At 36.2% G+C, this 58,326-nt stretch overlaps 1 long non-coding RNA gene across 1 annotated transcript; it reads right to left on the bottom strand.

Moving 5' to 3' along the window:
- Positions 1-10,314: 10,314 nt before the first annotated feature.
- Positions 10,315-57,661, bottom strand: LOC140639472 (uncharacterized). Its single transcript, XR_012036187.1, has 3 exons — positions 57,547-57,661; positions 41,499-41,672; positions 10,315-10,530 (listed from the first exon to the last, which is right to left on the bottom strand). It is a non-coding gene; the product is annotated as an uncharacterized lncRNA (long non-coding RNA).
- Positions 57,662-58,326: the final 665 nt, after the last annotated feature.

Genomic DNA, 58,326 nt, shown 5'->3' with positions numbered 1-58,326 from the left:
TACCTCCATTGCTTAGAATAGAGCCTGGGATACAGTAGGTGTTTAATAAACTTTTTTTTTTCAATGAATGTGGAAAAATGTGTGTGGGGCCATGGTTAGATGGTAGAGCTCAGACCCCTCTGTGGTTTCACAGACAATTAAGAATTGCTTGTCAGTCAGGAGTACCAGGCACCTAATTCAAAAAGATCCTTCTCTTAGTGAGTACTTAGGCCACATTTGGTGTGGTGCTTGTGTGAATTATGCACTCAGCTTTCACACATACCAATACAAGTAAAGAATAAGAGGCACTGCCAGTGCCTTAGATGGAAGTCACAAATTATGTAAGTCAAAATTTATTTAATAAGGAATGAAAAGCATAAAATTCGAAAATGGACTTGCTACACTCATAAAATTTTAAAGTGAAAGAATTAAAACAAACCAAAGGCCTCTTAATATCTCTTCTAATTATCCAGGTGTTCTTCATTAGAACCACAGTGCTTATAATACAAAGGATTTATTATTTCCTAGTGATGGTATGATAAAGCCAATCCCTTCCTAAGTTGTTGATAAAATCATATAATTCTTTTGAATGAGCATGCAGCTGATAATTTTCCAGATCTTTAGGAATTCATAGAAACATTACTTAAGTAAACATTTCTCTGAAACTTCCTTAAAAAAAGATCAAATATATGAGGGCTATGATGGAGTGAGAGGCTTATGGGTGGGTATATTTCTAAGAGCATTATTGATAACAGAAAAAATGGAAAAAAAAATTATACTGGAGGCTGAGCACCTTATGGTTTATAAGTATGAGAGAATATTGGTCTGTTCTAGTTCCATAAAAATTAAAACACATTATTAAATTTTATAGCATAATGATAAAAGCAATTGTATGAAGAAGAGTGAAAGGATTATGGGTAATTATAATCCCTTTATCTCTTTTCTAATTCATTTAACTCAGTGAGTACTCTTCTAACTTGAAATCTGTATTTATAATAAAGTATTAGTTGCTTTTTAAAGTTTTTGTAAGTGCTATCTTTCTGCAATTTGTAGTATCTAAGAGTTAACAGTTTAACAGAGTAGATTCATTAAGAAAATTATTACATAGGCACTACAAATTTAGTTGGATCTTTAGTTGGTAGGAAATTTTATCCAGGACAGTATTATTCCCTGAAAAGAAGGAAAAAAAGTGTGTGTGTTTGTGTGTGTGTGTGTGTGTGTGTTTAACCTTAGCACAAATAGTTGTGTGATCTTGGTGTACCCATTATAGCTTCAATATATACACTTTATTGGAGGATCCGATTAACTCTAAGAATTTACAAAACAGAAGCTGATGTTTCCAGGCATAGATGTGAAATATTAAGCAGATTTATGTCTGACATTATAGGTAGGGTTTACTCTAAACAAAGAGGCAAAGAATTGACAGCAGTGACTATTTCAATGAATATTATGATTCACCAGGACTCCTATTTTGCTATGAAAAATGCATGTCCTTATTTTTCATCCCCCTTAACATAAAATATTATGGTACATTTGCTTTTTCGTATTCTAGCGCTCGTATCCCATGTGTTTTCCAATCCCTCAATGGTATACAAAGCAATGGTGTACAATCGTATACCACTGTAAAGAATATGGAGTTTAAGGTAAGAAAAGTCTGAGTTGAAGTACTGGTTCCATCAATGACTAGCTATGCAGACTCTGACAACGAATTTACATTTGCTATGTCTGAGTTCCTGCGTCTTAAAATCCAAAGATAATGTCTATTGGGAAAGATTAAGGAAGAAATAGCATTCCTAAAGTGACTAGTATGCAGAAAATGTTCAAAATGTCAGTTTCCCCAATATCACCTACTGCCTAACTATGTACAAAATATATTATATTCTCCTAAGTTCAGTAATCACATCATGCAGAGTAACAATTCAGTAACCACATGTACATATAATATAGTACAAACTATATTATATTCTCCTAAATTCAGTAACCACATCATGTAGAGTAACAATTATGTGTAACAGAGCATAATTATGTGTATTCCTTGCAGCATCTAGAACACTGCCTCGAGCATCATAGGTACTGTCTAAATATTTGTGGATGGATTTACTGACCACAACATTCCTTTGATGGTCAATGAGAGCTAAGTAAATCAAAAACATTTTATTTGCCTTTTTCCTTTTCTGAGTGTTATTTTTTCTCGCAAAGCTTATACTAATTAAAATTCTATTAATCAACATATTCTATTTGACTGGCTGGTAGATTCTTCTGTTTAATCAGGCTAATGAAACAAAGGACATGGTTGATGTTGCTGTTCTATTCAATGCAAATATCTTTACAAAGCATGCACATAAATAATGCCACATGCATTTCTTAAAGAAGTAGAAACAGAGTATTGGCTTTAAGTAAAGCCACCATCATAGTATAGCCTGTCAAAATTGCATAAAATCACACTAGGGACATCATTACTTTGAGAATTGGTGCCATTTTCAAAAGGTATGTATTGATTTATTTTTAAGGATTTTATTTATTTACTTGAGAGAGAGAGAGAATTAACAGGGAAGGGACAGAAAAAGCAGATTCCCCACTGAGCAGATAGCCTGATGCAGGGCTTTATATCCCAGGACCCCAAAATCATGACCTGAGCCAAAGGCCGATGCTTAACCCACTGAGCCACCCAGGCGCCCGTCAAAGACATTTATTTAAATGTGTTTCATATCACCAAGGAATTTTACCTCCATAGTAACTGAGCAAAGGGTCACAATTGCATTCATCAAAAGGAAAATATCTACATGTCAGTATTTGGGTGCAGATTCTCCTCTATGATAGCAACTCATTGAGGTGATTGATAGTCATCCTCTTTAGCCCACTGTGAATGAATAACATTTGGTAAAGAAATAGTCCTGCTGTAGGACTGGTCTGTCCCGTCCCTGAAGTCATTTTCTGATTGCTTCCAACACGCACTGGCTCTGCAACCCAACGTGTACACAGACTTTGACTGTGGTTGGAATTCTGGCTCATTGGCTGCCATTATTGTGATAGTCATTTATCATAGAAGTAAAACCATGTGTGAGGTTATCTTCCCAAATGGATGGGGATGTTCTTAAAATCAATGTGAAAATTAGCTCTCGCTCATTCTCTGCACCCTCAACATCCTTAACATCCAATCAAGAGAAAGACTAAATCACTTTGAAGAAAAGTAAAAGTTAATAAAAAGCAATTACTCTAACCGTGACTGATATGAATTTTAGATGAATTTTATATTTATTTTGAATTTTAACTTACTGATGTTGCTGATCCTGAATTCAATTACATTTTGGCAATATTGCTAATGATCTCTTATAAATCATTTTACAGCAGTCCGCAGATTAAATGCATCCAAGTTATCATGATTTTATACTATTTAAGATTTTTTTCACTCAAGCATTTTTCTAGATTCGTGCACATAAAATTCACACAGTAACATTACAGCTGTCATTTTCGAATCAAAATTGAATTTAATAATCTGTCAGTAAGACAACAAATATTTGTTGAGCATAGACTATATGGAATCATCATATTGAATATTCAGGAGAAGTAATTATGATTGTTAAGATTCCTGTCCTCAAAATATCCATATGCTGGATAGTGTTGCAGTGATTTAATTTAACTATTTCTGTGACGATACTATGTTATCTTAAAGGAAATGGTAAAAATCACATTTACTGAGTGTTTTGCATGTGCCAACTACTGACATCTGAAGACAGGATGGTATGATGCAGAGTGCATGGGTGATGGGACCAAGTATTTTACTTTAAATAATTCGGTCATTCAATACCATGGTAGCCTAAATTGAGTCAGCCTTCTAGAGCTTCATTTGTAAACACACAACAAAAATGGTGGTGGTGAAAAATAGCTTTCCTTGTTGTAAGGACTAGAGATAATATATGTAAAGCAACTGGAGTATGATATATAATATAAATGGTTGCTATTTTCGTATCATTATACATATGCTCAGTATCATTTAATTCTCAGTGAAAAGGAAAAAATCCTAAAATATTGGTATTATCCATATTAACAATCAAGGAAACTAAGGCAGAATTGATTTAAATAATCTGCCCAATTTATCCACATAATAAGGAGAAATGGGTTCTCAATTTACATCAATGTCACTTGAACCCAATTGTGTCTGCTACAAGCTGTTCTGAAAGTAATGAATGCTAGAGGTTGCTTGCCTGGGTAATTCAGTCAATACAAGAGAGCTGGGGCTTAGCAAGTACAGCAGAGAAGACTATGCCCCCCCTCGAAACAGTACCAGTGACTGACTGATGGTATACAGACTGGTGTTTTAATCAACAAGACCTAGGGAGCTGCTGAATGGCAAAACTGAGGGGCTTGGTTCACAGGATTTCTGAGCCGCTACAGAAAGGCTTTTAAAGATCTTGCATTAACTCAGAATCACAGTTCTGAGTTAATGCAAAAAATGCTGGAACAGACTCTATCTTGAAAGGAAAACGCAGTGCATGTACGTTTGGGCGCTTGGTGCATGAAGATAGATGTCGTGGTTGGCCACAGTCTTGGAAGGAAATATGTGAAAAGCAGGAATTTGGACAGGAAGCTTCAGCAGAAGTTTAAAAATACGCAGATGACTTAGGACAGAGCAGTTAAATAAATATGTGAAGAAACCTGGCATAAGATGAGGGGAAAGATCATGCCCCACCTAAACTCACTCAGATTTTAAAATTAAGGAGACAAAAGCCTACATACAGTACAGAGACATTAAAAACTAAATATAACAGCATGCTGATTTCTGCCAGCTGGCTTGCAGGGCATTAACCCTGGGATCACCATAAAGTTCTAGATTGAAAGGTGTGGCAGGAAACTCGCACAGTAGGGATGTCTGGGAGGTGCAGTTGGTGAAGCAGCTGACTCTTGATTTTGGCTCAGGTCGTGACTGCAGGGTCATGAGATCAACCTTCTGTGTTCAGCATGGAGTTTCCTTGGGATTCTCTCTTCCTCTCTCCCTTTGCCATTTCGACTCTCTCTCTCTCTAAAAAGAAATAATTTTTAAAAGAAGCCTCTGCCCCTCCCAACTCATTCTCTCTCTCTCTCAAAAAGAAAATAAATCTTAAAAAAAAAAAAAAAAAACAGAAACTCACACAGCATTAGATCCCAGAGGACACAGACTAGAGGCAATAGATAACTCCCAGTACATGAAGTATTCCCAAAGTGAAGTATTCCCAAAGTGTTTCTATTTATTTTTAATGACTCAGAGCATGGTGCCCAGGATAACGTGTGTGTGTGTGTGTGTGTGTGTGTGTGTGTGTGTGTGTTTATGAGGAAGCAAGGAGGTAAATCTGAAATTCATGGATTCTTACCACTTACAACCGAGTCAAGCAAGAGAAGTCAGGACAAACAGAAATAAGAGCTGAAATGGTGACTCATATGGATCCTCTCTATTGTCATTATGAAATTACTATAATAAAAATATGTCATGCACATGTGCATTTTATATATATTTTATATACAAATGCAAGTGTGTGTACTTATACATATGTACATGCACATGCATATTTATGTTTTATCAAATGAAATGAAAATGCAGGGGAAGGTTGATGGGGAATTATGGTAATACTGAGTCAACAAAGAAGGAATAGGCAATAACAGGAATTCTGGAAGCCACATATGCAAAAAATTAGACATTTTAGAAATTATCCCATCAAATGTATTGCATGCATGCAATGTTCTTTAAATATATGAACAATAGCAATTTAAAAATATATTATATTATCTCTAAAAGAAACACATTACAAGATATATTTATTAATTAGGAACATAAGAGTACAATAGAATGCAGACCAGCCATGTGTATTTCCCCAATTCCCAAATTTTGGAATACAATTCGATGAGAGCCAACAAACTTGTAGATTGAGTAGTTTATTCATTTATTTTTTAATAACTTAAGCCAAATAGGATATCCTTCAGGTGATAAATATTCACATTTCTACTTTATGACTCAGGTAGTCACCTGTGTAATTGCAAGGACATAGGATATTACAAAATATCTCTATATAATTCTAGCATTCAGGAAAGCTCTAATATATGATTTATTTATATGCCTATCTTGACTATAAGTTTCGTGAGGGTAGCAGTGAGATTTGGCAGGGCTGCTTGGCTCACTAGTTTTCCTGGGGCGTAAACAGATGAATGCTATTGAAGGAATTCAGGATATGCATCCCAAAATATGCCACTTTGTCATATTGATTATTTTGAGTCAAAGGCACTTGAAACACTGCAAATACTACAAAGGAGATAAAATTTCCATGTGAAAAGCATCTTTCTTCTATCAAGAGGAAGAAACATTCTTGGCACTTGAGATGACCCATAGAGACTGAGAAAATCTTTGCCAACAGAAATTTGATAAAATGACTCTTCGCTTCCCTTTATCTCACTCTATGTTTAAGTTACTTTTCCATATTTTCTTCTCTTTGTTCAAGCTAGAATGTAATAACTTAGGCTTAGTCACTTTTTTGGGTCTTCATTTTTCTTGTGAGGGGGTCCCATGTACCTGTAAATAATATTCGTATGTTTTTCTCCTGGTTAATTTGTCCTGTCAGTCGCAGCTAGACACTAGGAGGGTGAAGGCACATTTTACCTTCCCTGCAATACAAAACAGAAAGACCTGAAATAGATTCATGGAGAGATGACAACTTCATATTTACTGAAGATACAATCTCAAACTGCTGGGGTATAGGGATTTTTTTTTTTTAAGATTTTACTTATTTATTTGACAGAGAGAGAGAGCACATGCATAAGCAGGAGGGAGATGCAGAGGGAGAAGCAGACTCCCCAATGAGCAGGGACTTCCCCCATGTAGGGCTGATCCCAGGACCCCAAGACCATGACATGATCCTAAAGTAGAAACTCAACTGACTGAGCCACTAGGTAAAAGGATTTTTTTTTTTTCAATAAAGGGTATTGTAATAATGTGAATGGCTTGGAAGTTAATAAAACTGGTTTCAAATTTCACACAGTATTATCAGAATAAATTCCAGTTGTATTGAATATCTAAAGTTAAAACCACACCAGAGGCACCTGAGTGGCTCAGTTGATTAAGTGGTCGGCTCAGGATTTCAACTCAGGTCGTGATCTCAGGGTCCTGGGTCCAGGCCCCAAGTTGGGCTCTGCACTCAGCAGGGAGTCTGCTTAAGGATTCTCTCTCTCCCTCCACACTCCTCACTCCATGTGTGTGCTCTCTTTCTCTCTCAAATAAATAAATGAATCTTTAAAAAATAAAATAAAATAAAGCAGAACCAAAACAAAACAAATAACCAAACAAACAAAATGCTGGAAGAAAACATGAATGCATTTTTCTATAACCTAGGAGTGTGGAACTCCCTAATTGTGATTCAAAGCAAAGAGGCAGGTGAAAATCTTGATACATTTTACTATACAAAGAATCAAAATGTTACTTTTGCTCCAAGAAATTTACCAAGAGCAAACTGAAAAAAATCTAAATACTCAAAAAATTTCACTATATAGGGGTGCTTGGATGTCTCAAGTGGTCGAGCATCTGACTTTCGATCTAGACTCCGGTCATGATCTCAGGATCTTGAGGTGGAGTCCCACTTCTGGCTCCGTGCTGAGTGTGGAGTCTGCTTAAGACTCTTTCTCTGTCACTCCCCTTCTACCTAGGTGTGTGCTCTCTCTCTTTCTCTCTCTCTCAAAAAAAAGTAAATTTATTTAAAAAATTCTCTTCTCCCTCTGCCTCTTCCACCAGGCTCAAGCTCTCTTTCTCTCTTTCTAAAAAAAAAAAATTACTATACAACATATTATTTGATAGCAAAAACATATAGAGGAAAATTTGAATTCAGAGGGCTATTGCTTCTTTTGTCTTTAAAATATAACTCCTAAAAATAAATAAATAAATAAAATGTAACTCCTGTTCTTTGGTTGTTTGAAGTTCAACAAAGTTCAGGAAGAGATTGAAAGCACCATTTTTAAAATTTCTCTCATTGGACACTTCAAAAACTAGTTTTCCGGAACAAAGATTGCCCTCCATTTGGCCAAATTTTATAACTGGAGTTTTAAAATAGTTATAATGTAAATATTCTTACTTAAATTTACTAAATTACAAACAGCAGCAAAGGTTTGAGGAGAAAACTTGGGTAGACCTACAGTAGTCTACATAATACCGACGCTATATTCTACTCATTATTTAAAATGTCCTTTTAATTTTTAATGCTCTTTCCAATATTTAGATATAAAGAATAACCACTGAGATAGCAAGTCAACATTCTTGGTAGAGGGAATAAGTACCGCAATATATGCAATTTGCCTTGCAAAATCGTCAGAAAAAGAGTTACAAAAATATTTACAAAATTGTTTAATGCCCCCTAAATTTATTTAACAGAGTTAAACATAGAGTCATAGATTCCCCAAACACACAAATGTCTTCTCCTAACATAAAAATCATAGTGGCTTTTATGCATGCACTGTAAATAAAATAGTAAGAAATCTGAATTTGGTTTTGAAGGACCCCGCAGATGAACTCAGTGCCTAGATAAGGATAGGGTACACTTGGCCTTTAATGAAAGAGAGTCAATGTGCCAGTTCTCTTGAGGCTGTGCGGCGGAATCAGCCATGTCAACCTCATACTCAGAATGGTCTGCATGTTTATCGAGACTATTTTTTTTCCTTCCCCCTCAGCAGCTAGACTGGGAGCTGGAGCCATATGGTCAGTGACTCACAAGGAAGGCAAAGAAAGGGAGATTTGGGATACAAGAGTAGCATTGATCAAGCTAGACAAAAACACAACTGTGCAAAATTACAAAAAAACAAACAATTCTTTCACCATATTTGCACTGCAGCTACACTAATGGACATCCTCACGTCATACTAGACACTCTGTATTTATTTTTCTGATGGATTTCCCTATAATCTGTTTCAGATTATCTTGGCTTACAAAAATAACTTTTTTCCCCAAGATTGGGGACCACCAAGGAACTGCAGATGCACACATAAAATTTCATTCCTTTAGTCCTGCATTTAGAATATTCTTTGACTCATTTCTTTCTACCTAAAAACAAACACCTACCTCCCTCCGGCTTCCTTCTTCCAAAAACTTTTCTTAGTATCTTTCGGCTAAAATGATGAGATTTCACTGAGGTACAAAGTTAATCTAGCATTTCTGAATGGGTTCACATGTTGGCAATTTCTATTGTGATTTCTGCATGTCTGGACTACCCACTATGCTGAAGGACTTGCTTCCCCACATTTTTTTAAAGATTTTATTTATCTATTCATGAGAGACAAAGAGAGAAAGGCAGAGATACAGGCAGAGGGAGAAGCAGGCTCCACGCAGGGAGCCCTATATGGGACTTCGTCCGGGGTCTCCAGGATCACAACCTGGGTGAAAGGTGGTGCTAAACCGCTGAGCCACCCAGGCTAACGCCCCACATATTAATATTGAGAAGGCTTTGTCTGTCTTACAATGACCCAGAGCAACGAGAGAGGTTTCTCATATCTCTCATAACTGATACCTTGACAGCTTTCTGAGAATATTTGGTAGGGTTAGTTCTGCTCATTTTGGTCCTAACCGAGAAGGAAGACATGGGAAAAAGAACCATTTTGAGGGCACAGTTTTTGCTAGAAACTGTCCTCTGTGTATGTACACTTCATCTTACTGAAATTTCATGAATGCCCCCAGTGAAGTAACTTGCCAACAGCTACCCAGAGTGTACCTGGCACATGACTTTGAATTAGAGCCTCAGCTATATGCCTACCCACTCTATACATGAACTTTCTATTTTCTCAGAACGATAATGGGGGTTACAGATTTTTTTGTAGGACCTGAAACATTATATACAGGATTTCAGGACTTCTTATAATTGTTTTTTTTTCTTCAAGTAAGGTAAGTGAAGACTTCTGAGCAACAGGATGCTGGTATTTAATTTGAATCAGTGGTTAAGTCACGATTCTATCTCTACAGCACTCTTCTCTGTTCATCAGTACACTCGATCCTAATTATGTGTGTGTTGCTTAGTGTGTTTGTGTAAAACGATAGTGACATGATATTATTGTCATGTTATCAAACAAAGTGTTAATAACTAAAAAGGAAAGAGAGTAGGTGTCCAAAAATATTCTCTCAGCACAGACAGTTCAATATTTTACACCCGAATGGAGTAGCCATGTAGCTAGTTAGTATAATTGTGCTCCAACACATGATGAAATGGACATGCTGTAAGCAATGTTGTAGAAACATATTGGCATGGCCTTAGAAAGGCAATAACTTTAAAATTGTATGAGATTTTCATTTTTTCAAATCACCTATTTTCCTGTTATCAATTAAGGTAAAAAGTCATATAAAACCACACTTAAAAATTCTATTATTGGGTTGGATTGAGGGCATCAGTTCCCCAAGGGAAGCCTTGCATGTGTAAAACATTTCATCAAAAACCAAACAACTCAGAAAGAGAAGTGGGACCCAGAGAGACTATGGGGATGAAAACAAGCAGCTCCAGGATTCGCTCAGTGCTTCCCCTTTACCGTATTCACCTTATTGGTCTCGATTAAGTTGACCTGGATAGAGAAAAAGAAAAAGAAATAAAGTTTAACACTGAAGGCAACAACATCTTTCATTTACTTCAAAACAGATAGGTTTACAACAAGCCAGATTTTTGTGAGGTTTGCCAAATTTGGAAACAATTCCCTGCAATATGTGCATAATCAGAAAAAAATATCTACTAATAAAAATAGTATTACTGATGCTCTCAAGCCAGCTGTGTTTTCTGTGGATTTCACTCAGTTTCCACATGGAATTGCTTTAATGGTAAAGATAATGAAGGTATTTTCATCCTGAAAGAGACCCAAAGGATACTACCCATAGGAATCATTTCGTTCAACACTGAATTCTGCAATGGGAAGCAGCAGCTGTGGAAGTGTTGTCCAGCTGCTCTGTGAAACCCAGTGTGGTAGAAGAAGATGATTTATCAAGACGTGACAGATTTTCTTATTAAGAATTTGGCCGACAGTGTTAAGCAAAGCAGCGAGACATAATCACCCTCCAAAGTTGCCAATGTGGTGAGCGTGAAAAAAATTGCATTTAACAGACTCCAGAAAATGGGAAGTAACATTGAAGATGTCGAGATGTAGATTGCTAAAGACCATGGTTTTCTAATTGATGTGTGTTTTTGTCATTATGGTGACAGGGAAGCATCAAACTGGATGATCTCAGCCCCAATATGCAGATTTTACAGTGTCCCAGTAAACTATGGGCTCTGGGACACATGCTGGTTTCAAAATCTAACATTAATAGGGGCCTCACACAAATTTAGTGGAGACACAACACAGCCTATGACTTGCAAATCCATAATGACATACTTCATGAGAATTTAGAAATACTTGACTTTCCTCTCATACACTGTCTGGGATGAAACACAGTGATGCTCCTGCCATAGATAGCTTAATCACGTACTCCCACTGTAAGATGGCTTGGTAGTTTAGAATCATGACTTTCAAATTAGCTGAAGACAAAAATTTTGTGGGTCATAAGAAATGTAGGATGAAAAACTGGAAAGAAAAAAAAAAAAGGTGGCCCATCATGGGTTGTTATCAGGGAAAGATTCTCTAAAGTCACTTCTAGAAGACAGAGCTTCCAGTCAGCCCATTTCTTTGGCCAATCTAGACACCTTCTTGAACACCACCTAGCCTTTTATTATTAAGAAAGACAAAAATGCTTTCAGTTGGAAATATAACTGGCCATCATGCAGAGTAAGTCAGTTGTGTGGATTAAGGTTTTCTTTTGGCCTCCATATATCCCAGGCTTGGTTCTGAAAGAGCCAACATCCCAAAGCACAGCAGGTGCAAACAAAGAAATGCCCATCATGTCACTTCTTTTGAGCAATGTCTACTCTTTCTAGCCAAAAGACTAGGAAAGGGGCATCTTAGCAAGGTGGGCAATTTTAGACAAAAACTTCTCTCCTCAAGCCAAAAACCGTGGGGGGGGGGGGATCCTGCAGCCCTGCAGCCCTGCAGCCCTACCCCCCACCCCAGACCTAACAAGGACCAGTGGGGAGCCTAGACTTCCACCCCACCAGGTTCTGTAGCTCATTCCCTGATTCAATTGGGTCTCTGCTGAATTCTTATTTTGCTGTTACCTCTACCCTTTTCACTTTGTTACTTTTTTTTCTATTCAGCATTTATCACACTTTAACATTAAGTGATGAGATGAATTTCTTGTTAGGTATATATTTTTCTCCCCCATGAGAATATAAGTTATATGAGGGCTGGGCACAGTGACTGTCTGGGTCACCATTGTGCTCCCAGTACAAGAATAGTGCTGGGCATATAAAGAGTACTCAGTAAGTATTAAATGAATCAACATATGGAAAAGAAATACTTTATATTCAATAATAATGATGATAAAATTACTAGCAAAAAAGCAACAACGGTTTGTTAGATCACATGATGTTTTGCTATGAATCAAGAAATGCTTTTCTCCCTAGAACAAATGGTACATATTTCATGAATTAAACAATACAATATATAAAAGCTTTTAGCATAATTGATATCATTTCTAGAGGAGGATGCTGATGTACAAAATTTAAATAACTGTCATAAGATCACACCTCTAGAATGCTGAGTAGAACTTCAGCTTGTGTGGACTGGGGAGTTGTAATTGTTTTTCTACTCAGTATTTCCCAAATGGGAAGATACTGAGTAGAAACTGGTCAGGGTCTACTCTGGTCTATGACAATCACCTGCAGAAAATCACATGAAGATCTTTTTAATAATGTAGCTCCCTGGACCCTTCTTTCACAAATGAAAATTTGGAGGTAAATTTTGAGGCAATTTTTTTTTAGTTTTTTGGATGATTCTGATGTGAAGTTAGGTCAGTGTATTAGTCAGAGTTTGGCAAAGAAACAAAACCAGTAGGATGTCTATATATACATTTGTGTGGGAGGGTTTATAAAGAGATTTATAATAATATATATATTTCCCAGGAGTCTGGAGAGCACCAGGAATAGTGACCTGCAGGGAGGGGATGAAGGAACATATTAAGCTCTTCCCTCTTTCTCTCCCTTTAATATTCCATTGGTGTCACTTGGCATGATCCAACTCAAAAGGAAAGCAGAAGGTGGAGGAGCCCATTGGTGCAGTCCACATGGATCAGCTTCCTGAGACTCAGAGCAGGTGGGACAAAGGCAGAGAGAGAATCAAGAAATGGTACAGAGGGTGCTCAGAAAATGAAGATAAGTCTTCCATCCAAAGCTAGCCTGGTATCAGTGAGATGGAGAAGAAATTCTATGGAATTAGAGAACCCCTAGAAATATAACTATAAATGCCAGGGGATTAGGGAACCGCACTCTTACCCAGGGAAAGGAAGGCTTGGCTGTAGATAAATTCAATTAGCTGAATCCTCATGGCAGCCAAGCTGAATGTCAATGCTAAGTGTTTTGCGTATGGCTTCTATATGATGGGGTGCAAATGTCCTGCCCCCTAATCCTGATCCATTTCTCTGGGAGCAACACACGAAAAGATTTGCCCATGATGAATTCTTACCTGAACTTCTCCCTTATTACATGGCAGCTGCCAGTTCTCAGCAGAACTCCTTGGAATAAATATAGAACCTCACTGAAACAAAATCTAATCTTTCTTGAGATATTATCTAATTTTATATAACCAAAATACAGTATATAAAAGTATAGATTCACCTTATGTATTTTCCCATTTATATTCTACTTAATGAGTCTTAATAATAATAGGCACATTTAAAAACATGATTTAAATATTTTTTTTTCAGCTGGAAATGACAAGGTAACCGCTATGCTAGTCAGGAAGCTTTTAAATTAAAGGATACGTATAATGACAATAACTACCAATTAGGCTAGCATCTTCAGTTTTGATACTTTTCATTAGCAACAGTGTTATTTCCACATTTATTCAGAGTCAGCTGAATATCTGTAGGTTCCAGGCACTATTGTAGGCACTGGGGAAATAGCAATTTATAAGAGAGAGAGAGAGAGAGAGAGAGAGAGAGAGATGGGAAAAACAGAGGTGAGAAGAAATGCTTTCAAGAGATAGCAGGACAGCCAGCGTGGCTGTGGCACAATTAATCAGATTGAGAGTCTTAGGGATGCTGTTGAGATAAGCAGAAGCCAGATCCTACTGGGATCCCAGGACGGTGCTAAGGACTTTGGTCATAGTATGGTGGGAAGATACATGAGGCCTCTGAGCAGGTAAGAGCTATGCTCAGGGAAGGTTACATTTTAAAAGCCAGGCTCCAGCTGCTATGTGGAGGATAGCTCCTACTGGGACAAAAGAGGAATCAGGAAACCTAAAACAATGTCCCCCAATTAATGAAAACCAGAGCCAGGATTAGAACCCAACTACACTCGTGTAGAAAGATGCCTGATATCATTATTCTAAATTCCTTCCCACACTTCAGGGTTTGAGCCATATTTTGGTTTCCTGAACAAACCAAATATTTGCCTGCCATTAGACAGAGCGTAAACACAAACCTCTTCATTAGAAGCATCTGTGCTGTAAACACTTTTGAGGGGGAGAAAAAAGGATGATTTCCTTTCCTTCTTAAAAGGACAAATGTAGCTGTCTACACCTCCATGGGGTTACAGAAACAGAGACAGCTGTTTAGGATTGCAAAGTGTCCACACAGAGGCTAAGATTACAGAGGTAGTTTTGTCTATAGATCACCATGTGGCTACAGACACATCATGAAATTATTTATAACTGTGCTCAGCACCTTTGGGAAAATGAATTAACTGTGTGTGTGTGTGTGTGTGTGTCTGTGCACACATATCTAGTACAGAACGCTAACAAAGGATAGAACAGATACAGGAGATGGTTCCTAAGTTAACTAGATGTGCATTTTACCTTTGGTTGTTCTTATGGACTGAATGCTTGTATCCCCCCCCCCACCCTCAATTTGTACATTGAAGCCCTATCCTCCAGGGCAACTATTTTGGAGATGAGGCTTCTAAAGAAGTAATAAAGGTTAAATGAGATTATAAATGGTGTGTGTGTGTGTGTGTGTGTGTGTGTGTGTGTGGACAGGCTCTAAACCAAGAGGATTGGTGTCCTTATAAGAACACACTGAAGATCTGGGATGCCTGGATGGCTCAGCGGTTAAGTGTCTGCCTTTGGCCTACGGTGTGATCCAGGGGTCCCGGGTCGAGTCCTACCTCAGGCTCCCAGCATGGAGCCTGGTTCTCCCTCGGCCTATGTCTCTGCCTTGCTCTCTCTGTGTCGCTCATGAATAAATGAAATCTTAAAAGAAGAAGAAGAAGAAGCAGGAGAAGCAGCCGGCACCGAAGATCTTGCCAGGCTGTGCTCTTTCCATGTGTGCACAAAGAGGTCATGTGAGAACACAACAGGAAGGCGGCAGCCATCCACAGACCAAGGAGAGAAACTTCACCAGTCCTCAACTGGGTGAGCATTGATCTTAGACTTCCAATCTTCTTAACTGTGAGAAAATAAATTTCTGTTGTGTAAGCCAGCTAGTCTATGATTATTTTGTTATAACAGCTGAAGTGGACTCATACAGCTGTTGAGAAACAGAGGTTTCCTGGTTTTGTTTGTTTGCTTGTTTGTTATTTTGTCCTGGGTATGTGGTCCAGAGCCAAGAGGCAGGGTCACTTCATTTCGAGGACCCAAAGCTAACTTTTGCATTAGAAAGTACAGAATCTCATGCATCCAGGATTTTAGAAAATCTTATTTTAACTCAGTACTGGAATTTCATAGCATATCACAGTATTGCATTGAAGGAGAGGCGTGGAAGCACTTTATGTTTTGGAAAATGAGAAAAGTAGTTGCTTTTTACAAATGAGTACTTCGCATCTATTTTCTGTTTTGGGTACTAACGTGATTCCATTATCATTTTAATCTCATTTTATACCAAAATGGGCCTAAATGTCTTGACCCATTTCCCACCTTGAATTATCATTTGTGATTAATACCACCCACACTGGAAAGTTTTTGCTTGGTCTCCCTACTGAGGTGTGGGCTCCATGTTTCCATATCCTATCTCTGTAAAATGTGAGTTGTCAACTGTTCTTTTTAGGGGTGGAAGTAGGCAATATAGGGATGGAAAATGAGCTGTCAAGTTTCCTTTTCCTGAAGGATGAAGTATTGGAGACATTCCAGTGAAAGAAAAAAAAAATCTCACCAAGGAAATAATAATCCACATGCCATGTCCTACTGCCTCAAAACAAAGGGAAGCAGTTTATCTCAAGGCACATATTGATGTTGAAAATGATTTAACTTCATCACATCACAGGGAGAGCCATCTAAAGCATAGACTTGGGAGAACCAAAGCCTCTTGAGAGAAAGTTCAAACCTTAGACATAGCAGACTCAGTCAATTCTAATCCCCCCAACACCCTTTCTTTTTACATACTAATTCATTAAAAGGATACAAAACAGGGATGTCGAAAACCCTCATATTAAATATCCATTATATTTCATAATATACTTCTACATCTTTAAAATGCACTAATGATTTGTAAAATGTGCTTGAAGATGAAAAATGTAACAATATAGCAGATCAACCTTCCCCCAAAGGGAGTTCTAAACACTGTTCCCAGAGCTCTTCTTGTTTTAAACATGCTGGAGTCGGCAGAAATATTAAAGAAAGAGCACTAAGAGAGGAGTTATTTATTATATCATGATTCAGACTATGCAAAAGTCCATTAACCTCCTTAAGACTTTTCTCTATTTGGAAAATGTACAGAATAACGTAAGTGTCATGGGGAGGTGCTGTGGCTTGAATGAGGCATTCGATACAGAGTATTGGCATACCAGAGGTGCCAAATAAACCGTAGTTACTCAAGGGCATCTTCCTGATAGTTTCCAAAATCTTCATCCTCAATATTATCAGTGGTTACTAAAATAAAGATCTCTGGAAAATAGACTTATGTGACTATAGATTGAATAATATAGGAGGCAAGTATTACAGAGTTATTAGAAAATGAATTTCATTTTATTTTTTAAAAGATTGTGTTTATTTATTCATGAGAGACACACAGAGAGAGGCAGAGACAGAGGCAGAGGGAGAAGCAGGCTCTCTGCAGGGAGCCTTGTGCGGGACTTGATCCCAGGACCCTGGGATCACGACCTGAGACAAAGGCAGACACTCAACCACTGAGCTACCCAGGAGTCCCAGAAAATAGAGTTTAAATTTAATAAAGTGCTTTGAGGCACCTGGGTGGCTCATTGAGTTAAGCGTCTGACTTTTGATTTTGACTCAGGTCATGATCTCACCATTGTGAGATCGAGCCCCGAGTCAGGCTCTGTGCTGGGCATGGAGCCTGCTTAAGATTAACTCCCTCTCCCTCTGTCTCTCCCCAACCCCTCACACATGCAGTCTGTCTCAAAAAGAAAAAAAAAAAAAAGAAATAAAAGAAAGATTTATGGACCTAACTGTGCCTCTCTCCCTGTCAAATTCATATGCAGAAGCCCTAACCCCAAGTTGATTGGCATTGCAGACCCGGCCTGTGAGCAGGTGATAGAGATTAGATGAGATCATGAAGGTGAGGCCCTAACCTGATAGGCGTGGTGCCCTTCAAAGAAGGAAGAGACAACAGAGCCCATTTTCTTTGCCATATGAGGACACAGCTGGAACATGGCCAGGAAAGAGATTTCACTAGGGATCAAATTGGCTTACATCTGAATCTTGGACCTGTAAGCCCTTAGAACTCTGAGAAAATAATTTTTTATTGTTAAAATAACCCAGTCTATAGTGTTTTGTTTGACAGCTCAAGCAGACTAAGACATGAAGCTTTAAGGGCTAATTGCTTGTTTGTTTGTTTATTTGTTTAAACTTAAGCAAATACAGAAAGAAACAAAACTACACAGAAATCAAAGTACCCCAAAATAGTAAGAAAAATACCTTTAGATTCTTGAAAGAGAGGTGGCCAGAATTGGTATTTGTGGTAGAAGCTGCATTTCAATGGGTGACCATTCTCAGCTCAGAAATCATGAAATTGTTCCATTTTGGTGTGTGTCATACTTCCAGTATTAAGACTGGAATGTCATAGAAGTTTGTTCTGATCAAGATCATTTTATGCATTAAAAAATGCCATCAAAAAACATGGAGTGATAGCAATAACACCATATTATTTGTACAAAGTAACATAGTGAGAACAAATGGCTGTATTTGAAAGCACTTGGCTGTCAAATCCATATTAAAGAAAACATAAACAGAGTTAATTTATTCAATATTCTTACACTTCATTAGGCTTTTGATTTAGTCTTTAATGTTGCCAGACGGCAGGATAGTTCCATCGAATTATTTTGAAATTATGTATAAAAGATGATTATACCTAAAAGAGCATTTTGCCCTTAATAGCTATTACTACTTGCAAAAATGGTCTTACACACATATATAGTTATGTGTATGTAAACATGCACATATATGCACGCGCATATGTGTATGTTTATGTATGTCTATGCCTTTGTTTGTACCTTGGCAAAAACAACATGAGTATGACAGAAAACATTCTTTTTTTGATAAAGAAGCAATGTTATTGACTCATTTACAGTGGATGAATTTATAATATTAAAAAGAATGACACATTTGTTTGAATACAAATATCAGAAAAATTTTTCAAGGCAAAAAATAAATGAGGTTTTTCTTTTTTTTGCAAGATCAGTTATTTTATGTGGAAAATATGGATTAAGAATGAATGTAAAAGCTCACAGTGTCATTTCTCCTAATCTAATTTAACTTGAATTAAGCACAGGAGCAGCATTCAATCTCTAGCCTTATATGACATGCTTGGGCTTACTATGCCATTAGATTAAGGAAATGATTCCATTCTGTCACTATTTCAAGGGCCACAACTAGAAATTCTATGGAAAATCCTATTATTTTTCCCTCCAGTAACATACTTGTGTTGTTGTTATTGCTGCACATTTGAAATTAAGCCATCCGTTTTTTGAATGCCAATTGTGTATCTGAAATATGGTCTTTATATGTAGAAAACATTTGAACATGTGTCAACTGTAGAACTCTGTAAGATTTGGGAATTAGGTTCTCAGTTTCCCAAAAGACTGAGGGACCCTCTAGTGTTTGCGGCTTGATCATGTTTGAATTCCCAGAGTGTAGGAGAATACACAAAAGAGGGATTTGATAAAATATGTTGAATTGAATTAAAAGAATCAGCTACTTAGGAAAATTCTATGCCTTTTTTGAGAGCCTGCATTGACAAAACATCGGTCAAGCAACTGGTGCATAGGTATCTTTAGAACTATAGTTAAACTTCTGGAATGATTGTGTAAAATATACATGAATGAGATATGCTAAGAATGTTTCTCAATAAGGTGTCCATGTGTTGTCTAGTGACAAATTTTAAATGTCTGCTGATTGTTTTAATTATATAAAGATGTATAAATTAGCTATGATGTCAGTGAATGAACGGGAAACCATCTTGCGCATGGGTTCAAGACTTGTTGGCCTCCTTTCTTATCCCAGCTACTGCTGCCATGGACAGTTTCACACAGGCTTTGAGCAGCTTGACACACGTGTAATCTGACAGAGCGGTCACAATGCACAGCAGGTCCCCTGACTTTCTGCCCAAAGATCCTCTGACACTGAGTACATGTGTCCCATGAAGGGTTTGCTAATCACACATGCACAATGCCTAGGTTTGGGAAGGTGAATGAATAGATAAATGACTTCCCTTTTTAACCCTGTGCTAGATGGTCTCAAACATACCAGAAGATTTCTTAGAACTCCTTTGGATCAAGCAAACAATATTCCCTTGAGGGAGCCAATTCTATAACATATTTTTGGATAAATATTTACTCTTAGTCTATCTTCCTAAAATCACATTTCTGAGTAAATCATTCATAGATTAGCTTTTGTCTCAAGGTTGGCTTTGGAAAAACCCAGACTAAGACCCTGAATCCCCTTATTATTTAAGATATTCTTGGTTGCCAAATAGTTCTGTCAAATTTCAGAGGCCTAAAAGCAGTAACAATAAAATAATTTCAATAATAGGGTTATTATAAGAATGATAAAATCCTGAAAATTCATTGAAAATAAAACTTCACAGCTTATTTGAATTAAAATTGCCCAAGAATTTGAATAGAAAAAAGCGGTGGGAAATTGCATTGTCCCCAGGGCTGCGTAGTAAATACAAAACAAATTCAAGAGTCCCTCTATGGGGTACCTGAGTGGCTCAGTTGGCTAAGCATCTGACGCTTGACTTCAGCTCAGGCCATGGTCCCATGGTCATGAGATGGAGCCCTGAGTCAGTCTCGCTGCTCAACACTTAGTCTGCTTGAGTTTCTCTGCCTCTGCCCTGCCCCCAAAAATAAATAGACAAATCTTTAAAAAAAGATTCCCTCTAATTACAGCAGTTAGTACTATACTCATATGGACAGCAATTTGAATTCTGCAAAATAGGATCCTCCCCTGGATTAAATCAATGTTATTAATTTGAAGTGCAGTAGTTTGTATTTTAGTTTGTAGTTAATTTTTGCATGTATCTTTGTTTTTTGGTTACATAAAAACTATAAGTATAAGGAATTTAAAACTGAATCCAGGGGCAGCCTGGGTGGCTCAGCAGTTTAGCATTGCCTTCAGCTCAGGGTGTGATCCTGGATCTCCAGGATCGAGTCCCATGTTGGGCTCCCTGCATAGAGCTTGCTTCTCCCTCTGCCTGTGCCTCTGCCTTTCTCTCTCTCTCTCTGTGTCTCTCATAAGTAAACAAATAAATACAATCTTAAAAAATAAAACATTGAATCCATGTCTGTATTTGTTTACATAACAGTATATTAAAATATTTTAAGCCAACTCTAAAGGTTTCTGAGTAGATTCCCCAGAATGAATCCATATATTACTCAGCTTTTGGAAGCTGCTCAAAGGTGAGGACCTGGACTGGCTTCCCTTGGGATTATTTATCACTATTAACAGAAATTCAGGAACCAGGTTCACCCGGCAATGTAATCAAGGACTGTCATTTTATATTATTACATTATAGCATTTATTTTTATTAAAAATACAGTAAATTATTCCCCACAGCTTTCTCCAAGAGTTTTCCGAAGAGTAAAATGACAATGCACATAAAATCTACAGTCCATCCACCTGAAATATCTGTCTGTGTTCACTCAAGATCAGTGTAACCCAACAGATGTTTCTACTTTAAAGGTCATAGAGAATTTATAAACAGTTTCTTCTTTCCTGTTTTCCTTAAGTTTAAATAGTTCTATAGTAAAATAATGTAACATAAGTCTCATGGTCATATCCAAAGAAAATAAATATCTAGAGAATACGGTCTTCTACAGAAGGCCCTTTCACAAAAATTGGAAAGAACAGTGGTAGGCTTTGTAGTCACCCAGACCTGGGTTCAAATCCCCATTTTGCCACTTCCTGCTTATGTAATATATAGGGGCTTAGAAAAAGTATATTTTAAAAGCCATTTTTAAGTCTCAGTTTACTTATCTGGAGAGTAAGGTAAAGTACAATCATTTAAGTAATGTTTGAAAATATACTTTTTATGCAGTATCTAGAACATAACAGAAGCCCTGAAACAAATACATACATATATATGCGCCTATATATATATCATATATATGATTTGCAACTTATGCGCCTTTAGCTCTTTCATTAGTTGATGTTCTACATTTTTATTATTCTCTTTCCCTAGAAAATAAATATAGATAAATTAAGAAAAAGATTTTAAAACCAAACTATACATCCTTATAGGTTTTGTGAAAACCAAGGGAAATGATGCATGAAAATGGCTAATCACAGTGCCTGGCAGAGTAAATACTTACTTTAAAAAGAAATTAGGATATTGGTACCTAACAGAAGAATAATAAAAATAAAATGAGAAATGATTTTTTTCAAACTGAGTAACTGACTCAATAAAAGGAAACATCGAGTGATGTATTGGAAAAATAAATGATTAGGAGTAAATATTTTCATACAACAGAAATGGCCCTGATGACCTATTGAATGTGTGGGTGACCTTGTGAAATTAAAGAAAACCAGGATGAATAGAAAGCAGGGCCAGCCTGGTCTGGCCCCTTATATAGTGAAGACTGGTGAGGAATATCAAGTCAGGATACTATCCAAGCCCTTCTTCCAGGATGAATAGCTTCTCCTACTTTTACTTTTATTCTTAAATTATCCTCATCTCAGTTCTGGTCTCCATGTTCCAGTGTTTTCCCAGTAGAATCTCATCTATCTTGTTGGAGTCACAAACTTGACCAGGGAAGGGGAATAGATGGATTTTTGTTGTTGTTGCCACCACCAATGGGTCTACACACAAAGGGCTATGTGTAGCCAAAGGAAAGCTGAGTTCCTCTTCCTAGATGAAGAGATGAGTGTCCGGTGAGACAGAAATGATCAATATTCACTACAGTTCCAGTTATTGTCACAATGGTCATGAATTTAAAGCCAGAAAGTAACTCAAAGATCTACCTAAAGAAATATGGTGGGTAAATGAGGTGACATCATTTGGTGACTACTACACATCATGATGGTGACTACTCTTGGGATATTATGAATTAGCTATGTAACTGTTGTATCTATCTACTGTAGCATTTTCTGATGGAGCATGTCAGGGTCCACATTAACTCCCAATAAAGCATACGACCATTCCTCAGCCATTGGCAACCCTTAGTTACCCAGTAACTGATATCAAGTCTAGCAGTCACCTCTGGGTTCATTTTCACCATTGTTAAACTTCAATTATTTTTTTCAGGTTTAACTTCTACTGTTGAAACCTCTTTAGCAAGCATATTTGAAAGTGTGACTTTTCTTTTTTCTTCATTTTCTATATGCAGAAGCTGAAAAGAACCGTGAAACTCAATTATTCTGATTTTCACAGCCCATCTATATGAAACAGGCCACACAGCTAAAACATAGAAACATCATTATATTCCCAATTGTGTGGCAGCAAAAAATACTTTGTGGAATCAATCTCAGTGATTCTTGTCATGGGTGCCAGGATACAATGCACAGGGGGAGACCACTGCCATGGTCTAAGATGTGTCTGCAATGTTCTATCACTGCCATCTGAAATCACTAAGGTCAGATGGAGAGACCATCAGAGTTAACTCTTCCACTGGATTTTGTTAGCTCAAGCCATGTGGTTAAGTGGCCAAATCAAGACGGATGTTGAAAGGATTTTGTTTGCTGATAACAGATTTTAAGTAGTAACAAGAAGACGATGACGTTAAAACTCAGTTTCATTGGACAGAGATCTAGGTATTGTGTAATACTTTGTTTGGACAGAAGTAAATTCTTAGGCAATTAGAAAACCTTTCAGAATGTATCAGTATATTACAAAGCTTTCTAGAATTTATTTTTTAAATATGCTCTATTGTTATTTCCTTTCTGAGGCTGGGAAACTTTTTCATTTGAATGCTCTCAAAGCAGGATTTTTTTTTTTTTTTTTTTTGAGAAGTAAGTCCAAGAAATTACCAGTAGAGTGTAGGGGAAATGATGGGACGGAGCCAATTAATGAAGTGTTATCAAGGGCATTACCACTACAGACAACTGGAGCTTAATCCCAATGGAGAATCAGAGTCAACTGTGCTGCAGAACTATTCCACCTGAGAAATAGGAAGCTAGACTGTTTTCCACCAACTCTCTGCCACTGAGTAATGACTTATTCTGGGGGCTGTAATTCCCAGCCCTTTCCAGTCAGCCCTGCCCTGAGCAGAGCTGGCTCTGGTGGCCAAAGGAAGCCCTAGGGCAGGAAAAGCATAGATTTGGGCAGTTGGAAGTCAGATCACTATGTCAGGGGAATAGAAGCAGGATATTGTAAGTATCTGCTACAGAGGCATATCAACATTTCTTTCTTTCTTTCTTTTTTTTTTTACAAGTAGAAACTAGGGCAAAGATTTTATGCAGCTTTTATTTCAAGAATACAAAAAAATTTACTGGGCTAATTGGCCTGGAAAATATGCTAATGCATATTTAAAAAAATGAATTAAACTAATCTATTTTGGTGAGTGTCCCTAATCCCCAAGATGACAAAAAGTAACAATGTCTACTCTGCTCCATTTTCAACAGTGATGAGTCATATATTGTACCAGTAATGAGAACCTTTCAGAAGGCGATAAATAAGTAACAATTCATAATTTCTTTTTATTTTTAAAATTTTTTATTGGAGTTCGATTTGCCAACATATAGCATAACACCCAGTGCTCATCCCATCAAGTGCCCCCCTCAGTGCCCGTCACCCAGTCACCCCATCCCCCCTCCCACCTCCCCTTCTACTACCCCTTGTTCATTTCCCAGAGTTATGGGTCTCTCAGGTTCTGTCACCCTCTCTAATTTTTCCCACTCATTTTTCCTCCTTTCTCCTATCTTCCCTTTCACTATTTCTTATATTGCCCATATGATTGAAACCATATAATGATTGCCCTTCTCTGACTTGCTTCACTCAGCATAATACCCCCCAGTTCCATCCACGTTGAAGCAAATGGTGGGTGTTCGTCATTTCTAATGGCTGAGTAATATTCCATTGTATACATAGATCACATCTTCTTTATCCATTCATCTGTCGACGGACACCGAGGCTCCTTCCAGTTTGGCTATCGTGGACATTGCTGATATAAAAATCGGGGTGCAGGTGTCTTGGTTTTTCACTGCATCTGTATTTTGGGGTAAATCCCCAGCAGTGCAATTGCTGGGTCGTAGGGCCGATCTATTGTTAACTCTTTGAGGAACCTCCACACAGTTTTCCAGAGTGGCTGCACCAGTTCACATTCCCACCAACAGTGCAAGAGGGTTTCCCTTTCTTCACATCCTCTCCAACATTTGTTGTTTCCTGCCCTGTTAATTTTCCCCATTCTCACTGGTGTGAGGTGGTATCTCATTGTGGTTTTGATTTGTATTTCCCTGATGGCAAGTGATGCGGAGCATTTACTCATGTTTGGCAGCTGAAAGAATCACATCCACATTATGCTACTTATGGTAACTTCATTAACTTTGCAGATTTGGGCATCTCAACTCAGCAAACATACAATTTAATTCCAGTTGAAGTGTATATTCGATTGCACTATATTCTGTTAGTACTTATTGAATGCTAACAATCTGAAATGTGATTGTTACTTTTTCTATATCAATAAGGGAAAAGAACTCAAGAAGGAAATGCTGATTACTATAATAAAATGAGTAACCGATATAGAAATTTATATCCGGGATCCCTGGGTGGCACAGCAGTTTGGCGCCTGCCTTTGGCCCAGGGCGCGATCCTGGAGACCCGGGATCGAATCCCACGTCGGGCTCCCTGCATGGGGCCTGCTTCTCCCTCTGCCTGTGTCTCTGCCTCTCTCTCTCTCTCTCTCTCTGTGTGACTATCATAAATAAATAAAAATTAAAAAAATATTAAAAAAAGAAATTTATATCCAAAACAATTTTTTCATCAATTGTTGTTGATCAATCCAGTATTTAAGAGTGGTTTTCCACCATGTACTATCAGTTTTTCTTTCTTTTGTGGTGCAACCCTTTGTTTATTTATTTTTTCCAGACATTTTAATAAACATTTTCAAATACGCAGCTAAAATGGAAGTATAGAGTCCAGACCTTTATACCCATAACCTGTATTTGACACTTAACATTTAATAAAACACTACAGGTTGTGTTTAGACAACACAAATTTTTTATCTGACAAAGCTGGATGTCAGAAAGCTAAAACAGTTTTCCTGCAGCTAGGAATGAGGATGTTTGCAGAACTGGGTTCTCACTATATGATTTTCTTTTTTTTTTTTTTTTTTTTTTTCACTATATGATTTTCTGGAGACACCAAGGAAAAACCCGTTCCCTTGACTTTTCTAGTTGCTAGGGGCCACTGTATTCTTTGGCCCTGGCACCTCTCTGCCACCTGAAAGTTCAGAAGCAAGGCATCTTTGAATCTTTTTTCTGACTCTGATCCCTGTTTCCCTTGCCACATCTCTTTCTCTGACCTTCTGCTTCATTCTTCCATCTTTTAAGGACCCTTGTAATAATATTGAACCCAGGATAACCCAGGATCATCTTCCTATTTTAAGATCCTTAAATTAATGACATCTGCAAAAACCTCATTGCCATGTAATGTAACATTCACTGCTTGACATTATTCTGTCAACTGCACCATCCAACCACTATCCACTAACCACTAACCCCTCCTTCTCTCCATTGATCCAACTTTGTGTGTGTGTGTGTGCATTTCAAAGTAAATCACAGGATACTTATCTTAAGGGTCACTGGGTATTGAATTCTCAACAAAGACAAGTTATTCTGTATCTTTCTCCTGTATTTAAAGCAGCATATATTTTATGAAGTCTTCATATTTTTTTTAGCAATTCATCTATGTGAATGTTTACCCAGTTTTGCTGTTCCACGCACGTATTTTTACTGGTCTAGTTAGTGTGTTAACACGGGGCACCAATTTATGGATATTTTAAATGTTTGTTTTGACATATATTTTCTTTTTGCTGCTTTCTGTAAATATTTTGCTCTCAAGAAGTTCATATTGAGCCCTTCTCACAATATTGGTTGATGAATAGAGAAAGAAAATGCATGTTCCAGTAGAGTATTTTCTCTTTTTGGCTGAGTTTAGCAGCGGTGTGGATCATGGACTATATATTTATATCCAAAATTATATGTATCATCCTTTAATTAAGCAAAGATTTTCTCCAAGGTGAGCATGTTGCTATAGAAATATGAAATGGTAATAAATAATTATGTTATTATTTAGATTTATCTCTATAATATATCAACTTTGAATTTGTCAATTCATATTACAACATCTACTGAACTAGAATTCACCATCATCTCACTCAAACAAGTAATAAAGTCACAATGGTAGTAATGTTAATTGACATATATTGAGTATTGAATATGTGCCAGATACTGTGAATTATTTCATATTATCACTCCCATTTTAGAGTTAAGGGAGAAAAAGTATAGACTGAGTAAAATCTTCAAATAGCTAATGTGTATGAAATTAAGATGGAAGTAATCCTTCTGAGTATTGTGCTTAGGGCTCAGACAGAGGCAAGAACCAAGGAAGGCATCTTAGTCAGTGTGGAGGGAATAGAGAGAAGCTTTCCAAGAGAGATAATGTATTCTCTTGTTTGTTTTTAATTATATAATCCATTGTCATCAACTATAGTCACCATGTTTTACATTAGATCTTCAGGTTTAGTCATGTTCCAGTTAAAAATTTGTAACTTTATTTTTTAATACTTAACTCTCTCTATTCCTACCACCACCTCCCCCAGCGCCTGGAAACTACTTGTTTTAGTCTCCATTTCTGAATTTGACTCCTTCCCTCCTTCCTTCCTTCCTTCCTTCCTTCCTTCCTTCCTTCCTTCCTTCCTTCCTCCCTTCCTCCCTCCCTCCCTTCCTTCCTTCCTTCCTTCCTTCCTTCCTTCCTTCCTTCCTTCTCTTGTTTATTTTATTTCTCATATAAGTGACACAATGCAGTTTTTCTCTGTCTGGCTTATTTCACTTAGCATAACACCTTCAAGTTTATCTGTGTTGTCACAGAAGGCAAGATTTACTTCTTTCTCACAGCTGAATAATATTCTTTCATGAATATATACCATATTTTCTTTATCCATTCATCTGTTGATGGATATTTACATTATTTTGGCTATTGTAAATAATTCAAAAACTTCTTTTCATTTACTTTGGACATAAACCCAAAAGTGGGATTGCTGGATTTTATGGTAGTTCTGTTTGAAATTTTCTGAGGTACCTCCATACTGTTTTCCAAAGTAACAGCCACCAGTGGAGGCAACTTCTAGTGAACACGTTGGGGTCAGTCAATTATAGAAATCAGATTAGCATTTTCCAGACTGAGAAAACAGAATGAAAAAAATATCTAGAGCAGTGTTTCCCAAGGGGGCATGATTTTGCCCCCCAAGAGGCATTTTGTAATGTCTGGAGACATTGTTACCTGTCACACCCTATGGGATTGCTGGTGGCCTCTAGTGGGAAGAAGCCAGAAATGCTAATTTCCATCTTGCAATGCACAGCAAATCCACAAGAAAAGTTATCTGATCCTAAATGTCAGTAGAGCCAAAATTGAGAAACTCTAACCTAGAGCATACACAGATGTCTGAAAAGTGGCAAGTGCAGGAAATAAGTAGTTCCAATGCCTACCACAAAGTAATGAGTGTATAGATGGAAAGAAGAGAGTGGTGAAGGCAGCCATGTACTACTCATGAATTTTTTTAAAGATTTTATTTATTCATGAACGACACAGAGGGAGGCAGAGACATCTGCAGAGGGAGAAGCAGACTCCCCGCAGGGAACCTGATGTGGGACTCAATCCCTGGACTCCGGGATCATGCCTTGAGCCGAAGGCAGATGCTCAACCACTGAACCACCTGGGCGTCCCTTATGAATGGTTTTGTATATTAGGTGAAGGACTCTAGACTTTACCTCTAGAGAATGAGGAGCAAAAGAAGAATTTTAATAGTGGTATGACTTAACAAATCTGTATATCATGAGAGGAGGGGATGCTGTATGAGAGCAAAATAAAACAATGCATATAAAAGCAGTTAATAAAATTCATTATAAATTTTAAGCATTCTTATTTCATATAAGTCAGGCCTCATTGAAATAGGTGGATTTCAAGTGAGATTTATTAAAGCAATAAAAAAAAATCACATGCCAATTTGACAAGCTCATTTTCCAGTAGTCCCGTGATCTAACACATTGTTACTGTACCCCTAATAAGCTCAGTGATATGCTTTTTTGATTTCTATAAAAGTGCCATTTCTTGTTCTCTTCACAGCTATTTATATTTCTGACTCTTATTATGCATTCACATCACACATCTTCATTCTGCTAAGCCAGCTCTGTCCCAGCACCTTTTCTCAGGGGTTCAAACTGCTTTAACATCTATAGTAGTACACATTATGTTGCCGATTCAGATAGATACAATTGCATGATAGAAAGTGAAGTACACAGAAATCAACATGCTTTTTAAAAAAAAAAAAAAAAATTTCCCCAAGTTCTCATTTCTCTTCCTACTCTTTATCTTCCTTTTCTTGCTTGCTCTTTTCCCTGTCTTTTCTCCAGAACCTGGCTAATGGCAGTAGGAAAAGCCAATAAGAAAGAAACCTTATCAAGGTCTAACTGTGGCATCTGATTGTTACTTGTGGGGTATAATCATAAATGATTTTAAAAATAATCTCTGGCAGGAATCCTCTAAGATAGCTTCTAGTGATCTTGCCTCTTGGTAGCTATAGCTTTGTATAATTTTCTCCTCTTGAATAATTTGATACTAATCAATACAATATGGTAATATTGAGGAACTAACACTTCTGTAATTAGGTTACAACCAGTGGTGACTTCTGTCTTGCTGATAGATTCTGTGTCTCTCTCTCCATTGCTGGTTTTGATAAAACAAGCTGCCACGTGGGAGAGATCCATTTGCCAAGGACTTGGGGGCAGACTCCAGTCACCAGCCAACAAAGAACTAAAACCTTTCCTCTGATAACCCTGGAGAATCTGAGGAACTGCCAATAGCCAGCCACATGAATTACCTTGGAAGTGGATCCTTCTATAATTGAGTATTTGGAAAAGACCCCAGTCTCAGCAGACACTTTTGATTGTTGGCTTCTGAGAGAGTGTGGTAGAGGACCAGCTAAGCCATGTGCAACTTCTGGATTCGACAGAGACCATTAGATAATAAACCTGTGCTGTTTCAAGCTACCGATGTAGTAATCTGCTACCCAGCAATTGGTAACTAATAGGACTCTTAGTATAGGTCTTTCTGAAGGAAATTATCTTCTTCATCAACTGATACATGCTGAGGACACAAAGATTAAAAGTTGTGGACCTCAATTGATAAAACCCCAAGGCAGCTTTGTTTTGTGATATAAATGAACTTACTGAAGGTAAGATACTTGATACAAATATACAGTTATTTTTGGCATTCTGAAATATAAGTGAAAAGAAAATGAGTTTTTTCTTCCCTACTATGGACATTCACCTTTGGATCTTTAACTATAGCATAGGATGATAAAATAATAACATTTTGGACCTAGTTGTTGACAAAATCTGTATTAGTTGAGGTAATAATAATAATGACTGTAATTAATAAAACCAAAATCATAGCATACAAAATAGCCATTCATCTCATTAACATAAAGTTCAAACACACATTTCTGATCTGTATGAATCCCTCTTATCAGTGTACACTAGATATCCTGGGTTTTTCATTCTTAAGGCTCTGCCATTTCTAATTCATTCCTGAGCTTTCCACAGAAGGGGAAAATGGATAGAATATTGCTCATAAGATTTTATGAGCAGTGTTGGAAATTGGCTTACAAAATTTCTGCCACCATGTCTTTGGCCATAAACTAGTGTCATAATGCCTATAGGGAGACTGGGGAATGCAGTCTAACTGTACCCTGTAGGAAGTATAAATGGATATAGTGACCAGCAAGCCAGGCTCTACCACACGTTCTGACTCTTCTACTTTCCAAATGAGAAAATGGAGGTTTAAGGAGAGTTTCAATACACTGGATGATATTGACACCGCAAAAGCAATTGCAGGCATAGAACTAGAACAAGTTCCTAACTTCTTGTGTGCCACATTTTCTGTGAGTTATTTTATTTTTTGAAAAAGAGAATAAATAAGTATTTTTATGGAGCTCTTGAAGACAAGTCATTAAAAGTTTTAGTAAACTAGTATAAAAGGCCATTTGAAAGATTCAAATATGTGATTAATCAACATGTAATTACTTAGTATGTCAGTTTAAGAGAAGTAGACCATGGGTCTCTGTTTGTGTTGAAAGGGCAAATAAAATATAGCATTTCTTTAACCTTACATTAATGAAAATTAATTAATGGAAATGTAATTCAGTTACAAAAAAAAACACCATTTGGGGCATACGTAGGTTTACTAGGTGCATCACTTTAATTAGAAATATGTAATTCCATTATTATTTATTTTAACTAAATATAAATTTCATGCCATTGGATTAATAGCACCAGAAAGAAAAACAAATGACATTGCATCCCAAATAGTTGTACAGATTCTAACTTTCATTAACCTTTTACCTAAGTGAGCTATTTCAAGAGGTCTATGTGACCATGGGGTTAGGAAATTTAGTTAGCTTGAACTTTCCAAATGGAATTATATTGCTTCAAGTTCTGCTTTCATGGTAGACTGATCAGTTCTCAAAGCTTTAATTTAACTAGTTCATGAAACAAATGTATTTTTTTCTCTTTATACTCACCTAAACAATGATATATTTTTAATCAGATTATTTTAAACCTATAGCACTAAAGTATCTTGTTCACTAGTTTTCTAATTGGAATTAGGTTTCTATTTCTTTTAACTAAGGCTCATTTTAATTCATTTTGAGTTAGAAATCACCTGGAAACCCTTTATTTGTGATTTTTTAACAACTACTTTTAACCACAGAAATGAAAATAAGCTATACTTACCATTCATCATGCACAAGACACAAACATGTGAGTACATTGTAATAAATTGAAGATGCTATGTTCTGATGTCCAGATGTTGCCCCTACTCTGCTAATACTCTATAGTTATGCAAGGTTAAGAATTGGTAGGTTCTGGGACTCCTGGGTAGCTCAGCAGTTGAGCATCTGCTTTTGGCTCAGGGCGTGATCCTGGGATCTGGGATCAAGTCCCACATCAGGCTCCCTGCATAGAGCCTGCTTCTCCCTCTGCCTGTGTCTCTGCCTCTCTTTTTCTCTCTCTATGTCTCTCATGAATAAACAAATAAAATCTTTTAAAAAAAGAATTGGTAGGTTGTGTGGATGTGGTTATTTATATTGGTTTTTTAAAGCTGTTAATGTATGATAGACCCAGATTTTAAGTGCTGTCATCTAGAATGGCAGGCATTTGTTGGTAAAGCAATTACATTGAGGTCTTCTCGTGGAATGTTTAGTGAAGGATAGGATTGGTCTGAGAGAGTTATGAAGGCATAATGGGGCTCATTCTGGTTTAGGAAATGGAGAGGTTAAAAAAGACACATTATAAGTTGTTCTTTTAAATTGATGGTCTTTGGGAGAAATCATATATTTATCTTAAAGTTGATCACCTAAGGGTCAGAATTGTAACTGGAGGCCAAAATTTTCTCATATAAATCACACATACACGCACACACACGTGCACGCACGAGTCAAAAAGTATTGGCTGAATGATATTGCTTTAACTTCTGTAGGGCATTTCATTTTTAATGGCTATTTATAAGGTTCTGTGATGAACTGACTCATATATATAAAGTTTTGATATCCTTGGTGAGAGCCATTATCTCAGATCAAATGATTGTTATTAGTGAGGGTGAGCATTGAACAAATAGAAGATAATTTTTTCATCAGTTTATAAGGGAGAAAGTTCAGAAAACTTTTTCCAAGATAGAACTCATCTAATTGGTTTTTTGCTTGTTTTTCAATGATAATAGCAGAGATAGTTCAAGGAACCTGAAACATCAAATTCCTGGTCCTAAAAATTTGGGTAAAATAATCAGTGTTGTGTAATTTTTGTTAAGGAAAATTATAAATAAACTTACACCCACCTCATGGCTATTCTTTCTCAGAGCATCTTGGACCTTTTTTTGGCATGGACATTCTAAGTTTGAATTTGATTATGTATGTGTGTGGAAATGCCATAAACATTTGTGTCTGCTTCCATAGTTGCTACAAGCTCAACATTCTTGGAAGACTAGCATCTTATCATCACACTCCTGACCAGTTCTTTGATGTCTTGAATCAAGAACCTGCATTTTCTAGCTTGATATACTTGCAATTGTTATAATAGGTCCCTTACTTTATTTTTTTTGAAGTTTAATTCTGGTAACTTGGAAGGTCTTTTGGCCCTTTAACCTGGCCTCACCATTGTAGAAGCCTTATATCACATGGTTGGTGACATGAGAGACAAAAGTTATCAACTTACATTCAGTCAAAGAAAACATTCCAGAAATTTAATGAAATTGAACTGATTTCTGGATGAAGTTCTTGGTTGTGCTCTTTTCTTCCCCCCTCATTTTTTTGTCTAACTACAGTAAACTTCATGCTGTCCTAAGACTTTACTCCTTTTTAAAATTTTTTTAAAAAGATATTTTTGATTGGTTGATTGATTTATGACAGAGAGAGAAAGAAAGAGAGAGAAGAGAGAGTGCATGAGAGCTGGGTGGGGAGATAGGAGAGGGAAAGAATCTCAACAGACTCCCTGCTGAGCACAGAGCCCAAGAACTCTGGGCTCCATCTCAAGACCCTGGGATCATGACCTGAGTAGAAACCCAGAGTCATATGCTTAACTGACTGAGCCATCCAGCTACCCCTTAATTTTTTTTTCATTTAAAAAATTTCTAAATATTCTATGCCCAGATTAGGGCTCAAATTCACAACCCTGAGATCAACAGTCACATGCTCTGATTATTGAATCAGCCAGGTGCCCCAGGTTTAATCCTTCTTAAAATCAGTATATGTTACAATTGTCTGTTATTATAAACCTTTCAGGGAATTTTATAAAATTAGAAAATCCTTTGTATTTCATTATAATTAAAAGCAGAATAAAGGGGCAGGTGCAATGAATTATAACAGTTGTAAGGAAATGTTAATAAATGAAATGCATATTAAAGGAATAATATGCAAAGAGTCAAAACGACAAAATAAAGAAGTTAAACACATTGAAAAGGTAGCAGTCAAGGGAAATTATAACAACAATAATCCAGGGGAGAATTCTAAAGCCTCTATCATTTTACAAATACTTCAGCTCCACAGAATAAATGTGAGATTCATTGTTGGTAACATGGGAACTTTCTGCAGCTAACATTTCTAAACATCCATTGTATATATGGCTTAGCAGTTTGAATGAGTCCTTGTCAGTGTTCAAAAGAAGAAAATATACCAGAAGTAGGGACTAGAAAAAGGTATGAAATACTGTAAAATCTGCCTGGAGTGATTAATCTAGTAATTTTTGCTGGAAATATGAGGAAAATGTCATGTTTACCTCAAGTTCACCACAAAATCTGGTGAGGTTTTTTTCTAAATGCTATGACTTGGGTCCCAACTAACTGAACTATGTGAGTGTCAAACTATATTAATGTTAAATGGTAGATATGAGAAAATGAAATGAGAGATTAGCATGTTGCCCTTATAGACTTTAAAGATGAATGCAATGCTCAAAGTGGACCATGAAGTAATATTTTTAGAAGTCACTGGAATTAAGTTAATGTATTTTAAACCAGGTTGGTTAGTTTCTGAATGTATTGATCGTTGGTCATTGGATGGTTTAGGGTGTGCCACAGTAACACAGCCAAACTTTCAGAAGCTTAATGTAAAAATGTTGAAAATTCTTAAGGAAAAGAAAAGATTGAAAATTTTCTCTCTTTTTAAAGATTTTATTTATTTATTCATGAGAGACAAGAGAGAGAGAGAGAAGCAGAGGGAGAAGCAGGCTCCACGCAAGGAGCCCAATGTGGGATTCAATCCCGGGGCCTCCAGGGTGACCCTGGGCGGAAGGCAGGCACTAAACTGCTGAGTCACCCAGGGATCCTCGAAAATTTTCAATTTTACCACATGCTCATCTTGGGTTGATGAGGGACTCTGATCCATGTCTTATTCAAAGATCAGCTAATAAAGTCTGTAGCATATCACTGGTTAAAATGTCATTGGGGGCTGTGTTGGGGGAAAGGCACATGGAGAACCACATATTTGCTCAATCACTTTTGTTCTTACATAATATACATTTTTACTTCTATTCTCAATTCACTGGCTAAAACAAGGCACATGGCCATTTGAAGAGAGCAGAAAAGCTTAATTGTACCCTGTGTCCAGAAGGAGGAATAACAGAGATATTAGTGATGATCATGGATAACTACCCATTGGATCTGATGGCTTGCACTGATAAACGTGTGACAGATGTTATTGAAGAAATGTTATCAGTATTCTTAAAAATGCATATTTGTGTGTAATCCATATGCATATATACATAAATAATACATGCATTATAATTATACAAATGATCATCAATGATATATTTTTATATATACAAGATAAGAAGGTTGAGAGATTACTGCAAAATACAAATTTTAGTTTCTTTGTCCAGAAGGTCCTTGTAGTTTAGGACCTTGCCAACCAGGTCCTAAAGGAGAATGTTTAAAAAATGAAAATAATTTCTAATAGATAAAACATTTTAATATTCCCTGCCTGATCCACAAGATCAGAATATGTCTTGAAAAAATTATTTTTTTAAAAATGGAATTGAACAAAACTTAGAAAAAAAAAACAAAATGTATTTATACTGTTTATAAGTGGTGTCACTTAGCTGTTTTAAGGGAATTCCAGGCTTTCTTTGAGCTATGTAAAATAATGCTAAATTGTTATACACTGTTTTTCTTTGAGGAGAACATATGGATCCAAGGATAAAAGCACAGAACTATCTTACATGATTTATGATATTCTCTGCTTACCCAAGGCTCATTCTTGTTCTCTCGTTTCCCTTTAGTAATGTAACTTGGTCATTTCCCAAGTATTATAAGATGACATTCACTTTATGCTTGTCCCAGTAAATTTACAAAAATTCTTCATGTTTGCTTTCAAAGACTCTGTTCAAATTACAGATTTATTGCTCCCTACATGGCTAAATGCCAAGCAGAACTATGTTAGTAACGATAATGGCAGTTAAGTATGGGGTGGGATAAGATAAATAAAACTGAAATAAAATAATTCCTCCTTTCTGACTTTGGAGTTTCCCTAAAACACCTTTATGGATACAATTAAGGTAAACAAAGTCAAGAACAGTGAAATGCTGCTGGTAAACTTTTAAAAGTTGAAAAATGACTACTCTCCCTACTTTCAATGACATTAGCTTATGGAATTCCATGGGATAATTCGATTTCTCAATTCAGTATACAAAATAATCATCAACCAAAGTCGGAAGGTATGCATTGCCTGCCCAACTGCTTCAAAGAGGCCTAACACTTTACTCAGAAATTTTAAAGTTTGTGTTAACCCAACTGTATTGAATTAGTTAAATCAAAATTTAATGCTTTTTAAGTGTAGGCCCTAAAAATTTTATTTTTTAATTTTTTTAGTCCCTATTAATTTTAGATGTATAAAGTACATGTTTTATTTTCTTATGCTGAAAAAGTCAATTAGCCCTTGGAAAAACTGTGCCAATTTACCTTATATTTGTTGAGATAAATGTTTCAATATCTTCAAGTATCTTTGTTTCTGCTGAATGCCATTGTGGAAAACAACCACTTACAAGAATGGGAACCAATTGTCATTTTGACTTTACTTTCTATTGAGAATATATATCATTATATTAAACAATAAATGTTTTCTATGCAATTGTGAAATCCAGGTCTTTTAATTCTGGTAGCAAATGCAAGACTATGAAGAAAAAATGTTGTGCTATCTTCATGACTATTATACCTTTTGGAGATTAAACTCCAAAGGTGGCTGTACTACAAGTTACATTATTGCAACATAAACTAATACAGGAGGATATGATCATCAGCATAAAAAGGTAAAAATGAATTTTTTAATTATTGAAATGGCGTTCAAGTTACATTGACAACTGAAAAATATTTTGCATGAGTCTCTGACCTTGCCTAAAAGTATTTAAGAAGCTAGTAAGCAGAGCAGTACAGTGGAGTTCTAGTCTCAGAATGCCATTGATTTCAGATCCTGCCTCTACATAAAGGTTTGTGTTGTTTGATCTACTGAAAAGTTTAGCTTCATTCTGCCCCTAGGAGCCTGTTTAATCCACCTCTATGAAACTTAACAAAACAAAACACGTTTTGAGTACTTAGAAAAAAATGATGGGGAATTTCCCAGTCCACAAGAATAGACAGGGCAAGTGTAAAGTTAGCATTTGCTCATTTTGTTTGCAGCCCACTGAGTGATCAGCTGAGCCATTTTGCATGTCCTCTCCATTTGAAGTGTTTCCAGGTACATTGCCTTTTAGATCTCATTGTCTCCATTAGAAATTCTAGCAGAGATTGAATTTACCTCTTTGTACTTAAATCACAGTTTCTGTTAATATTCCACATACATCCACCCTTCTCTATTAGACTCATTGGTTACATTCATAAATGAATATATTGGCTACTAATCATATACTTATATGGCCTAGAATTTTGTTTAGAGATAATGAGAAGGAACTCTCCTTACATATCATCATCTATTTTATTTAAAGACAAGGAAAACTGCAAAATCGTGGCACCTGGAAACTTCTGTTTTTCCCTCTTGCACTCTTGCTCATGCCTAATGCTGTCTTATTGGTTCTTTCTGCTGGAAACTGTTCATCAAATTCACTAGTCATATCAAGATACAAAAAAAAAAAAACTAGTATCTTAAGATGGTACTCTTTCTTAGAATACTCCTCTTAAGATGATAAAAAAATTATGTTAGAGAAAATCAGAGCTTCTATGAAGTGAATAAATTTATCAAAGTTAGATCTTCAGAATTTACCTATGGGACATAATTCTGAAAAAAACACTTCCTGAAATCCTTCCCTCCTGGTGTATGTCTATATTTCTCAACACACGAAGACAGACTCACAGAAAAAATGATTCTAGCACAGATTTAGCCAAAATATGTAACCACCATTTGCATTGCTAACAATGCATTTTTCAAGTTATAGGAATTTTACAAAGTCTTTAATTGGAAGCATGAGCCATGGTGCTGGGGTTTTATGTTATCTGTTATGTCTAGTTTTCCTCTCTGTGAATGTTAGACTTGAGTATGGCCCCATGATTCCACTTCTGGGTGTCCTGTGTAACCCCCTCTCCTTGTGGGTGGATGGGCCTGGTGACTTACTTCCAACCAATAGAACATGTGAAGGTGATGGGATATCACTCCACTGATGATACAAATCTCTTGCTAGCAGATTGCTCTCATCATTCTCTCTTTCTTTCCCTCATAGGCTTCAAAGAAACAAGCTGCTATGAATCCTAGCACCACAAGAAAATAAATTATGCAAACAAGCTGAAGGAGATTAGTAGCAGCACCCCACTGAGTTGAGCTTTACTGGAAACGCAACCCTGCCCATTGACTGCAGCCTCTGACAGCCTAAGCAGAGGACACACTTAGCCTCGGCCTGTACTCTTGACTCACAGAGATGAGAGATGTGCATTGTTTTAAACTTCTAAGTGTATGGGAATTTGCTACACAGCACAGACAACTAAGAAACTTCTCACTCTCATTCTAGACTATTGTCAAGATATGGGACATCTTCTAATGTTCTTGCAACTAGCAAACAGTAAGGAGTTTTTATGTCATAGACTCAGACTAGCTGATTTTATGAGATATTGTACACTACTAAGGGAAGACACTTTATTCTTGTACACACAATAACACATGTGAGATGTTAAAAAAATGTTCCTTTTGTTGTTTATGTTTACTGTATGTGTATCAGCCTAATAGCCCAATAGCCAGAGAGAGTCAACAGACTCACCTTGTAATATTGTTTCAGGGACAAAATTAAAAGTGTAACATAAGCATTAACACAAATTCTCTTATAGGGGCTGCACGACTCCCACTTATGTCTATGTGTTTGTCATGGTTTAAATTAGCACATTAATAGAAATATTCTCTACAGAAGATCCTATAACTAGGAAAGACAGCAAAGTTTCCATAAAATGCTAAAGGGGTACATATTGGCATGCACAATTAGCTTCCTTGCTGAATTTTATTTAAACTTAATTTTTTTCTGACACATTTTCTCCATTTCTCATACTTTTACAGATACGTGGCTTCACAGCACCTAAAGGCAGTTGTGATATGGTGTCCTTGCCATGAAATTCTTGTTTTCCAAGTCTCTCCGCAGTTCTTTGCATTCAGTGACTTTAACTAGAGTTCCTTCTTAGAACCAGGATTCTTTTCCTCCATGCTGTGCTCCCTCCAAATAGATTATTATATACTCCCCTAAAGTATTTCCAGGTTTTAAGAAGTATGGACAGCACTATATTTAGAATCACTAATACTTTATTTTCTTATGAGAAACTCAGTTTTATTAGGCATATGTTTTACACTTTAACAAGGTCTTACCCACGTGTAATCAAATAATGTTGTTAGCATCTCTTAGTTTGCATGGACTACAGCTCAATATTGAAAAGAAAACTTATTGGGGGCCCCTGAGTGACAAGGTCAGTTAAGCATCCAGCTTTTGGTTTCAGCTCAGGTCCTGATCTCAGAGTTGTGAGTTGGAGTCTTGCACTGAGCATGGAGTCTGCCTGAGACTCTCTCTCTCCCTCTACTCCTTCCCCCAACAACCCTCCTCCATGCTCTTTCTCATTCTCTCTAAAATAAATAAATCTTTTAAAAAATGAAAAAGAAAAGAAAAGAAAATTTAGACTGAATAATGCTTTCTTTCCACCTCTACCTCCCCACCAAAGATGTTCATGCCCTCATCTTGGTAACCTGTAAATACACTAATTTCCATGGTAAAGAGAATTTTGGAGATATGTATACATTAAAGATCTTGAGGGGTGGAAATGATCCTGGATTACATGGGTGGACCCAGTGTAATCACAAGAGTCCTTGTAAGAAGGAGACAGATGGGTTGGAGTCTTTGAGAAGATGGACAGAGGTCAGAGAGGAGAAAAGTTGCCAGGTTGCTGGCTTTGAAGTGGAGAAGGGGTGCCATGAGCCAAAGAGGCCAGTCATCCTCTAGATGACTCTAGATATCCTCTAGATAGTCAGGAAAAGTGTTCTTCTCTGGAGCCGTTAGAAGGGATTCAACCCTCTGGGGCCACTTTAGACTTTTGACCTCCAACGCTGTACAAACATAGATGTATGTTGTTCTAAGCTACTAAACTTGGAGTAATTTGTTACAGTGACAATAAGGAACAAATGCAGTTTATCCAAGAGTGCTACAAATGGGTTAGAAAGTGTAGAAACCAAAGAATCTTAAGGACTTCCACAGTCTGAGAGACCCAAGGTAGCCTTGTCTTTCTGTATAGACAATAACCCATTTTCTTTCTTAGAGGAAAGCCATCTTATTTATAAGTCAGCACAGCTCAGCCCGGGAATTAGCACTAGCTCATCCCCCAAATTTAAGGTCTGCAGACCTCTGCCTGGGATGAATTTCTTTAAGTTTGAGTATCTACGAAACTGAAAGATGATTTGGATGTAGATAGGTGGACATTGAAAAATTTTCAAGAAGCCTAGACTAATACCCCATGGGGACCATCATTTTAGATTTGTGTATAGACCTCCCAGCTCCAGGTGAGATTCTGTAGAGAACTTGTACAACCAGAATTGTATCCAGTCAAGACTCTTTTACCTGATTCAACACACCAGTGACATCACTCCCCACAGATTAACAGCTACAGCTAAGACCCACGACAAAATCGAAGTTTGAGTTCTAACCAAAGAAGGCCAATTCATAGAAGTTTTGCAGATAGTATCAGGGCCGAGCTCACCCTAAATAGCCTTCTCATCCCAGTTTTGCACTGGTTTTTCTATCATAGGCAAATTTGAGCTCAATGTTAAAAACTCAGTGATATGTGGCTTTTCCAATGTCTACTGTGAGGAGAGAATCTAAGAATAGAATAGATGGATTAAGTGACGATCCTATTTCAAGCATAAATAAATTTTCTGAAGACATGACTCCATGTCCATGATAATGATGTGTATATTTAATGAATTCTATGGTTAACCTTTAGGCAGAAACCTTGCTTTACAAATTCTAGTAAACTAACTCAACCTGACACAGTTTGAGTTTAGTTTGGGGCAAAACCAATATGCCAACCTAATTTTAATATCTTTTAATTGATTATTAGTATTATTCAAAGAAAACCATAAACCCACACCAGTACACTCATTTGTTTTTTTGACAAATGGGCAAAAGCAACTGAGTGGATAAATAATGGTCTTTCCACCAACTGGTGCTGGACCAAGTGAGTATTCTGAGGGAGGAAAAATAAACTTCCAGACTTCCTTTCCAATTCCACATGGAAGGAAAATCACATTTCCCTCCTAACTTAACTGACTCAATAAATCAATAAAAACATGATAGACATTATCTGTATATACTAGCTAATTGGCTTACTAAGTAGTATATTTCTAAAAGTAACCTATATACAAACTAAAGAGAAGACAAATGTTAGAAAAGCAATCTGAGGCTTGACAGAGCCAACCTCTCCATGTTTATTTTGTTTCCAATCTAACAAAGATCTCTTGATGTCAGTGTTTCTGTGTTTTGAGGTTAAACAAAGAGTGAATAAATACATGAATTTATTTTGAAAGTGGGAGTATATTAATAAGATATAATTAAAAGAAGAATGAGTCATGATCCTTGTTCATAACATACTCTCCTAACAGGTTCAGGGTGGCCTTCTGTCTCTTTTATAAACACCTGTAAGCCCATCACTGAGAATGAGAACTTCAACATTTGCAAATTGCTTATATCTACCTGTGTATTCCCATCCTATCCTTCTGCCCTTTCCAACTGATACATTTTTTATTACACTCATAATTGGCCTGTTTTGTTTAACATAGTTTTTACATGAATATAGTACTCATACATGTGTTATTTTGATTTTTATGTTTTAAAATTCATCAGAAAAGATAGGTCACCTGGTGTCTCAGTCTGTTGAGCAGCTCTTGGTTCCAACTCAGGTCATGATTGCAGGGTCCTGGGATCGGGGCCTGGAGTCAGGCTCTGCTCAGCACGTCTGCTAATGGATTCTCTCTCTCCTTTCTCCTCTGCCCCTCCCCTTGCTTCTGCTCTCTCTTGCACACACTCTCTCTCTAAAATAAAGAAATGAATCTTTAAAAAGAATAAAAATAAAACTTATTAAATGAGATTACCATCCTATAAATAATATTTGGGCCTATAAATCTGCCATTCCATGTTTTGTTGTCATGATTCATCTATATGGTGGTATGTAGGTAGAGTTCATTTTAGTTGGTTTATTGTCTTGTCTGTGTATCTCATTGTTTTAACCCAGGATTTCCCAACGTTGACAGAACAATTGATATTTTGGACTGGATAATTCTTTGCTATGGGAGGCTGTCCTGTAGCAAGGTAGGATGTTGAGCAACATCCCTGGCCTCTGCTCACTAGATGCTAGTAGCATCCCTTCCGTTGTGACAAAAAAAGAAAAGTCTCCAGATGTTATCAAATGTCCCCAGGACACAAAGTCACTCGAGGTTGAAAACCATTGACTTAATGTGTCACTCTTTGTTTATTCATTATATTATCAACAGAATGTATTTTTTTTCATATTTCATATTTTTCCTGTAACTTTCTTGAACAAGTATCCTGATAAGTGCCTTGTAAAAGTCTCTCTCAGGAGTAGACATGCTAGTTGGCAAAGCATGTGATTCTAGAACTTTACGTGATACCAAATATTTTTCTAAAACCAGTTGTACTAATCTACACTTATATCTGCTACCTTAAGAGAGTCTGTTGATTTACATTTTCTCCAACCCTCAAATTGTCAGATTTAACATTTGCTAATGTCAGTTGAGTGATTATAAAATAATATCTTACTGTGATTCTGATTTTTAATTTTCCTGAAAACGATGGACCATCTCATCATAGTTCTACTTGTGTTTTCTCCTCTATGAAATGTATGTTTATAATTTTGGCCCTTTTTTTTTTCTCTGTTGCTTTGACTTTTCTGCAATAGTTTGCTAGATACTGCTCCTCAGTATTAACCTTTTGTTAGTTACATATGTTATACATTTTATCTCAGTTTATGTCATATATTTTTAGTTATTTTAAGTGCCTTTTGATGGACACAGGGTTTATGCTTTAATATAGTCAAGTGTATGTTTTCTCTTGTATTTAAGTGCTTTTGTGTTAAGATTGTGTTCCTTACCCCAAAGCTAGAGATCTATTTATCTGTATTTTCCTAAATGTTAAAACATTTTGCTTTTGACATTTAATGGTAATAGGTTTGCCATGGATACTTGTATATATTTTAAGATACGAATCATTTTTGAATGTTTGGATTTTCATATGCACATGATGTTTTGTTAGCTCAAATTGTAGAATAGACTTCTTTTTCCCCACTGATCTGATGTCTCTTCCCACATAAATCAATGTTCCATACATGTGTAGGTTTGTTTCTAGGCTCTTAATTCTATCATTATATTCATCACTTTGTCTATCACTATGTCAGAAACTGCTTAGTAAAAAATAGCACTAGAGATAGGACAAATATCTCTTTGAGTGTGTGTGTGTTTTAAATAATTCTCTCCCCCCCAAGATGTAACTGGCTATACTTAGGACTGCAATGTAAATTTTAAATAGATTTTGAAAAATTCCATGAATTTGAATATTTTATTGAAATCATGTTGAACTTTAGTATCATCACAGTGAAGACACTTGATGTATTTATTCAGTGTACCCTTTACTAAATTAATTTTATTAACTCTTTCCATACATAAGCATTATATATATTTGGATGGATACTCTCTTTGTGGGAATATTTTTAATTATAACTTCTATTTCTTATGTATAGTACTATTGATGCATTCTATCTTTTAATCCTTTTTAGTCAGTTACATTTCTCTAATTTTTTTATGTAAGTTTTCAAAATTGTTGAAATAAACTTATATAGAGATACCTAATATATTTTAATCTTTGCTATCTGTAATCATGTCCCTCTTTAATCTTTGCCTCCTCTATAATTATATGCATGAGGCTTTTTTATTATATCATCATATTTCTATAAAATTTTGGTTGAATATAAACGTCTAGGGTCAATTCATCATCGTGCCCAATTTTCTGTCTGTGATAATTTTTATTTGGACTTATTTGTATTTCTGCGATCAATTTTTTTGGAGGTTTATCTATTTTGTTACTCTTTTCAAATGACCTTGTGCAGTTTTTGTTTTCCCATTAATCTTGTTTACTACATCTTTGTTTTCTGTTCATAGGTTAATATATCCAGTGATTGCCTATTATTTAGTTTTAGAATGAGATTGTTCTTTATTTTCATAGATATAAATACTAAGAAAACTTACTGATGGAAATTAATGGATCCAGACTGAATGAGTTTTGTTATAGTGATGCCAACCAAGTTGTTGAATTTTTCCAAGTTATAAGCCAAAATGAGTATGATTTATGATCGAAACTTTTTATAATAATCTTTCAAGAGACAATTGATGAGATACTCCTTTAATAATTTTGAAATAAAATTGAAAACCATATTATTTGCAAAATCATCTGTTACCAAGTTAGTAATGGCATTTCTTTTCACAGATTCTATCAAAAATGCTTAACAAGATCGTATCAAATGGCTATTTAACTATGTCTGTGACTTTTACTCTGGGGCACCTCATTTTAGCTTATATAATCAGAAAGGGTTTAAAAAATCTAAACATTAATTTCAAAAGACTTTTATCATCATGATAGATTTTGACAAACTACTTTTATCTTATCACAGGTTCCAAATACATTTCTATCAACACTTTGAAGATCCAGATTTAGGTTATTCCATGTATGAGAACAATCGTTGTATTAACTATATGTCTAAGGAAATCTTTGTTGTTAAACTGATCAGATGAATCAGACTCACTTTTTATTAGAGAACAACTTATTTCACAGTTTAATTGAAATAAACATGTTAATAAGCATTTTAAAAAATATATAGAGCATATAAGATAGATTATTGAAAGTATCAAATTCAAGTTTATAGGCATTAAAATTATCTTTATGTTGTATAACAAATTACTAAACATATGTTTATTATTTATTTTCTGACTTGTAATAAATCAATGCAAATGTGACTTTAAGTATAAATCATCTGTAAAATGAAGACTGTGTTGCAAAACAATATGATTTCAATGAATATGTAGTTTTTGCATGTTGGGCATTTTGGGGTTAATTAAATACAGATTTGCATAAATGTGTGGGTAGATATATGTATATATGCAAACAGACACACATACATATGCCTGTATATGCATGCACATGCACACACCACTACCTACACACATGTGCATTGTTCATATACATGCACATATATTCATATGTACATATATACACACATTGACTCATGCATGTGCACGTCTACACAGGTGCAGATATGTTTACATGCTTGTATGTATTATATGTATATATGTACATGTATTTTTTATTAATATCATCAGGTCTTGTAATCAAATCTTCTATGTATTTAATAAAAGGTAAAAGCATTTAGTGCTAAAAATGAGTATTCTGGCATCTAACATATTTAGCTTAATGTAATTTTTATAGAGAGAAGGCTGAAAGTATAAAATATTTTATGAGATGAAAGATGAAAGTTGAATGTTGCTGAAATATATCATGGTATGTTTAGAAAAGATAAGATATAACGGCCTTCTTTACTCTCACCTCCACACACGCATACAAGAGATCACATAATTTTTTTTGCCCATGAATTTTATTCCATAAATTTAAACACTTGTACTCCAAAAAATATTCAAGACCTATTTAAAGAATAAAACTTGATTATTATATTCCGCTCTTTAGAAGCACTTTCTTATAATGATTCCTAGCAATAAATATTATGGAAAACATTTTACAAAGCACTCAAATATTTGGAACAAAAGGTCAATTTTAGCATTCATAGGTTAAAATTTAGTAAATTGAAGGTGAGTAAACAGTTTATATCTCTTAAAAGATAAAACTAATATACGCCACTTATGGGAATATTTCTGACAAATTTCGGACAGATCTCAGTATAAACTAGGGCAAAGTGTTTTTTTACACTACTCTGTTTAACAAAAATTATGGTTAATATTAACACATTTTTGTAGGTTTGGGATGCTTGTTAGGTCTGGGGACTTCCGCTCTCCTATTTCCTTTTTAAGTTCATTGATTCAATGTAGGCAAAGCTAGATCGCCAATAGCACTAAGTCAAATAATTGGCTTAGATGCAGGGACTTCACTTTTCTTGAAGATCCTCATTCAAATGAAATGACTTTGCATCATCCTGGGGAAGAAGGTGAAGTCGATATACCTACTGTATGTTTCTTTTATTTTCAGCTTATATTAGTAATAATAACTTTCATGCAAGACCTTTCATGTAAATTAATGACTGGTTGGAGTTAATGGACCACAGAGCAACCCCTCCCAGGCAGTCATTAATCTCCAGAAATGCCTTATGCTGCAATTGTAATTGCTTAAATAAAAGCTTGCGAGAGAATTCAAAGAGAAATGCTAGACTTGTACTTGTCACTACAGGACAAATGGCAGTTTCGATCCCCAATAAATCTCCAGAGGAACAAATAATTTGTGTTTCAACTGTTCTGTTTGCTAAAATGCTGGACAGCATTTACAACTTTTCAAGGTGCTGATGCAGATTGAATTTCTTCAGGATTCAATGCTGGGTGAAATTGTCCTGCAGTGAAATGTCACCATAAGTAGAAGAAAATAGACAGTATTTGTAGGAACTAATTTGCAATATTAGGTTTTTGAACTTATAAATAACTTCAGAAGGCCATTAGAGCTGTAGTGTGAGGAACATCTGTACTAATGAAGTGTACCTAAAATGTCTTTATCGATAATACAATGGTTTTTGCATTATTTATCTTGCTCATATCTCAGTTGTACTAAACAATTTCATCATTGACTCCTCAAAAGTTATCCTCCATGGGTTCCATATTGTGTAGATTTCCTCCTCCCTCTGACTGTCACTTGTCACCCCTTTTCCTGACTTTTTTGTTCCTTTCCCTCATCTTAATCCCAATGCTAGGCTGGGAGGATGTTCAACTTTCTTCTCCTCTCACTTTGAGTCCCAAGCCTTTAGTTGCCTTCTATGGGGTGATATCTTGCCTTATCATGAACTAACCCACTCCTCTTTTAGTGATTTCAATAAATCTCAGTAAATGAGCATCATCAACTTCTATTCCAGGTAAGTTGGTTTCATCTTCTTCTTCTTCTTCTTTTTTTTTTTTTTTTTTACTTTACTAAATTCAGTCAATGCTATTTTCAGAACAGCATCTCACCTCCATCCACTGCTTGTCAGTTATGTAACCACTCCCTAATCTGATATGATGCTACCTTTTACATGGATTGATGGGCAGCATAAGTGATTTTTCTATTGCCAGTCTTCTCCTCCAATGGCTTTCATCAGATGGCAACAAGCAATCCTTCTAAAATGCAAGCCCATGTTGATACCTTGCACCTTCACACCTTCAATGGAAAATCATTCTTTTTAATATAGTTCATGCTTTTTCATGCAATTTATAAGATTATTGATAATCTGGTCTTCACTGATCCATGAAAAAGAAATATGGTGAATAATCTTTTTTAAAGATTTTATTTATTTATTTATTTATTTATTTATTTATTTATTTATGAGAGACACACAGAGAAAGGCAGAGACATAGGCAGAGGGAGAAGCAGACTCCAGGCAGAGATCCCGATGGGGGACTCAATCCCAGGACCCTGGGATCATGCCCTGAGCCAAAGGCAGATGCTCAATCACTGAGCCACCCAGGAGTCCAAAATATGGTGAATCATCTTTAATTGTCAAGATGTCCTATCTTTATTCACTGTGGTGGACCAACTCTACCTTCCTGTTATTCTTATATAATCCTTTCCCCTTGAGTGTGGGCAACATTTGTGACTTGCTTCTTACTGATAAACTATGGTAAAGGTGACTGGATGTATGAGATTAGGTAGACAAGATTGTGTTACATATTATGACTAACATTTGTCTTGCTAGGAGATGTTCTCCATCCCTGGTTTTCAAGAAGCAAGGTGCCACATGGTGAGCTACCCTATAGGTAAGACCAGTGGCAAGGGGTTGAGGGTGGCATCTGGCCCACAGCCAGAAACAAACTTAGGCCCTCTATCCAGTGGCCTACACAAAACTGAATTCTGCTAGCGGATTATTCCCACATGACCTAGGAAAACCTTAGATGAGAATCCATTCTTGGCAGACACCTTGACTGCTGCCTTGCAGGGAACCCAGCCAAACTATGCCTGGATTTCTGACTCATAGAGATGGTAAGAGAATATATCTGTATTGTTTTATATACTAAATTTTTGGTAGTTTGTCATGCATCCACAGAAAACTAACACACTCACCATACTTCATAATGAATCTATTACTGCTTTAAGAGTTCAAAAGAAATATTTTGAGTGAATTTGTGTAATTGCATGTCAAACATATTAAGCATAAAGTCATCTTTTATAGTCAAACATATATATGCAAACATGCTTACAGGGAGCAAGAATTTATTGTTTAATTTTAAACTCCTTTGGAAAATAACAGAGTAAAGTGTTAGCTAAAAAGATGAAGCATAAATGTGGGGGTACAATAGCATTCCAAGGAGAACAGAAAGGTAATTAGAATCAAAAAAGAGAAAAAAAGAAAATTGGTCAAGCAGGGACATCTGGGTGACTCCGTGGTTGAGGGTCTGCCTTCAGCTCAGGTTATGACCCAGGGTCCTGGGATCAAATCCCACATTAGGCTTCCTGGGGTGGGGGGGCTGGCTGCTTCTCTCTCTGCTTCCCTCTCTGTGTCTCTTGTGAAAAATATAAATAAAATCTTTAAAAAAAAAAAGAAAAGAAAATTAGTCAAGCAGAGAGTAGATGGGGATCCCAAAGGACATTTGTAGAAAAAGGAGCACTCAATCCAAGCGAGGGTGAAGTGATACAGACCAATAGCTCAAAGCTCTGGCTATTACTTCATATGTCAAAACACAGTTGAGGGCATCAAACACCTGCTCTGTTGCAGCCTGGGAATTTAGAGCTGATATCTAATAGTTAATGGTGTTGCTCACTTTTTTACAGATGAGGAAACTGAGGCTCAAAATCTTAAGTTAACTTTTCCAAAACCACAGAGCTTACAGTTGGTAGGCCCAACAATCAAAATCAAATTGGGTTTATAGCATATGGTCTACTGCCCTGATTTGTTTTGAACTTTAGAATAATGGCTTACATGATTTGATAGGCATATCAAAACAACTACTCATTCTGGGCAAAATGCTTCTATGTAAATAAACCAGTTTCTGTTTTAAAAATATAATAGAAATATTTGCATTTGAGGTTACTTTTGTTCTGTGTTTTGAATCCTTCTGCCTTTTCAAAGTAGCTTCTTAAAAATGTACAAAGTGTTAAACCTCAAACTGCTAAGAACATTAATTTTTCAGGTTCCTATATATCCTATAGCAAGGCTTTGGTCTAAAAGTTGACAGCTTTTTACCTCAGACACCAGGTTAACACATAATTATCTCCTCATTGTGAAGAATAAGAAGGTTATCATGACAATCGATGGAAGAAGTCAACTCAAAGAATACATCCTGTGAAACACAACAATTAGAGGAGACACTCAACACTTTCCAGGGACTGAGACAGTCCAAAGGCTAATTTAGGTCATCATCTAAACTATTTAAATCCTAAGTGTCAGCAGAGAGTTAAGTAGCCCACTGAAGTGGCATTGGAAGACCTAGCCTTAAACAGCAGCAAAGGAGAAAAGAAAGTGAAAATGGGAAAATAAAAATAACGCATTAGATTTCTACAGCATCTGTTGATTATTAACACACTCCTGGGATATGTTTTATCACCAGCATTATGATCCAGCTAAGTTTGTTGCAACTCTCCAGATAACATCACACAAGCTAATTGATTTGTTCAAGGTCAAATATAGAGTTTATCATTAGAATCCTGTTTTTATTCTCATCCACATTATCTTGTGGGTGAAGGAAAAAGAAAGAGGCATATTAAATAAAAAGAAAGGAAATAGAAAGATACAAAGGTGTCTATTATGGTAGGTGATTGTCTGCTACATACACATTCTACTGTGCCCTGAGATTGCCACTGATTTATTTAAACTTAATCCAAGCATAGCTGAGAGGGAACAGAAATAAGAGGTGTTGATTACTACTTTTGACACTGGCACTCAATAATTGCATGACCCCTTAATGACTATTTAACTTTGTATCTATTTTCACCTCTTGAAATCGTATACTTTGAGGAAAATAAACATAATCCAGTGTGACAATGAATATGACAATGCCTACTATATACACATCACATAACAAGTAATTTTAGTAAGTGTTAAATAACCTGATTATGATGCAAATTCATGGAAGCAAATATTTTATTTGCTTTTATGATTAAGTAAAACATATTTGTTTGGCCATGGCTGTCATTTCCTTTAGAGCCATTAAATAAGGACTCATACTCCCTAAATGAACAATTATTACTGAAGAACAAAAATTCTCATGTGGCACTTCTGTGCCTTTTAGGAGCTTATAGTCTAATTGGGTTGAACACAACGGTATCCTTAGCTGTACTGTTCTAAGGGCAACAAATCTTCAGATAAATGAAAAATTAAAGTCCACCAAGATAACTTCCATGGTGCTTCCAGAATTTGGTTGAAAGATACTAAACAGAGAGGAGAAGGTAAGGCATCCCAAGGGCCCTGAAATTGTTATAGTGAAAGCATCAAGGTAGAAAAGGGAAATACCATGGAGAACATTGACATTTACCCAGGGCCTGAGCTCTCCCACGTTGACTCTCTCCTACTCTCCACAACTATAAACTCTTCTTTTACCAGTTCTTCCTACAAATCCAATCACAGGAAACATTCATCTTATTTTGTGTTGAAACTCAGACTTCAGGAAAGTTGGTGAGGGGTGCACCCTGAGCATTACAACCTCTCCTATTCACACTCTCCCCCTTCTTCCTACCTCACGCACCATGTTTTAAAAGCCAGATATCATTCTTCCATTGTCTCATGCAAAGTAGCCTCATGGTCTTCTCTAAAGCCTTAATAGCATCTGACACCCCAAGTACCTCAGTGACTCAATTAATAGTTTACCAAAAAAACTTTTCTTTTTTCTTTAAAGATTTTATTTTTTTATTCATGAGAGACACAGAGAGAGAGAGAGAGGCAGAAACACAGGCAGAGGCAGAAGCAGGCTCCATGCAGGAAGCCTGATGTGGGACCTGATCCCAGGACTCCAGGATCATGCCCAGCGCTGAAGGCAGGTGCTAAACCGCTGAGCCACCCAGAGATTTCCCAGAAAAACTTCCAAGATGTGTTGTTCAAGTCTCAGGTCATACTGTACAAGATTTTTAAATGAGCAAAACCATCACAGACTGTACTATCCTGTCAAGCTTACCATATGGCATATTCTATCTTTTATTGTCCTTGAGCTATTTGCAATTCTGTAAGCCATGGAAATATGATAATAATGCAGATAATTCCAGTGCACAGAAATGCAAGAATTCTGATGGAATATCATTGATTATTGTCCTATAGATATTGATCTAACTGCAGATATAATCATAAATTCCTTGTCACAATTTCTGACTGCCTATATAATTATGCTCTTTGGGTTCCCCTCAGAAGCAGCTAAGATATCTTAGTGTTTTTCTCATTAATTAATGATCTAAGAAAATCTTTGGTCCAGGTTTTAAAACTATTTTTATGAAAATCTTGATGTTAGTTTTCTAAAAAATCTGCTCAGCAATTGGCTTCTCATAAAATAGTTTATAAATACTCATCTCTAAGGAGTCTTTGAGTATCTTTAAGTTCAAGGAAAATCTGAAAAGGCCCAAAACCAAGTTTAGGAATTTTCAAAGAATTTCTTTCTTAAACTACTTTCAAAAAAATCTCAACTGCCTTCAGTGGTCCATAGAAGATAAATGTAATAGATTCTTAAATTCTCACTGGAAATGACACAGGATAAGTGACATACCACTTAATTTTTTGTAGTATAATCTAACATATATGCTCTTGGATACAATCATTCTATGTTCACTCTTAACTTGGAATTCTAATAGCACATATCACTTCAGATTTTATGTCCCAAATTTGTTTGAAAAGATATTCATGCAATGAATCATAATTATAGAAGCTTTTATGGTTTTCTTTGAGAAGTTGGACATGACATAGCATTAAACTTGTGGCGGTTTTCCTGTTCGGGCTTGCAAAACAGACACACACACACACACAAAGCCACTCTATTATAAGTGATAAAGATGTACATTAATCAATTCATCCTACTAATTACCTGCCAAAAGTTTCAGGTGAGCTTTTATGGGTTTTATAAATGTTAATTATCTGTAGCTAAATGTATATATGTTTTGCAGAGAAATAAAAGAACTATATTGGATTTCTTCTTTGACAATTGTACTTCACAGAATGTATTATTTCATTTGACTTTTTCCATCAAATGTCATGATAACCTTTCCATTTTTTTCACAATAAGAAGATAATTATGTGTTAACCCTGTGTCAAAGGTAAAAAAACTGCTAACCTCTAGAAGGAACCTTGAAGTAGGATGGATAGGAGAGCTGGAAATAAATGTTCTTATCTGTTTGAGGTTTAGGACTTTGTAAATCTCTATAAATTTACCGTGAAAGACTTGAGTTTAGAAAAAAAACGAACTTCATTCATTCATTCAATCACTCAAGATTCATTAATAATTATGTGCCATGGGCCGCATTTGGAGTTGAGGATAAACGGATAAATAGAACAGTTTATTTAGTGCTGACAGAGCTCTAAGTGGATGAATAAATATAAACAGCTAGCTAGTAAGCGGTTTAAATCCTGTGTTTGCATATTACAAACTGCCAGGCCTTGGGTTCTTTACATAATTTAACACTCAGTTCTTAAGCTGTAAAATGATTCTCTTTATCTCAACTTCTTAGGACTTTTCTGAGGTGTTGAGCAAGTGTCTGGCACAGAGTAGATGCCTCACATGTCATATTTTTCCCAATGAGATACTGCAGTTCATCAAACAGAATGCTGTCCTGAACTGAGTAGGATGAGACTTAGTAGCAGGTACAACCAGGGGTGTCCTCATCCAGGTCATGACACTTGCTTCAGCAATAAGTAGGCATTTTTCAAGCAATGAGATTGTAGGCACCAAGAAAAATGTGTGAGACTTCAACATTTCAGGTAATCTATTTAGCCTTTAAAAACAAAGCAAAAAAAGAAGAAAAAATACACTCTAAATATGGAGTGATTAAAAAATTAAAATTCTGGAAACTTAAAATCTAGCAGTGCATTTATTAAACTTAGAATAAATTATGACTGTAATTTCCAGACCTAACGTGTATTTCCTAATGTGCACTTTTCCCCCCACAAAATGTCAATATAATGAAATAAACTTTGATTTTTTAATGGCTCGATCTACACACATCTTTAAACCAAAGAACAGTAGTGAATATACGATTTCTGATTTTAGAAAACAGCTTTTTTTTTAATAAGAAAGAAATAAAGACACGAGTAAACCAATCATTACTAGAAAGTTTACTTGAGACAATGTTCTTTAAATTTTTAATAGGCTTCCATTGAATAGATGGAATTATTTCTCCATAATTTCTAGATTGCACTCACTTTTGCGATTCCCACAGAATGCATGGTTGTAAATTGTGAAGGAAGCAGCCAGGGGTGGAGGGAAAGTTAGGATAGTGTCAGGAAACTAGGGGAGACAGATTTCAGGGAAGGCAAGAACTCTGCACGTGACAATAATCTCTACATGCATGAGTCTGTGCAAACATCAAAAATACTTTAGGACAGCTTTCCTTTTAAAGTATATGTAAATGTAGGCTGAGGTAATATTTTTCATAGTTTACATAGAAAAAACCCAGGAATTAAGGCTTCTGTTGTTGCAGTCTCAGATGACCAAGGTCAATTTCCCCTTAAATCTGAAGTGTTTTGTTTTGTTGTGTTTTGTTTTGGAATGCTCTGTCTATAGTGCCATGGACACTTGAGGATAAAAATAGGATAATGTAAAAAAATAAGAAATATGACAATGTTTGAATATTCTAAGCAGGGTGACACAATGATGAGGGCATATTATGTGGGTTTGGAGGCTGAGTTATAAAACCCTGCAGTGCAAAAAGCAGGCTAATTGGACCAGGAAAAGAAACATTTAAGCTTCTAGTTATTTTTATTTTATTTCAACCATTTTACAATCTAATTTTGTGTATTTTTGTGACGTGTATATACACATTTTACAATAAGAAATGTGAAGAAAAAAATCTGGAGAATCAACTTTTAGTTGCCTTTCTGATAGATAAAAGAAAATCTTAGATAATACCCATCTCTGAAAATCATCTAAAAATGAACATTGAGTAGAGTTATATAGTTTACAAGTATTTTTAATATCAAGATATTTAGATATCCCCATTCTGTCCCTGTCAAGACCCTTTATATGAATGGAGGTTTTAGAGTGGTAATTAACCAAGCCTTCATCTTCACTCAAACATTGGTGCAGATTAATAAACAGAGGGATCACATGGATGGAGAGTGCAACATCCACTAAGGCCATACTGGGAAACATTGCTTAACCTAGGCAACTTTCAACTTGGTGCCTTTTAAATACAACAGCTTCCACTTACCTGTGGTTTCACTTTCTTCATCCCCCATCTGGAAACAGATGTTCCTCCTTCTGACAATGCCTCAGAAGGACAATAGTAGCCTAACACAATGCCACAGTGTATACTGTCATGCACCTCACTTCATCTCACCACATAGGCATTTTATGCTCTCACATAATCACAAGAAGAAGGATAAGTACAGTGCACTAAGATATTTAGAGAGAGAGAGAGAGACCACATTCACATGACTTTTATTACACTATATTGTATAATATACAATAATTATTGTATAATAATAATTATAATAATTATTGTACAATAATAATTACTCTATTATTAATTATTGTTGTTTATCTCTTAGTACACCTAACTTATAAATTAAGCTTTTTAAGTTTTCATATCTACATAAGTATAGGAAAAACAATATGTATAGAGTTTGGCACTATCTGTGGTTTTAGGCATCTATAGGATTCTTAGGTAACTCCTGAATGGGTAAGGGGTGACTCCTATACATCTGACTCTCAAGTCATTCACGATTGAATGAAACACGTGTTTAGGAATCACAAATAAAGAAATGTGTGATGATTAATATTATGTGCACACTTGGCTAGGCTGTCATGCCCAGTTGTTTGGTCAAATAATAGTCTAGATGTTGCTGTGAAAGTAATTGTAGTTGTGATGAGACTTATAATCAGGAAACCTACAGTAAAGCAGAATGCCCTCTATAATGTGGGTGGACCTCATCCAGTCAATTGAAGGTCTTCGGGGCAAAAATTGAAGTTTCCAGATAGAGAAGCAATTCTGCTTCAAGTCTGCAAATTATAAACCTAGCCTGAGTTTCTAGGCTGCTGGGTTGCTCTACAGATTTCAGAGTCAAGACTACAATATCAAGTCTTATCTCAATTTCCGACCTTTAAGGCTGCCCTACAGATTTCAGACTTGCCAGCCACTACAATCATGTGGGCCAACTCTTTAAAATAAACCTCTCCATACAGATATCTATATCCATATATCTGTATCTATATATCCTATTGATTCTGTTCGTTTACAAAATAGAATCATAATACATGATGCAATATACAAAATAAGTAGATCAATTTTCAATTTGCAGACATTGAAATCATGCTACTCTTGACAAGCATCTTCTAGAATAGCTGAATCCCTTAAGAAGGGATGAGTAAAGGAAAGTGTGCCATGCAGAGAATCACAATTCAGCAACCCTATATCATCTGTCGCTAACGGGCCGTGTGACATTCTCTCATCTCCCCCTAAGTGTATTCATCTGTAAAACGACAAAATTAGATTAGCTCATCTCCACAGACTCTTCCTGTTTTAACCTTACCTAATCTCTGTGATCCGTCATTTGTGGTTACTATCTCCAGAAGGACGAAGCTCTACAAAGACCTCCTTCCAGTAACATATGGCTTGCATAGGCAGGAAACATTTGCTAGAGGCATTTTCTAAAGGTAAAGTGAGAATGGACTGGCCAGGAATTTCATGTCCATATGTATGAGGAGTGCACAGGTCTCTGAAACAAGCTTGATTGGTTGATTAAAGTAATAAAATCCATAGAAACCCTGGTATCCATCTGCCCCAGATCAAGGGGAGTGTTGTCGTTTTGTTTGGGTGTTTAATGTGTCATCTCTAACTTCCTCAATGATTCTGTTCCTGTCAGGGGTATAAGGATTTATGACTCTGCATTTCTGCTTTGGATTCCTATTAAGCCCTGGCCTTTCAGATTGCTTTTACCTCTTGTTCTGCAAAAACTTTGTTCAGGACTCTAGGATTTCTTTCAAAATGCAGTTTTAAGAACTGTGATAAAGGCATTGGGATTATCAATATCATCTTTGGAGTTAGAGGACAAGTCTTACTTGACACAGTGACTCTGAGATTTAGGCATTTAGGAGAAGATACGTGGTCACTAACATGACACTTACCTTCTAGACCCTAATAAAAAAAATGTTACTTTGGTTGTTTCTCATGATGGTATAGATATAATAATAGTAATAATAATAATCATAATAATAACAAAAGAAAAGTAGGAGGATTAAGTATATAAATACCATCAATGTCAGTAAAATTTACACAGAAGGATGGAAATTGGGTGCTAGCACAGAATGCATTCTCTTGTGTTCGACTGGTTCCTGGGGAAGTTACAAAATTTGATGTGCTTGATTAAGGAAGCCATGAAAATGCTTCTCTTTCATGTGGATTCATATTTTCAGAGTGAACCAAATGAGACTTTAGGTCATGACTAAATTGGCCATGTCTTTTTATATTATAGTGTGTAATGTTATTGTTTTATGAGTACTAATGAATCTGTGTTTCAGAGTATGGTCGTTGGCCCAGCAGTATCAGCATCACCTGGGAGCTTATTAGAAATATGAATTCTAGAAATAAAAAAATAAATATGAATTCTTCGTACTCCCCCTAGGAATACTGAATCACACATGGTGGGGATGGAAAGCGGTAATCCTTGTCTTCACAGGCTCTCCAGGAGATTCTGATCATGCTAGACTTTGAGAATCGGTTCTGTGGACTGATATTGTGATTCACACTTAAATCTACTTGTCCAACCAAAATCCCTCTATTAAACATCTACAGAAAAACTTACTTTACTCTTTTTCGTAGGCATCTAAACATAGAGCCTAATAAAACAGAACAAAGCCAACAAACACAAATAAGTAAGTAGAAGGATTCCAACATATGAATTTAGAAACCAGTTGTTTTTTTACTTCTATTAGTTGGAAATTGTGTTTACAATAAGGGACCCGTAGCAAAATTGAGGCTCCTTCTCTTGTGATCTCAGACTATGATTTAAGTTGTTTGATATTTATTCATCTTTACTTCCACAGGCAGCTAGAATAAAATCAAAGCACTGCAGACATCTTAGAAACTGCAGATCTATTATATGCAATTCCAATGTTCCTCTTTCCTCTTTATCTTTATATATCTTCATTACCAACCCACTAGTTCAAATGCTTAGCTGTAGGGGTTGAGAAGAAGGCATTTACTAAATCCAAATTCAAACAAATGTTAGGTAGTTAGAATCAGATCTGGGAGAGAAATAGAGATAAAAGGCCATTTGGTATCTTGATTAAAATTAGCCAGAAATAATGGAAGGTCTGGAGGAAAAAATAATACAAACACATAATACTAATCTCCTATATCCAAATTACACAACAATTTGACTCCACTTCTCATTGATTTGCTATTTTAGGTACAGCAGACAATTTTGGTATGATCAGAATTATTACCACATATCAAAGATAATGTTTCAAGCCCTTGATTCAAAATCTTTAATGTTTTCAAACAATACATAATTAAAAGTCCACCTACCTTCAATTCCAGAAATCATTTCATAATGCAAACTTAATTGGTTGTTAATAGCAGAACCAGATTAGTAGCTGGTTGTGGCCATGATGAGTTTATCTATTATACTCATAATTAGGACTCCCACAGCCAACAAACCCAGAGGGGCTCAAAGCTCACAGCCAATCCCTGTTGCCGAAAGCCACTCACACATTCTTAAATCATCAGGTTCCTATTCCTGCTATCACCAAAAGTCACCACCCCCTACTTTCCTTTTTCTATTTCTAATCTACTGTGTGGACTAATTTGCTTTCTGGGAACTTCAAGGGACTAGAGGCTTAATGCATGGGTATGTTTGTTTTTCTCAGGAGAATGCCAATTGCTAGGAGAATTTGGAGCTATGGAACTGGAAGCTGGGGACATGATTTACTGCAGTATTATCGTCATACACTGAGAAGCAAGGCAGTCCTCTGAAATGCTGGTCTTTGAGGATATGCCTTCCCACTTTATTATTATTATTGTTGTTACTGAAATTCTAAGCAACTTTTTTGCATCTCCGTATACTTTATAACTTCTCTCTTCCTTTCTCATCCTCTTCTGGGAACAAATAAAACCTACTTCTCTAGTTCTGCATTCCAGTGAGAAGCTGGGATAGATGTCTGTTCAGAATAATGTATTTTTAGAAATAGTTCATATATACTAACTAGAAAAGCTGCCAGGATCAATTTGAATGTTGTTCAGACACTTGCAAAGACTGCTGTAAACCATTGCTTTAAGGTTTAACCTACAAATGCTGCACATTGTGAC

The sequence above is a fragment of the Canis lupus genome, chromosome 9 (genome assembly GCF_048164855.1).
Source record: "Canis lupus baileyi chromosome 9, mCanLup2.hap1, whole genome shotgun sequence".
Taxonomy (NCBI): Eukaryota; Metazoa; Chordata; class Mammalia; order Carnivora; family Canidae; genus Canis; species Canis lupus.
The sequence above is the reverse complement of the archived record's forward strand: the minus strand, read 5'-3'. Positions and strand labels throughout refer to the sequence as shown.